The sequence below is a fragment of the Artibeus jamaicensis genome, unplaced genomic scaffold (genome assembly GCF_021234435.1).
Source record: "Artibeus jamaicensis isolate MK-2021 breed Jamaican fruit bat unplaced genomic scaffold, CSHL_Jam_final contig_465, whole genome shotgun sequence".
NCBI classification, from domain to species: Eukaryota; Metazoa; Chordata; class Mammalia; order Chiroptera; family Phyllostomidae; genus Artibeus; species Artibeus jamaicensis.
Window position 1 is genome coordinate 8,437,279 of NW_026521843.1, and position 72,089 is coordinate 8,509,367.

The 72,089-nt window shown below is 40.6% G+C and overlaps 2 protein-coding genes across 5 annotated transcripts; both read right to left on the minus strand.

Annotated features, from left to right (window-relative positions):
• Positions 1-11,615: 11,615 nt before the first annotated feature.
• On the minus strand, positions 11,616-16,347 carry RDH14 (retinol dehydrogenase 14). Its single transcript, XM_037151803.2, has 2 exons — positions 15,839-16,347; positions 11,616-12,639 (listed from the first exon to the last, which is right to left on the minus strand). The coding sequence occupies exons 1-2, from the start codon at positions 16,217-16,219 to the stop codon at positions 12,022-12,024; spliced, it is 999 nt and encodes a 332-aa protein (XP_037007698.2). The 5' UTR covers positions 16,220-16,347; the 3' UTR covers positions 11,616-12,021.
• A 3,101-nt stretch (positions 16,348-19,448) lies between these two features.
• NT5C1B (5'-nucleotidase, cytosolic IB) lies at positions 19,449-38,778 on the minus strand. 4 transcript variants are annotated; one of them, XM_037151801.2, is made up of 11 exons: positions 38,710-38,742; positions 36,696-36,785; positions 36,186-36,317; positions 35,455-35,592; positions 33,929-34,198; positions 33,668-33,874; positions 33,217-33,384; positions 31,362-31,491; positions 28,824-28,946; positions 28,217-28,401; positions 19,449-19,781 (listed from the first exon to the last, which is right to left on the minus strand). In XM_037151801.2, the coding sequence occupies exons 1-11, from the start codon at positions 38,740-38,742 to the stop codon at positions 19,449-19,451; spliced, it is 1,809 nt and encodes a 602-aa protein (XP_037007696.1). The 4 variants fall into 4 exon arrangements, with proteins under 4 accessions (XP_037007696.1, XP_037007695.1, XP_037007693.1 ...); XM_037151800.2 differs by having other exon boundaries at positions 36,186-36,368; XM_037151798.2 differs by having other exon boundaries at positions 36,135-36,368.
• Positions 38,779-72,089: the final 33,311 nt, after the last annotated feature.

Genomic DNA, 72,089 nt, shown 5'->3' on the forward strand with positions numbered 1-72,089 from the left:
CTGGCTTCTTTCACTGTGGATATAAGGCTCCTCCATGTCTTCTAATGGCTTGATAGCTCACTTCTTTTTATTCCTGAATAATAGTTGATTGTTGGAGTTACCAATTCACTCATTCATTCATATACTGAAGTGCATCTTGGTTGCTTCAAAATTTTGGCACTTATAAATAGAGATGCTATAAATATTTGTGTGCAATTATGCATAGACTTAAATTTTCAATGTTTATCTTTTTAATATTCTTATTTAGAATTAGGCCTGTTGAACTTGTGCATTATTGTTTTTCATCAGCTCTAAAAAATTGTCTTTCATTATCTCCTCAGACATTGACTGTGTCCCTATTCTCTCCTTTTCTTTTCATAACTCCAATAAAATATATTATGTATTTTTATTCTCCCTACCACAATTCTTAGCCTCTCCCCTAAAATGTCTCTCTTTCTGTCGCTCTTTGCAGCACTCTTGTGATTTTGTTTCTGATCCTTCCCTTTAGTCCATTTCTTCTGTGTTCTGTTGTATTCAATCTGCAATCAAATCCACCCTCTGAGGTTTGCATTTGTTACAGTAATTTTCATTTCTAGCAGTTATATATTGTTCTAAAAGTCACTTTTACTGATTTTTTTCTCTCTGCTGAAATTTTATAGTTCATTTAAAATTTTTTATTGATTTTAGAGAGAGAGAGGAAGGGAGGAGAGAGAGAAAGGAATATTGATGTAAGGGAGAAACATCCATCGGTTGCCTCACCCCTACCAGAAATCCAACTCCAATCTAGGTTTGTGCCCTGGGAATGAAGCTGGTGACCTTTAGGTGCACTGGATGATGCCCCAACTGAGCCTCGTCAGCCAGGGCTAAAGCTCATTTTTCTTCCTTTACACATACTAAGCACAGTTACTCTATCATCTATGTCTGATGACTCCATCTATGTCTGACATATTGGGGTCAGTGCTGCTGGTTCTCCCTCCTGGTACCTATAACGTGTACCTTTACTGCTTGTCACTGCCCTTGACAAAAGTATTTACAGAGGTTTCCCAAGCTCTTTCATGAAAGAACCTTCCTCTCAAGAGGATTTGGGTGTTTTGTTTGTTCGTTCATTTTTGCTGCTGGTCATCTAGGGTATTACTAGTCCCTAATGATTTTAGACCAAACTGATGACTTGTTTTCTTGGATTGGTCTGGTGAAGTCAGTTCACACTTCTACACGGGGACCAGGGCTTCATTTACAGCCTTCCAGGGACAGGCTTCCTCCTTTTTTTTTTTTTTTTTAAATAAGACAACTCTGAGGTATTTAATTAGAAAATTTTAGATGAATAGCCTTCACTGGACTCATTAAACCATTCCTTTCTAGAACTCTTTTTTGTATTATCATTTTTATTGCATTTTCCCCCATTACCATTTATCATCCTTATATCCTCTTTAACCTTCCCCCACCCTCCTCCCCTCTGCGATCACCACCCTGTTGTCTATGTCTATGAGTCTTTTTTTGCCTGATCCTCCCACCTCCTTCCCATGCCCCCCAGAGCTGTCAGCCTGCTCTCTATGAGTCTGTCTTTGCTTTGCTTGTTAGTTCAGTTTGTGCATCAGATTCCACATATGAGTGAAATCATCTGGATGGTCCCTCTTCTGCTCAGTGTTGAGACAACTCCCCTATTCCATGGGACGGCTGGGAGTATTATGCACCGTTAATCCCTGCTCGCCCTCACCTTGATTGTGTCGTCATTTAGAATTGCAGCTGAAGTGAATTTTGGCATCCACCGTATCCCAGATTTTTACCCCAGATTGTGTGCAGGCTTTCACTCCTATTCTCCTCCAGGCTGTAAGCAGTCAAAACAGAAGTTCACATTCATCATCGCTTCTTCTAGGGTGACAAATGTCCTCCAGGCAAAAGTAATTTTGTCTTTTCCCTTTTAAGACTCTTACCTTCACATTTACTTGATTTTTATCTAAGAATTTTTTCACCATTTTATCAGTACTTTGCTGTTTTTAAGAAGTATATACATATATTTTATATTTTCATCATAGTTGTTAGTTGTCCTAAAATAAGATTGGTCCAAGTAACCTAGCCTGTCATTTCCTGAAGCCAAAGTCCCTGAAATAATTTTTGTGAAAATGTAAAAAAAAAAAAACCTCTTATCTGTCACCACTCACTGTATTCAGAAAATTTTACATGAAATAATATTGATATATCAAGTGTGTTATCAGTTGCATAGCAGGAAAACTATTCTAAGAATCTTTAATTAGTGGGTTTTCACTAATAGGATACGTGTAATGTCTGAATTCTTAGCAGATGTTGAAGACTTAAAACTGTTGTATTTCAAAAGAAATAGGCATTTGCTATAGAGTACAGTAATGTGGTTCTTTTGATCATTGTATTATGATTTAACTCAGACATCTTTATTGTTTGTGCAATTTCTCCAAACGTAGGAAATGTGATATATACCCCTCTGGCATGAAACCAGCACTCTGGATTGGGTACTGGGTTATTTAACTACCCTGATAAATAATTTACACTTGGGGATATTATGCAGAAGCCTTTTCAATTAACCTGTGTTGACAGAGAAGCTAAATATAGAAGTCAATGAAAAAAATTAACACATTCTTGACCTATTGCACAGAAAAGAATTCTTCCTTAAAATATTATCTACTCTACAAAATAAATATGTTAAAGGGAAAGATCGAAAATAATAATGATTATAAATATAAGAATTAAATGCTGACTTTTTATTTTAGGGACGTTTTTAACTTTGGCTATACACATTATTTTAGTTCACTTAAAGAAGTGTCTACTTGTCCAGAGGATCTCAAATCTGAAAAATTTTGGTTCAAACCCTGGTCTCATCAGGCGAGTCATTTAGGCTTTCTTTTTTTAAAAAATATTTTATTTATTTATTTATAAATGGGGATGTGAGGGATAAAGAGAGGGAGAGAAAAATCAATGTGTGGTTGCCTCCCATACATCCCCCACTGGGAACCTGGCCTGCAACCCAGGCATGTGCCCTGAGTGGGATCCAACCGGCAGCCCCTTGGTTCTCAGACTGGCACTCAATCCACTGAACTACACCAGCCAGGGCTCATGTAAGCCTTCTGAAGATCACTTCCCTTAGCTGTAAATTAGAAATAAGAATGCCTTGAAGTGTTGTTATAAGAACTGGAGATGATATAGGTTAAATATCTCACATAAATAGTAGTTATTATTTTTCTAGAAAGAACTTTCTCTGGTGAGTTTAATTAAATCTCCTAATTTGTTCTATTAATTGATGATCTGTGGTCGCAGGGATTTGCAATACCGTGGCAATATTTTAAGAAGAAAATAAGCCCATTTAGTTTTTTTCATACAGGTACTTATTTGAAAATTAAGTAGGGGACAATGTAAATGCATACAGACTACATCAGAATTAATTGTGTTGGTTTTAGCAAATCATATCTAGTTAATTGAAGGCAGACTGCTTACTAAAGTCCACAGGAATCTGCAGAGCAAACACTGGAAGGCAGTAATCAATAATTTGACAGCACTGAATAGAAGCTTCAGGGGAACCTGTGGCCAGATTAAAAGTTTTTAGTCTGTGAACTTTCTTTTTTGCTTCCCTCATACTCATTCCACATATTATAGTTATATAATAACTATAATTATTACCACTGATTATAGTTGTCAAAAATGATGGCACACTTACCCAAGGCTTTCGTACTTATCATGGCCTAAGAGTGTGAATACCTATCCTACTTATCCTTTTGAACACGAGTGTGCAAGAAAATTCAGCATTACTGAATTCACAAGCCAGAAGGGTCTTCTCCTTGCAAAGCTTGACCACATCCATTGTCGAGCGTGTAGGAGAAACCAGTGGAATTAGCTCCAGCTACCCTGGCCACCGATAGGGTGATAGACATGTTAGTTTTTAGCACTAATTAACTAATTAAACAATCAACCTAACGTCTTGTGAGTAATGGATATATTCCAGCCCTCCACCAGATGTTAGCAGGAGGCAGAGCACGTTAAAATATTTGTCCCTGCTCTCAGCACACTACGGTCTGGTTCTTGAAAACTCACATCTAGCCTTTGAATCCCCTCTTACCTTTACTTCTCTGATTAGATTTGCAGCAGATAAACAGAAATAAATATTCCTAGGGTAGCCAGGGTTTCAGTCATAAATGTCTTTCTAATCCATTCACACTACCCAAAGCACTTATGCAGGATTATCCATCACAAGTCATTCTACAATCTTAATCAAACTGCCTGCTGAAGGAAGCCTAGTATTTATTACGTTTGCCCTAAATGGAAAACAGCTGTGATAAATTAATGTTCACCAGAAATCTCATATTAGGAACAATTCTCAGATATTCTCTCAACTGTCAGTCTTTCCAACGACAAATAATATATCCTCCTACCCCAACCTGTGTCTCTGAGTGCGGCTGGTTCACTTGGCCCCTCCTATCTTCCTGCGTGGTACACTGGATGGGAAATGTTTCCTGAGCCAGATTAGCAGCATGTAAATGGTACATGTATATTTAAAACAAGAAAATGTCCTTAGGAAGGTAGCACAGCCTGCAACAACAGAACACGTGTTTACAAGTTTTACTTGGAGAGCCTTGTCCACCCAGAGCATAAATCTTCCACTTACGGGTTCACCTAATGCAGGTGTCACTGCTAATGAGGTCACCAAACATTCAACCTCAGAATTAGCTTCCTCCACTCTGAGTCTATACTAACCAACCAAGGTTCTGATTATAATTTGGCTCCCCACACAGATTTCCCCACTGGGATACTACGTGCTACCTAAAGACAAGAGTGTTCCAGTTCCTCTGGTGGTCTGTCATTGTCAACTGACAATCTGAGGCTGCTATGCTGAGGCCAAGCTATGTGCTGCTGTGATTCCACCAGGGAACGCATCCGGGTGCCCCTCTTTTGTCAGCCCCTCCCTTTCCATTTCTCTGTGCCTCTCTCTGTGGTTTCATTGGCTCATTTGCAAGGTGGTTTTCATTTGCAAATGTATGCGTTTCCCCACTCCCTCTGGTCAGTAACGTTGATAGTCTACTTTCTTTGTAGGAAACAAAATCCATCTAGGTATTTTAAGTGGCAAGGAGAGAAGGTGCCTACAAAATCATGGGAAGGGCTGGGAAAGTATGATAGGTTATAGTGACAGGAGTAACTCCGAAAGTACTCCAGAACTGACCGGTGAGAAGAAGCTACTACTTCTGCCATGATGAGCCTCCAGGATTCCGATGAGGGATATATAAGTTACAACACACAGCACCGCAGCTGCAGGTCAGGAACTGAGGCAGGACACCAAGGCCACTGCAGCCTCCACTCAGCGTCCCTTAGGAAGTGAGTGCATGCGGAATCACAGGGGCTATCCCATTGGCCTCTTGTCATTAAAACACAAACAAACAAACAAAAAACAACTCTAGATCCACAAGCTTTCTTACCAGCTGAAAATGACCAGAAACGGTAGGAAAAAGTCCCCCTTTTCAACTCTCCCTTCAAAATCTCACAATAGGGGCATCTGTCTGTTGGAAGCTCGTTTTCATCCAGAACATAGGTAATATGTTGTCATTGTTGTTACTTGTTTGTTTATTGTTTTAAAACTCTCCAGCCTATGAAAGATTAAAAGGGCACTGGAGTGGTAGGTAGGGGGAAAAAAACAAACTGAATGCCCGTCAACCATATCCTTCAGGTTCTATCTGTCTTATGTTCCTATAAACTCCATATAAGTCATATTGAAGGTATCCCGTCTTGCACATAACGACTGTTCACATGGAACAGTCTGCGTGTGCATGTGTGGATAGGATCACAACAGTGCACTGGAGTTAGCTGTACGTTAGATGTGCTCCGTGTGATGCACCCTGGGAGATCCTGGATAGTCGTACCCAAGGAGGAAACAACCATGAATAAATGCACACCGAGTGTATCACTGACATCCCCATGTCACACACAGTATGAAGAAGCAGCAAGACAAAGTCCTGATAAAAAGGGCATACTAGTATGACTCCTGATATTTGTATTTACTTCGCCAACTCCACTAATACTTTTCTAATTTAAGTACAGTCACTTTTCCATTAGTACAGTCACAGTACAGTACAGCTTCCATTATGTCTTTCAAAATGTTGAAATATAGTTATCCTGTTTTGCAGTTCATAGAGATCTACAGAATAAAAATGCTCTTTTAGAGAAAAATACAAAAATATACATTGGAGCCTCTCCGCCCTCCTCCACAAGACCCCAGTGAGTTGACTTTCGCAGCACCCCACCTTCATTTATCTATAGGATGGCTCTTGATCGCTTGTGTGAGCTTTTTAAAGTTCAGCCAAGCCAGCTGCATGATCCGCACAAAGACAATAGCTCCCACACACAGGGCTACATGGATTAAAGAGCCCGATCCATCAGTAAATCTGCCAGATGGCAGTGGAAGAAAGCTTGTAACTCTCTCACTTTCATTTCAACAGCAGCAAACAATGTTCAATGTTTAAAATAAACTCTTCCAGATGAGCTAAAGATAAACTCTGAGGTGGGCGGACTTGCTTGCTAGGCTGCAGCTCAGAAGTGTTTGATTACATTAACACAGAACCCCTGGGCAGAGCCCACTTCTGTCAACAGAATGCTTAGACTGGAACACCTACTACACGGAGCCATTTCCTGCGCTTTCATGGGCTGGTGGCAGAGACTAGCCTTGCTTTTTGCATCAACTAGTAACGATTATGTATTTCTCTGTGCCCAGCATTTCCTCAGTGTGTACAACTCTAAGATATACCTAAAATGCCAGTATTATATGTAGGTCTGCACAGATAAAAGCCCTTTGAATATATTTGCAACTTAAGCTTCTATTTACTCATTCATCCTACTGTTGACTTTACTGTTTTCATTGTAGCAAGAAAGGTGACATTAGTATTTAGAACCATTCTGCTAATAACTGGATAACTATTTAGATGTATTGGGTAGAAGGGGGAAAAAAAGGAAAGAAAAGAAGTTAGGAACATTTCTGTTGTTGCTGTTTTTAGTAGACTTAAAACCTGCAACTAGACCAGGCTACAATACCTCATATGTAACATGGCAACTTCTAAAGATAAAATCATGCACAGAAAATGAATCCTATTAAATATTCAGGAACCTACCTATTTAACACAATGAGTAGATACTTTAAATGAGGGAGAGAAGCAAACACAGGGCTGATGATGAAAATAAATTTGAGGCTGCAAAGACACTCAGGAACGGACATATCAAAAAAAATAATTAAGTATATTAGGTTGTTTTGAAAAATAAAACACCCCAAATTTAGATTAGAAGTCTTTGGGAAAATACAATTCTCTACACGGAACAGAGTGATTGCCAATTCCTTCAAACTGAAACATGTGTGGTATGTCGGTGATATAGCTCTGTTTTATACAACAGAAGCCCTCCTATCTGTGATCATTTGGTTACACAAAGGGACTGAGTGAAGAACTTCATAAAGATGAATTATATGCACCTCAAAATTATTAATTAAACTTAAAACATAGGACATATCTGTTCATCTGCCTATCTTTCGATATAAAGTTAAGGGCTTATCTGTCTTTCTCAGTGTGAGTTCCCTTGGAATTCCATTTTCTTGCATTGTACTCACTTAAATAGCAGAGTCTATGACATCCCGCTTTTGTGTCTTTATAATGCAGTCAAAGTTTAAAGTCCCTTGAAAAGCACTAAATATAGACCCTTTCAGATGTTTATACTATCTATTTTTAGTATTTGACAGTTGTTTTGAAATTTTATTCAACAGTAAGTTTCTAGTGAGTTGCTCTCATTTAGTTTTTTACAAAGCCCTCAGCTGACTTTTCACAGAAATTCACCTTTTTTTGTACTCATCATTTACTGGTTGGCGTTATGATTAGTAACTTCTATTATAAATTACAACAAGCACAGCTGACACACACACAGGACGGGCTGGGTGTTCTCAGTTGCCCCCTATGTTCCAGAGCCTAGGATAATGCCTAGGCATTCAATACAGGGTGGGGAAGAAAGGTTGGGTTGCAGTTGTTCATACGAAAAATAATACAATAAATAACAATAATACCAGCACAAACTGTTTTGCGTACTCTCGATGCAAACTGTAAACCTACTTTGGCCTCACCCTGTATTTGTGAAATGACCAATGAATGGTGCATAACTCACTCTTCCTATGTATATAACAGAGCAGGTGGGAGCGGAAGTGCCAGGGGTGGGCTAGAGAAGACACGGATAGCCTACAGCATCCTCATGCTATGGGCATCCGCCAGCATGTTTTACCAAAAAAAAAGAGACTAGGTTGTCACAGCGAGTCTGCTACATGAGGGTTGCTTGAGCGCTTCTCCTGAACTTTGATTAAACACCTAACCTATGGAAAACTCTTCCTTATGGTCCACCTGCACAGACCAAGCTTTCCATCTCACTTTCCTGTAGGAATAACCAACCTTCCTCCATGCTAACCTGTAACTAACTTAACTCCCCATTGTCCAGAGGTTTGTGAAAATCTGACGCTGTCTGTGGGGGCCATGCCCCGGAAGGGGGATTAGTAACATGTTCTTTCTTCAGCATTGTTTAGAACATTTGGAATCAATTAAATATTCAAATATTGGTTCTCTCAGATCTCTAGCCAGGCCGGGCAAGTTTATGAGGGGAGGGAGTTCAAGGCAGATAACTGCTACTCCTCATCCCAAAATCTATAGCTGGAGATTTAAAAAAATAGACCCCCTAGACTTGCTGGGCCTGCCGGCAAGTAGATGGGATCAGACATGGTAAGGGGGAACAGCAGGAGCCTTACTAAGACGTAGGAGTGGCAGTGTACATGAGAACGGCTGCCATGCCCAGGGTCTTCAAGACAAAGAAGTAAGCACATCAGCATAAGTACGGCAGTGTGGCCTGCATGAGCTAACGCTGGTTTTTACATTTGTAAAGGATCATGAAAAGAATTTGTAACACAGACTGTACGTGGCCTAATAATTCTAAATGTTTATACTCTGGCCTTTTGTAAAATTTGCTTACTCTTGGTTTACTTTAGTTTCTATCATATGTGCTAATATAAATATTAATAACTACTACTACTGTTAATAGTAATGATGAGGTGCATTGGGGAAGGAGAAACTGATGTGGGCCCACCTGTGTCAGACAACTTGCTACGTGCTTTGCAATTCAGGGGTGTCCAACCTTTTGGTGTCTCTGGGCCACACTGGAAGAAGAGTTGTCTTAGGCCACACATTAAATACATAAACACTAATGAAAACAAAACAAAAAAATCTCGTATTTTAAGTAAATTTACAATTTTGTGTTGGGCCACCTTCATAGCCACCCTGGGCCCCATGTGGCCCGCCGGCTGCAGGTTGGACACCCCTTTACATACTCTACCAATTCATTCACTGAGCAATGCTCTGAAAGAGGCATACATCATGTCAATGATAGAGCAGAGAGGACAAGCTCAGAGAGGTTAAGTAATTGTCCAGTGTCACGGGGAGGGAGACAATTAAGCAGTGGAGCTGTTAATCAAACCCAACCAACGTGGTGGTGTGTTTAAGCAGTGAAATCCCTTTTCCCATTAAATGCTATTTAGAACCTCACTATGTAAAACAATTTACTCTGAGTAAAGTTGAGGCAGAAGACCCAGCAACCTCAGCCCTTTTTCAGGACAAGCTGTTTGGAACAGAAATCAATCTTTCAAAAGATGAAGCCGATAACCAACATGAAAATGGGTTTCCAACTCAATTATCCCATTTACACATTTCCCTCGAACAATATTTTCCCAAGGTCAAAGGAAGTACCAAAGTAACAGAATTACTTTTTACTTATTTCTGCACCCAGTGAAACGATTATAGGTCAGTCAGCAGAAGGGAGAATGGGAACAGCAAAAGTTTAAATAATCCTCAAAATCTAAGCATACTATAGCTATTGGTCCTCCGTGCCATCAAACACCGGGTGGGAAGGACATCTTCCAAATGGCAGCTCATTTTACCCTAATACTTGGTGTTTCCAGATGAGTTTCTAGTTTTCCATCATGATAAATTAATATATCCTATTTTATTATGGTGCCACAAATAAGAACACTGAAAGGCTCAACTCTTACAAAAGGCCCAAATCCCCTGAAAAGCATCAAGTATCAAAATGCAGCCAGAAAAGATGGTATTAAAAGAAAGGGGGGGCTTCTTTTTAATGAAGCCGAGGTGTAGGACAGATTTATTAGCTTCCATTTTTCCAAGTTGCATTCTGGTGTATTTCCTGCCCATATTTCTAAGCTCAGCAGATCTCTTTGTAGGATTATTTTTTAAAAATACATTTCAAAGAACATGAGGTGGCTATACACACCCCGCCTGCAAAGACACACCTGTGATGATACAAACACAGTGTTCCTCATATTCACAACCTAAGCTCTAACAGAAAACAGACCTTCTGTGTGATCTGCCAAGTTTCTGCCATTCTCCAAAGGAGCTGATACTGGTAACCAGATTTTATAAAATGCCTTGAAAATAATAACCAATCAGAGATTACCCCTGACTACAGGGGTCACTAAATTCAGTGTGGTTCAGTGTGTCCTTTACCATCACGATTCCTTTTTCCAGTATTAACAGATGGTTAAGACAAATCACTGAAATAATTATTGTTGATGCTCTAACAGATGCCTACTACTTTCCTATGTAGACTTTACTTTTATGTACAACATTGGTACCTTATTTTTCATTCAAGTATCATCAAATGTTTACTCTGTGTCAGATATTATCCTTGATTCTTGAGGAAGGAAACTAATAAAAGCTTTCCTTGGAAAACTCTCATTCCAATTATCTAATTAGATTTGTGAACAAAAATAATTAGAGCACTAAACCTCTACTAAAGCTGCCTCAAATCAATGAAAATGTAGAGAGGATTGGTGCAGCCTACAGGGAGACAGGAATGTAACTGGAGGGAATGTTGAAGACTATGTGGTATTCCCAGCGAAAAGGAGAAAGCTATGCCCCGCTGGAAGAATAATGGAAGGAAAGGCCAAGAGGTGAGTGTTTGACCAGTCTACACTGAGGGCTGGATTATGCAATGGAATAACTAGAGATGGGCTCTCTAAGACACTAGTTGGTCACTAGGCACATGTGCCCATTTAAATTTAAATTAAGATTAGAAATTCAGTTCTCAGTCATATTTCAAGCACTCGGTAACCACACACATCAAGTCTACCATAATGGACAGTGTGGGGAATTATTTCCATCATTGAAAAGTTCTATTGGACAGCATTGAGTACAGGTCATGGAGAATCTAAAATGTATATCAAAGAGTTTGAAGTAAAAATGGTTTATAAATTTCAAAAATATCCTTGGAGACTCCACCTTGGTTGCATCGCTCTGACCTGGTTTATGAATCCAGCTTCCACATGTTAAGTTTTTTGTGTTTTTTTTTTTAAAGAATTCTGCAGTTTAAAAACAAAATAAAACTGGAAACTCAGTGCTATGGGTTACTGGGAACCAGCACAGGTTTTTAAGCAGGTAAGTAACACTGTGACACAGACTTGGGTTTTAGGAACATTACCTCTTAAAGCAGCAGGTAGGATGCGGGAGAAGACAAGACACCTGGTGTATCAAAACCAATGTGTGTCACTGAGACGACGCAGGGCTAATTTCATTGAAGCTTCTAAAGAAACAGACAATTACGAATTTGCATCAGTAAATTTATTCCAAGTAAGAAGTATACACATATACCAGGTACCTCATTTCCACACAAAACCCAGTTCTGCAACAAAAATATTTAACACTTTGGCCATGAAACTCACAAAAACTTCTCAAGGTATCTATGTGAAGTAAGTTCTTTTAATATTTGTAACCCATGCTTGTTCAATTACAATTTTTAAAATATACTGTTCATTATTCCTTGCTTATTGTATATTTATATCTTTTCTGAAAAATTTTTTCATAAATTGAAAATATCCCTATGTACCTCTTATCAGTATTATTGTAAGACCAATATTATGCTTTCAAGTATCAACTGGTCAAGCCAGACTATTTCTGATCACAGCTTAAGTGACATTCACTTTGTTTCAATGGCTTACACTTCCTGTTCCTACTTTAATATGCCAACCATTACTTCACTGACATCCCAGAGTTTTCTTGCAACAGACTCATCCATGGCTTTAGGCAATAGTTCTTCCTCTTTACAATCCCCAAAGTATTTTCCTGACACACCTTCGACCTCAGGGGAAGAGGCTAAATAAATCGAAGTCTGGGCACCTTCTTCTGGAGTTTTGAAAAAAGCCCAAGACACCAAGTTGAAGAGCGGTCTGACCCACAGTGGAATGTGTATGTGCCTCCCCAGGTTTGTCCGCACAATACCGGGGTGCAGGGCGTTGACAGTAACCTGTGTGCCTTCTAAGCGCCGGGCCAGTTCCCTGGTGAAAAGGATGTTAGCCAGTTTGCTCCGACTGTAACAAAAGCTTTTATTGTAGCTTTGCTCACTGTTCAAGTCTTCAAAGTTGATGTCTCCGTATTTATAAAGTTTGGAAGAAACTACCACAATCCTGCTGGGAGCTGAACTTTTGAGTAGTCCAAGGAGAAGATTCGTGAGTAGAAAGTGACCCAGATGGTTTACTCCAAACTGCATCTCAAACCCATCTTCGGTCTTCATATAAGGGCACTGGAAGATCCCTGCATTATTGATCAAGACGTCCAGTCTAGGCTCTTCCTTCAAATGTCAAAAAGAGAACAGCAGAATTATAACACAGGCTGTAAGTGTCCCTAAAATAAGTCTTTTTAAAATTCTTACCAACTACTAAAATTCTATAAAATGTCTCCGTGAGTTTTCAATTGATAAAGAACTACAGGAGACCTGTATGCTTAATCAGGGCCTGGTTTTGTGCTTTTCACATGTTTTCTGATCTACTGTCAGCAACTTATAAGCAAACAGAAGCACTTGAGTTCAGTGATTTGTCCACCATCACAAGGCTCCTAAGTGCCTGGGCTCTTCATTTGTAAGCCAGCCTGTTTTTCTAATTGGGATTTTCAAACCATAGCTAGAGTCAATGTGAGCTAGAGGGTGCAAATACAGCAGAAGACAGATTAGCACTGCTTATTCCTAGAGCTACTCCCACCAGGAGGAAGTCGGGATTGCTTTATTTTGCGGTTTTTCTAAGGGTAAAATGGTTCTGTGGGGATGGAGCATCTGAAGTAGGTCCCTTAAAATTGGGACAAGCAATACAGTGGGTTAGTGATGCAATTTAAGGCCACAGAACATCATGAATAAATCAAAGAAATACTTTAAAAAATGTACAGATAATATAAAAATATCAGAAAGAATGTAATCAGTCTAAATACTAAGGTTTACAATAATAGCAAAGGGGATTCACAGGAGACAGGACCAACAAATGTCTTAACTCTACTATGACCAGAAATCATTTTTTCTTCCCTGTACGAAATCTACCTCTTTCAGGCTTTGGGGGGGGGGGGGGGCCCAACTTAGAAGATCTATAGTCAGAACGTTCCCTTTTGACCAGATCCTGCTACATCTTTCCAGAGTAAAGGCCTAAAATTTAGACTGTCCTTAAAGGGAAATCTTTTCATTCTGTAATTCATATGGGTTGGTTTTCCCCAGCCCTTTTCTGGCTCCTCTCCGTCTCTTTGGATGGGCAGAGAAAAATAAATGTACAACATGTTCCAGGTGTAAAGACAGAGTGATGAATCCACGATGAAATTAATTTGAGGTCAAATTTCAAATTTCACTGGCCCTTTTGCCAAGTGCAAGTGAAAAGAAAAATGTGTTAAATTTCACAACTGTATCAAAGCCTACCCGTCAAAGGATCAACTATTTCTCATTCTGTCTTCTAAGCACCTTTAGCTTTTCCAATAGTCAGCTTCAAAAAGAAGGCAAAAGTTCACCCGTGGGGGAAAGAAAGGAGTGTTCTTTGTCAGTAATCCTTTGGAAGAGTTTCCTATATTAATCATTTCTGAGCCATCATTCTTTGCTGGGCTTGTGTTATTTTAAGACTTTATCATCTACAATTTTTTTTTTAAATTCTAAGAGATAAATGACATAAATACCAAGAATACCAACCTGTGGGAAATTGACATTCCATTTCATTTTTAAAAAATTTTAGTTATGGTCACCAAACGAGAGCGAGGAAGGAACTTAACACTTCAAAGCAAGGACAAATTAGTTATCTCTTTATATTCTAATTTTAATGGGTTCTGTCCTAGTGACCCACATCGAAAAATACACGTATCAAAAATGAGAAGTATATCCAGCTACATCTACATTTTAATGAAAAATAGGAAGATTCACTTTTAATATTTCCAACATCTCTGAGTATTAATTCTTATCTGTAAACTGTTTTACCTAATAATGAAGTAGGCATAAAAATGCCCGCCCCCCAAAAAAAAGCCAGCTCTAAATCTGCAATAGCTCGCACTGTACATCAGTGCCCTAGAGAGTCAAAAGGAATTCCCAGGGTGCTATGGAGTATTTTAAATTTTAAAGGGAAACACCTCTCAACATCTCAAAACCCACGAGTTCCAGGTGGTTCACAGCTTTAACAATATATTGTGCTAAGTTCTCTTTAGTAATGTCACATCTCTGCAAAGTTGTTTTTAGCAGTTGCTGTAATGAAGTGCATTTATAACGTTAAAAATCAATGTACAACAGAAACGAGGGTGGCATTGACCCATCTGTTTCCAAAGTCAGAACTGAACAACAGGTACACCTTTCTCACATTAATTATGGTTACTGAGGAATGAAATAAACCTATCTTTTTTTCCTTTCATTATGTGTTCTAGTTTTTTAAACAGCTACTAAGTTGTTCTGACATCAGTGCCTAATTACTTAAAATAAATAAACTGGTAGATATTTCCCTTGGTCTCAGGGCACCATGAAAAAAAAATAGCAAGTTTAGGAACCTCTGCTCTGGAATCAAGAATCCCCATTTCACACAGGCACGGTTCCCATCAGCTAACTTTAAACCTCACTCTTCTGAATGCCAGCTGCAGGAAACCCTTCCACCTCAATTTCAAGGGAAGGACCCCCCTCAGTGGCATATTTACCATCTGAAAAAGAAATCCTCCACCTCATTGGCCGGCAGCAGGTATAGAGGAGTTAAAAGCAAGGGCTCGGGAGACAGGTCCTCAGCAATCAACTTAGCCTGCCTATGCCTTCCTTGCCTTATGTTGAAAAATGTGGTTAACGATGCCCACTGTGAGCATTCCATGACAGCCAAGGACACCTTCATTTCATTGTAAAAAAAAAATAAAGTATCTGAAATGCTTGGCACAGCTAGCACAGAGAAAAATCTTTCATAGATGCTAGGTATTACATATCTACTTCTTTCTGTCTTTATTTAGGGCACGTGGCTACTGGGATTCCGAGCTCCAGTTTATCTGGAAACCAGGCCAGAGTGTGGCTAAGGATGGTGCTAATGAGTCCCCTGGTGGCAGAGAGCTAAACTTCCTATCCGGCAAGGGGGAAAAAAAGACGGTTCCAATGTCCTTGGCTAGCAACTTCCCCCAAGTGCTCCGCGCTCTCTGAAAGGAGAGGGCCTGGTGCAGATTCACTCTGGACACAGGGAAGGTGATCCAGAGACCTGGCTGATCTCCTCCTGGGTCGTCCTCACATAACTGAAGGCGATGTTCGGACAAAAGCTTATTTTCCTCTAGGGCCTATTTTTTCTCAATATCCCTGGAAGATAGAAGACTGTCCAATCAATTTTCCCAGCCTGCAACTCCCAAGCCGCTTCCAAATCATGTGACTGCTCCTACTCCTAACCACGGTCATTCCCAAGATCGCACTCCCTCCATTTTGGGCGGGCCCCTGCGGGCTCAGCCCCCGGCCCGCCGGCCCCGCCCGGCCCGCCGTTGGGCCCCAGCACTGGTCTCCAGCTGGCTCCCCGAGCCCACACCTGGAGCATCTCCTGACAGAAGGCGCGCACGGAGCACAGCGAGGCGAGGTCCAGCTCCCTGATGACGAGCTCGCCGACCCCGCCGGTGTCCGGGCCCCCGTCCGGGCGGAGGTCGCGGCGGAGCTCACCAGCCGCCTCCTCGGCCCGCGCGCGGTCTCGGCAGCCCATGATCACCCGCGCCCCCATGCGCAGCAGCTCGGCAGCCGTGGCGCGGCCCAGGCCGCTGTTGGCGCCCGTGATCAGCACTGTCTTCCCCTGCATGAGGCCGGCGTGCCCGCCTCCGTGCAGCCGCTGGACGCTGGCGCCGACGAACCGCCGGGTTGCCAGCCAAAGAGCCCCGCCCAATGCGGCCAGTAGCGCCGCCACAGTAGCCACTGCCATAGGCACGCGGAGGAGGGCCCACCGCCCCCTGCGCGGGACGTCTAGAAACCCCACACCCCTGGGTCTGACGCTAACACCTGTCCGCGCGGACCTCTGGGGCGCGGCCAGTGGACACCGACGGGGTGGCGTGGGGCATGCTGGGACTTGTAGTTTTCCTTTCGAGGACCTCTGATTGGTTATAAGAGGATCTCGCCTTGGGTCACCGCGATCCCGTGGAGACAGCTTCCGGCGAGAGTGGAGGGTGAGCCTTGGTCCCGGGTTTTCTGGTGGCTGCGTTTCCTCTGCATGGACGTTCCTGAGTGGTGGTGGTTTCCCACTATGAATGCCTATTGAATACTGCGAGTTTACAAATCTCTCAGCAAAAGTAGGCTGGTGTGCAAATCCTACTCTTCAGAGCTGTTTGAGTGTGTTTTCTGTTCAAGGCCTGGGACTTGTTCACCCTCCGTTCCACTTATTTTCACCCTCTGGAGAATTGTCCCCGTCCAACAAAACCCGAGGACTCTTATTTTACCCCCCAAAATGAGGCTAAGAACTTAGCAACACGAATCAGTTGGAGATAGACTAGACCAGGTGTTGCCAAACTTGAGCGTTACATCAGATTCACCTGACAGAAAAACTACTTGAACAATAATTCAATAAAAAATAATATTAAAAAACCACAAAATAATTGGAATGTAAATTGTAATTGAAAAAATATATTTTTTAATTAATAAAATGAAATAAAAGACTAGGTCACATATTAAAGGAAAACAAAAAAGAATCACCTGAAAGGCTTTTACAAACAAACTAAAATTTTCAGGGCCCCAGTACCAGAGTTACGAATTCAATTGGTCCCAGGTGGGACCTGAGAGTTTGCATTTCTAACAAGTTCCCAGGTGATTCTGATCTGGTCCCTGTAGAAAAAGTCGCCCTCAAATGATCTCATTCGACACTGGCCGGAATACAGTGGGAAAAGCTTGTGCTTACTGTGAACATAGACTTTGGAGCAGACCACTTCACAAACACCTCCCACGTCCTCCGTAAGACCCTAACGTGTAAAAATCGGAGGGAAAGTGCTCAGTCCACTAAAACGGGCTTCAGAAACGTCAGGGCATTTTTCCCACGGACTCATCTCCAAGGTACGGACTTCGTGACTTGAGACCAAATTGTTGTTAAGTTGGCACTCATTCATCTGCTCACCCATTCATTAGGTGCCAGCCCCTGTGCCCCAGGAGAGTCACAGAGAAATGGGGTGCTTACTGTTTGGTGCACAACATTCCACTGTCCCAGACCCCTTCCAGAATCTTCAGGGCAAGAGGAGAGACACACAAAGTATAGTTTGCAATAATCCCCTATAAGATTTTGATGAACTGTTGTCCTCCACTCTGCATTTGTGAAGGATCTAATATGCCACAATAGGCACAATACAAAGAGGGAAGGGGAAGAACTGCAGAAGATTTCTTAGGAGTGCTGAGAATGAAGCTCAGAGGTGAGAAAGGGCACTGTTACTGGGGATTAGACAAGGACTCGGGAACAGAAATCACGAGGGTGGGGTAGGGTGGGGGGCTTTATTCCTCCTCCTATAATTTTAAGCTCCCTGTCAAAACTCCCCGAACCTGGAGTGATCCAGGTTTCCTCTCTCTCTTCAGTTTTATCCATTCTCTGTCCTTCAAAGCCCACCTCAGTGCTTTCATTTCCTGACCACTTCCAGCCCATGTAGATATCTGCTTCAACCTCATGTGTGACCCTCACTTGGCACTAAGAACAAACAGCCCTCTAGTGTTGGCTATTTGAGTTAGCACATTTGACTTCCTTGGTATTGTTAACGTTTTAAATTTCCTCAAGGATGGGTTTCTCTCCGAGTCTCTCTTGTAGTCTTCACATTGGGGAATGCATAGAAAACACTGGGTACTCATTAGGTGTTGTGACTGATATATTTTGGACTGGCTTACATCAAATTAGGAAGTAGATCAAAAGATGTATGTCAGCAGCGGTCTTCTTGAACTAGAACCAGGGTGGACATGGCATACGTGGGTGAGGTTAAGGTGGAGTGGGGGGTAGAACAACCAAGACAGATGAAGCCCCAGACCTGCTATGTAATTGCTGTGAAGCTTAAGCATAGAATTTGATGGAGTGACTCATCTGTTCATGTTAGGTCCTATGGCCATGGAATCAATAAGAACAACTCAGTTTGGAAGGCTGTATGTGTAACACAAAGAAAAAAAAGTAGCTTTTTAAGTAAATAAGACCTAAATTTGACTCTTAGTCCTACTGATTTATTAGCTGCTGTTCTTGGACAAGCTACTTACTCTTTTTTGCATCTTAGGTTCTTCACTGATTACAAAGATGGGTAATGATGTTATATCACACACATTTGGTTTGATGAGACAATGAGGCAGCATGAAAATATCCTGCCCACTGTGCTACATTGCGTGGTAGATGATGTTTAATAACCAACCAAGGTTTTTTTAAAACAAAACAAATATCACAAGAGAATGATAATAATGAAAGGCCAGGATACTACATTTCATGCCACATTTTGAAGTCATGGCCAAGGCTTATTTTGCTACGTGAATATTGGGCCTATCTGCTAGGCCCAAAGCAAAAGACTTCAAAAATGTTGTTCACGGGCTGTAAACCCACCAAATAAGCTTCAGAGAACCCTTCCTAGGGGGTTCTGTCTGGAGCACACCTTAGAGGGAAAGTACCCTGTGAATATCTAGCTGGTTTATTTTGGAATGAGCAGGGTCAGAATTGGTACATATGCAAGTGGAATGACATCTTCATTTTGCATGGATTTAAAGGTAACAGACTGAAAAGTTTGAATTTTCAAGGGTGTACTTAACCCTACTCTTCCTACTTTAGGAGACCACTATTCAATAATGATGATTTTGTACCAACTGTATTTTACCAACATCCAAAAATGAGCACTGCTTTGTAAGACCTGGTAGGCTTCTGACGTAGCCCTTTAAGCATCAAATACATGAGTTCTAAGCTTGGCCTAGAGCGTCATCATTATGACTCACACACAAACGTAGGTGCAATGGTGTGCAACAGCGTGGACATCTCAAAAACAAGTAGCTTGAAGGTAACTTGAAGGTTCAAAATATTTTCAAAAAAATTAAAAGAAAACTTTGGCAGATGAACTAAGTTCTGAGGTCCAGTCTTCTGAGATGCCTAATTACCCTGGAGATCCACAAGAAGTGGCTCTGTAATACCAGACTCACTGCTTTATTGCTCCTCCCCATGTCTAATTGTTCAATTTCTGATTAATGCCATAAGGTACATGAGATGTGACAGTGCCAAATTTCTGTGCCCCTTCAATGTGGAACATGTGGTCATCAAAGAAGATATGGGGCCGTATTTTCACCAAGATGGGACCTTTGGGGGCTCCAGCAAGGAAAAGGGCTTCATCTATCTCTAGACCCCACCGGCGAAGGGTTTTCAGCACTCGAGCACCTGAGCTGGCTGCACTCCTGGCCGTAACCAGGTAGGTCCTGATAGGGCAACATAACCGTTGGTCTTTGGCATAAAACTTCTTTTGCAGTCTGCCTAAATCTTCCAGAAAGCTTTTCAAGGGACCCTGTAAAAGGAACATATGTCACAGCTGTGATCCAGTGAACCAAATGAAGTGCATGCTGAGAAAGCAGAGGCTTGTAAGAGCTTATGAGAGGATGTACTACTGCATGCAGTATTATAAAGTCAGTGGCACAATGCTGAGACTCCTTGCATTTATTTGAACATATTTCCTTATATGGAGCCATCTTGCATTCCTCAAATAAATGTAGGATGATCGTATAATTTGCTGTCTAAACAAATATTTTTAAGAGTGAAAGAAGTGTCTATGAAAGAGTTTAACCAAGGCAACCGTCATAAACTTTTGATGGCAAAGTGGGATCCAGTTCATTTTATTCTTAAAAGCACTATTTTAATTTGCTTTTTGTGAATTGCACATTATAACCTTATAAAGTATACTGTTTTATGTCGTTTCATGCCTTGTTGGCTTGAATCCAGCCTTGTTTTATATTCTCAAATAGTCTGTATATCAGCATACTACCTTTTATCTTCATTCTTTCTAAACACTTAGTTTTGGCTCTAGAGCTATGCTACGGAACACAGAACTGGATTTTGCCATGTGATCCAATCTGAAAAGTCTTAATTTTTAAAACAAAATTTGAGTTTTAGGACATTTATATTCATTGGAATTACAAATATACATGGTAATGGTTCTCATGCTTTTTACTGTATTTTTCATGTTTAAAATTTCAAGTATTATTCATGAACAAGTGTCTTTTTCTGTGTGCAGGTGTGTGTATGTGTGTTTCTTCGAAGATTAAAGATAGTTTATATTGTTTCATTCTGTTGGTTCCCTCAGTAACCATAACGTTGTATAGTACCCTTAGTACTCTGTTTATTTTTAAATCTAGGACCTGTTATTTTTAACAATGAGAAAAAATGAATTTAGAGTACTTCTTTACCTTTCTCTTATCCTCTCTTCTGCAATTTTACTTGCTTATGTTTGCATTACTGAAGATTCTCATATTTCTGTTTATCAGCTTTATACTTTATCCTTCGATCAGTTATCATAACTGAAGACATCAGCATACTTACTCTTCCTTAGACTGTTTTGCTCCATGTTCTCCCAGTTCCCTAGTTATGTAATTTCTATCTAGGGGCACGTCAATAGGTGCTTCCTTTTCTGCTCCATAATCCCCAGGATTGTTTAGTTTGGGTTACATGACTAAATGTTTTCTAGGCCCATTTGTGCCTTTGTGTTTCTAGTCATCTGCATATTAACCAAGATGTGTCCTCTAGTCCTTACTTTGTCAAGGCAAGTTACGGAGTAAAATTCCCTGAGAATAGTGTATGTTCTCAAATGTTGACCTGTTTTCTTTTTACTTGAAGGAACTTTTGGCTGGATCTGGAATCTGCGATTTATATATTCTTTCCGTATGTTCTTACAAGTACTGATCTTGTAAGTCTTTTCTTTAAATCTTTTTTAATCACTATTTTTAATTACAGTTTATATTTGGTATTATTTTGTATTAGTTGCAGGTGTACAGCATAGTGGTTGGACAATGATATACTTTACAACATGTTTACCCCAATATTTCTAGTACCCAGCTGGCACCAACACAGTTATTACAGTATTATTGGCTATATTTCCTATGCTGTACTTTACATACCTGGGACTGTTTTGTGACTAGCAATTTGTACTTCTAAATCCCTTCACCTTTTCACCCGGCTCCCAACTCTCTTCCCTTGTAGCAACTACCAGTCTGTTTCAATTTTGTTTGTTCATTTATTTTGTTCTTTAGATTCCACATGAAAATGAAATCATTTGGTATTTGACTTTAGCTAATTATTTCGTTTAGCGTAATACCCTACAGGTCCATTCGTACTACGGCAAATGATAAGATTTTATTCTTTTTTATGGCTAAGTAATATTCCATTAGTCTTCATGGCTGAGTACTAGTCCATTGTGTAAATGTAGCACAGCTTTTTCATCCACGGGTCTATTGATGGGCTTTCCATATCTTGGCGATTGTAAATAACGCTGCAATGAACATTAGGGGTGCCTATATTCTTTCAAATTAGTGTTTCTTCAGATATTTACCTAGAAGTGGAATTTCTGGGTCATACGGCAGTTCCATTTTTTATTTTTTGAGCAACCTCCACACTGTTCCCCACAGTGGCTGCACCAATCTGCGTTCCCACCAGTCCTAGTGCACCCCTGTCTTTCACCATTGAGTGCTGCTGTGGAAAGAGCAGGAACAGCTGAGGTTTTCTCCCCCCTCCACTTGTATGTGCAGGTTGCCCAGAAAATCACTACTTCATCTTTGAAGTCAAATAATTTTACTAGGGCATGTCTCATGACCATTCTCTTCTATTTCCCTGCTACACATGTGCCCTTTAATCTTTTAATAGTTAAATGCATATATGAAGATCTTCTGGTAATTCAGAATCTTTTCTTCATATACATATCTCTTTATATTTACCACATACAACCCTTTTCTCCTCCCCACAGAACATAATTTCAGTGTTTTTCTTCAAGGATTCCAATTATGCAAATTACGCATATTTTGGATTTTCTTCACCTGTGATCTAGTTCTGTCTTTTTCCTTCCTAAATTATTATTTTTCAATTCTACTCATTTCCAGAGTAGTACCATTTAACATTTTACCATCTCTTCCCTAGTCTTGCCTTTCCACTTCATGACACTGCTTTATTAAGTTTTGAAAAGTCATGGTAAATGTTTAGTCACAACTTTCACCTATACTTTGGCAAGTATTTGCTGAGAGTTCATCTGTTATTATACTTTTCTCTTCTTTGTCTGCCCTTTTCTTGTAGTATCTTTGCCTGTGTTCTGTGCTGGTTCTTTTTTTATTACTCATCACTGGAGTAGATTGGCTTACCTAGGAGGAATTAGAGGGTTTAAGGGAAAGGCCAAGGATTGTATTTTTTTAATATAAAATTTTATTCTTCATTTCTATTCCAAACTTATCTCTTCTTGTTTATGAATTACTACTTTAGGCATAATTTGAAAAAAAGTCTTTGGGCTTATAATATGCTTCTTAATGTCAGATAATTTCTATTGATTTTATTGCTTATTTATGATCCCCTGCTTATTTAAAAATTATTTTATTGTTGTTCAGTTACAGTTGTCTGCATTTGAAGACTATCTTGTTTCCACAATCCAAACTTTCCCTTCTTCTCTGTTGTCTTGGAAACAAGCGATTTCCTGCAAACATGGCTTATCGATGTTATCTTTTACTTAGTTTTGTTTTCTCAGAGGCTACATATACAGAAAAAAAAAAGAGCAAAAAATGTACTTCCTAAAGGTGAAAGGCACGTACATAGGTGAGAAAACCATAACTCTTTTCTGGGTGGAGAGCAACAGCAGCAGAAAGGGTCTAGTGACTGTTGGCAGGAGCACCTTGCTCACGTGTTGGCTTTGAAACCCGGAGGAGCACAGTTCTCCTTTCTGAGGCTGAGTACCTTCCCAAGGGATAGATGGAGACTGGTCAGTGTACGTCACCATATTAAAACCAGGTATCCATATCATCCTTTCCTAGTTTTATTTCGGGTATGTTTTATAATTTATATATTTGTACAGTAGTTTAAGTACATAACTCACCAATAAAATGTAGAAATATGAGAGAAAGTTACTCAAAATACTTCTTGAGGAGCTGTATGATTGGCAACATTGAAAGCTGTCTGGAGGTAGACAGCTGGAAAGACTTACTCATAACCTAACAATAAGAAAAAGCCAAATAGTCTAAAAAATAGAACTTTTCTTGAACCCATTAGAGAGCTGAGTTATCAGGGCAACCAACTAACATGAAATCTAAGGGATCAAAATCTAAGGAAAAATCTAAGGTCTCTTCAAAGACAGATGGGGTTCATGGACTGGTACATTTTTGGCAGATCACTGAAGGAAGCATACCAGATACCATAGAAGCAAGTGTGAAAAATTCTGGTTATTTCAGGGAACAAATTGATAAAGGCCAAGTGTGGGCTGATGAAAGCAAAGAAGCCCTGGGAGCTACAGACACAAGAAACACATGCTCCCTTCCAGGCTCCCCCACAGCCGCCCTGTAGACCTCACTAGTCACTTATGAGACAGTCTGCAGGCGGGGGGCGGGGGGGATGAAAGAATGCAGTCACAGGTAGTACAGGTTTGGAGGACAGGAGCGGCTGTCACCCTGAGAAGAGACTGACATTGTCCCATACCTCCTAAAGGACAAAAGTCTTAAACTGCTGAAAGGAAGACTTCAAACACTGCTACCCCTGCGCCCTCCCCAGGGCACAGGTAAAGATCCGATACCGAAAGGGAAGGGGAAAGGAAAAACTGCACTCCCAGGAAAGGGACTGGATACTGACAGGGACCCAGACCATTGGATAGCTCCTATCACTGGAGGAAAGGCAAGATCAATGATTAAACTTCACCCCTAAGGCCAAGGAGATACAGGAATTGCCTTAGATTTGGGCTGAACTAGGACAACAGAGAGTGCCCCCCACCATCACCAAGCCAGCCGTCAGAGACAAACAGTAACATTTGGGAGAGGGGTGACAATGTGGAGACCCCCTTGGAGGCACAGACAGGACAGGAAGGCCTATGGCTGAAAGTAGAACAGGACAAAACCCCCAGCACCGACCTGAGGAGTCTGAGGCCTGTGGTGGAGTGAAGGTAACAATGGCAGCAATAAAAAATGCACAGCTAGTTAAACTCCTGACTTGATTGTTTAAATCCATCACACTGATTGTTAGCAGAAGAGGACACCAGGCAAAAATACTATTTACCAAAACCTCTACTGTCAACACACTATGACTGGAAATTGATTAAAGAACTCTGAGACTACACTAAAGGTAAATGATCAACTTTCAAGAGAGAGTGATTAGCAGCAGAAGAGTCAGTGATTATCTAGATGTCATACATATGACAGGGAATTGCAAGTAACTACAATTAGTATCTTAATTGAAATGTGGATTAATTGAAAGGTGGATGACATGTATCAGTAGACTTGTAATTTCAGCAAAGAGATGGAAAATGTAAGAGTTGAATTATGAGCTGGAAATAAAAATTATAGTACAGAAATAAAAACGCCTTTGATGGGTTTATCATTAGAGTTAACATAGCTGAGGAAAGAGCCAGTAAACTTGAAGATAGTTCAGTGGAGATTACTCAGTTGAAAATGAACAGGAAAATAGCAACACGTTAAAAAGAACAGGGCATTGCCTTCCTGTGGAAACACTCGCACAGACACACAGACACACAGATACACACACCACCATGTTCAAACTGCTGAAATTCAAGCACCCAGTCCTGAAGGCAGCCAGAGAAAAATAGACATATTACACACAGAGGTCCAAAGATGAGAATTTAGAGCAATTTGTTTTCAGCATCTATGTAAGTCAGAAGACAATGAACATATATCTGTAAAGGGCTGAAAGAGAAATACGGTAAATGCAGGGAGCTCTATCCAGAGAAAATATTTTTCAAAACAAAGAAGAATAAAGAATCTTCAGATAAATAAAAACAGAGTTTTTGATAACAGCATATGAGTTATTCTGGCTGAAGGCATATGCTGCCAGGGAAAAACCTGAATCTATAAAAAGAAATAAAGGTCCCTGGAAAGGTTTAAAGTAAAAATGAATATCAAAAACATATTTTTGTCTTATTCATATTCATTCTAAAGATAAACTGATTACCCAAATTAAAAAATAGTAGCAAGGTGTTGGGACTTTATAAGTGGAACTAAATATATCACAATAGCATGAAACACAGGAGGGAGTTATCACATACTACGGTGGGTTCTTACATTAAACGTGATGTGGCATAAAACTAAAAGTTAACTGTGATTACTTCACCTTGTATACTGTAAGCACCTAGCACGGGTAATAAGGCAAGAAAGATGAAAGGCATACAGAATGGAAGCATAGAAGTAAAACTGTTTTCATTCACAGTCAACACTGCCTGCATAGAAAATCTCAAATCTACAAAATCGTACTGTGACTAACAAGTGACCTCAACAAATTTGCAGGATGCAAGGTCAGTATAGTGTACAAAAACCAAGTGCATTTCTTTATATTTGCAGTAATGAACTTGGGACTTAAAAACTTTAAAGTATCATTTATAATAGCACCAAAAGTTATGAGATTTAGAAATAAATCTAGTAAAAGATACCTAATATCTGTAGGCTGAAACCTATAAACCACTGATAAAAGAAATCAAAGATGACCTAAATAAATGGAGAGATATACCATGTCAAGACTTGATGTTTAGGTAACTATTTTCCCAAGATTAAAGTATAAATTTAACACAATCACAAAACAGTGGACGAGCTAATTCTTAAGTCTGTGTAAACATGCAAAGGAGACAGAGTATCCCAAAGATACATGGAAAATAATAAATCTGGAGGACCGATACCACCTTAACCAATGTTTTGTGGAAATATCATTAAATAATATAAATTAATTAAAAATAGGTCAGATTCCAAAAACCCCAATTTTTTATAATTTTAATAAAAATTTTATGCAAAACAGGAAATTTTTATGACTTTGGGTTAGGCAAAGATTTCTTAGATATGACATTAAAAGCACAATTCAAAAAAAGAACACACTGGTAAATTGAACTTTATCCAAATGATAAGTTTCTGGTGGTTGACTCTCACAGAGATACCTGGAGGTGACTCTCAGAATGGCGAGACGAGGAGGAGATCAAATCAGGAGACACCCCTTACTAGTCATGGCGTCACATTGGGGGCTTATAGACTATGCTCAGAGTGGCCAAATTAACCCTCCCCAGCTGTCCCACTTGCTGATGACTCTTAGATCTCCTCTATTGGAGGCAATCGGGACATGGCTATGGCCAGACCTCATGGCCAAAATACTAGAAAGCCTTGGGTAGGCATCATACCCTGTAACATTCTCATCAATGGAACAGATCTGGTAAAGCCTGGTCTTTATAGAAAAGCTGCCTTTTCCATGTTAAAAAACGCACGGTAACTCTAGCTCCTGCATAATGAAAGCAAGTGTGATTAAGCAGAAATTTGTTGGGTATTCCTGTAATAACCAGTGTTGGGTTTCTCAATTTCAATTGTTTAATGGGGTATTTAGGTGTTTAATGCAAAAAAAAAAAAAAACAAAAACGGATAAAAGCAAAATCTAAAAGAAATTTTAATTAATTACCTGGATGAGAAAATGATATTTTAAGATTTTCTTGAAGTAATTCTTTTTTTTTTTAAGATTCGTGTGTGCATGTGTTCTTTTTTTGGAGATCTTCCACATTTCAGTGATAGTTCAAGGCTGATAAACGACGGGCTCTGAATTTTAGCAAAGCAGACATATATAAAATATAACAAATGGCCTGGCTGGTGTAGCTCAGTGGATTGAGCACAGGCCTGTGAAGCAAAGGGTCACCAGTTCAATTCCCAGTCAGGGCACATGCCTGGATTGCAGGCCAGGTTCCCACTGGGGGACATATGAGAGGCAACCACACATTGATGTTTCTCTCCCATTTTCTCCTTCCCTTCCCCTAACTCTAAAAAATAAATAAATAAAAATATTTTAAAAATATATAACAAATGATTTTCTTCTCAACAGCAAACTTTGTTAATACTGAACGACTTCATAACATGAGAGCCGGTCTTCCAGAGGAGCTATTTAGGAAGATGCGATACAGTTAAACACACAGACGGAGTTTAAATATCACTTGCTGCAATGTAAGGTGAGTTAGTAAAGCTTGTCAGTTTTCAGTTAGTCCATTCATACTTTTATAAATGTAATAAAAATAATGTTTAAGTTTATCTTAAGTTCAAGAAGAGCTGGAACAAGGGTCAATTAAATTTCTTGCCAAGATTCATAGATTAAAACTGAATGATCCATTAATTCAGATTCAGCCTGGAGAATATTTTGATTCTTCAAATTTCCTTTGGGATAGAAGTTGTAGGTTTCATTCATTTCACAGCATGACTTTAACACTTCAACTTCAGTTTGTGGATTGATTCCAAAACATCTACATATTCAGTTTCATTTTGATTAGGTTTTCATAGTTTGCACTGGTTTGAGGCTCATTATTTGAGTCATCTCAAGCTGTCGCTTTTGCAGATTTTCTCAATTAAGAAATGCCTTCACTGAGTTTGAGGTTATGGGCAAAGCAGTTCAACAAATGTTTACTGACCTATTGGAAATGACCTTACTATTTTGAGAACCTGTTATGTAGAAATGGCTTATTGGTAAGCCATAAGACCTGTTACTCATAATTCAGAGGGGGTGAAGTCATTTTCATAAGATCATAGAAACATTTCTAAAAGGCTAGATAAAAGAACACTAAACTTTAAAATAAGCTGCAGAGGCTTCAAAATGAGGAGTTCACAAAAGAAAGGGAGAAAACTGCAAAGCTTCAGAAGTGGGGAGTGGCTTGTCTAGAATAATCTAAAAGCCATCCAGGGAACATATACTGATATCTATTGGGAAATAAGCAGATCAAAATTAATTAGAGTGCCTTGAACCTACCTGAGCCAGAGACTTGTTGTCAAATACTGTGTCATGTTGAAAGTATTTGTCCAGCCCACGGTCCTTGGTAATATGTTCGGACTCCTCACAGAAGAGGACAGAGTCCCCATCGAAAGCCACGCGGAGCTGTGTCTCACAGTACGATATGTCCTTGGCTCCATCAAACATTGTTGCAGCGGCGATCCCTGGTAGGTAGACCATGGGGACTGATTAATGCTCCTCTCAGGGTCATGATATTTAGTTCCTACCATTACAATATAAGAAGAAGCCATCCCAGATCTTGCATTTCCTCTGGCTCTTTCTCTGATGACTCCACTCCCCTCCACAACTGCACATCTCAACCGTTGTCTACGTACTGCCCCCATTTTTAGAAGGGATGGGAAAGTGTAAAATGGGTTATAAGAAGATCACTGAGGATATCCACTTCCAGGAAGGTCAATGCTGTAAAAGACAAACTTAAGGGATGCCACTTGGCGGAAATACCTTAGGAAACCCAACAAGGGCATAAGCCGTAGAAACCATTGGCATAAGCCAATGGAAAACCCAATGGAAGTAACCACCAGTGCAAAGCTCTCTATTGAGTACTGGGATGAAACCAGACCAATACCTTCTTTTATTGCTTCCTGTACTTTTTCAGAATCGGAAGAAAGATACAGGTTGGTAAGATAGGACTTCAAATAGCCAACGGGGCTTTTCCCTCCAGTCAGACAGAAGCGGTCAATTAGTAAGCCTGTTATGGGGCAAGAAAGATTTCATTATGTTAGAGGTTAAAAACAATATACTTACTGTAAATGGGAATGGGAGTTATCTTAAGAATAACTGAGTGCCTACTGGGGTTTTAGAATTGCCTTCTTAGCACCAGTACTAGAAAATGAAGATTACCTTCTTAGCACCAAAGTTTTATATAATACTAGATGCATTTGGCACATAATAATGTGTGAGGTCCCTCCACATTGACCTTGCTGATTTAGTCTCACAACTGTATGGCAGCACTATTATTTCCATTACAGAGAAGGAAACTGAGACCCGAAGTCTTGTCTAAGTCCTCCGGCTCACGCTGGCTCTGTCCTTCAACCGCAGCCTCCTTACTTGCTGAAGGGCCTGGTTAAAGTGTGGCTCTGTTTTAGGTACCATTTCTGTCATTCTTCAGGGACAATACAACAGTGATAAAAAGTTGTGCTAGGAATTGAATGGCTTTCTAAAAACCACAACAAAAAGTCTGAAATTGTTTCTACTTCCTGACTGGAAATTCTAAATGGACTTATTAGCAGACTAAACACTAATATACCATCAATGCCTTTCAAAGCAACAACAACTTGGAAATAAAAGTTCTGGATGTTGCTGAAAGATTTGTCAAATAAGCACTCAAATACACTGTGCATGAAAGTATGGATTGGTAAGAGCTATCTAAAAAGTAATTTGACAACACATATCAGGAGCTTTTAATAGGTTTATTTATTTTGACACAGGATTGCTTTCTTTTGGGGTTTATTCTAAGGGAGTTATCTGTGACTCTGAAAAAGATTTATGTAGAAATGTCTCAGTGCAGGATCATTTATAAAAGCAAAACCTTCAACAATGTGTGAACAACTAAATGAAGTGTAACCTTATGCATATAAGGTTTATACACATTCAAAGTGGTTTTAGATCTGCCATAGACTGGGTAGCTGCATATCACAGAAAGCAGAGTTTTGAGTGTATCACCTCTATGGACCAAGAGAGCAGATAAGATCCATCGACAGCTGAGGTGCAAGCGTTTGTTGTGGTGTTAACAAAATGCTCTGTTTTTCACTTAAGCCAACAGTGGCTGATGTGGCACAAAACTGCACTCTACGCATCTTTAATTATATTAATTTAATGATCAGAAATTATGTGGTGGCACTGGGGCTTTAGAAGCGACTAAAACATTGTCTGCTCAAAAAGGCAATAGTCACTGAGGAGCTGGGCTTGTAACATAAACATAACTATAATGTAACAAAGACTATAGCGGAGAGATGTACAAATTGCCTTGACACCCAGAGAAGGCAAGTGACTAATTCTTCTTCCAAGTGAAAGGTTGTTTGTTATGCCATGAACAAGGCTGCTGCATGAGAAGATCGGCTCAATCAGTTAATTAGCAGATTTAATAATAGGTAGATAACAGTGTTTTTTATGTCACTACCTTTGATGGGCTCATTGTGGTGAGGGGTAGGTATACCTATATTGCCAAATAAATCAAATAATTGCACTTTACTGAGTAACTGATCTATGTCAGTCATGTATGCTAAACCTTTTACATACATTCTTTTCATGTCGTAAACACTATGAAGGCTGCATTTTTGAAGGGCAAACATGTTTTAAAGTATGTCACAGTAAGGCATCAGCCTTATAGTTAGGATACTATTAAACTCATACGTTGTAATATATCTTGATTACTTATAAATATGCCCCATTGAAATGAAGAATTTAAATATGCCAAATTTACACCTTATTTTGGGTTGGCATACCCATAAAATGCTAATCTGCTACTAGTGTTTTCCTCTGGATGTCACTTAAGAAAATAGGCTACAAATCCCCAAATAAGAAGTCAGGTAATTCCATAGCAGGAAGAAGGGGGACTTTCTCTTAAAGTCTCCTACACATTGATGAAAATGCTATGAAGAGACTAGAGTTCATCTAACTTTTCCATGTAAAGGAATCAAGACAATTTTGCTGGCCTGATTCTGGATCTGATGTGTGGGAGAGCAGCCAGGGAGAAACAGATTTTAAGAGTGGAAAGGAGAGGTGAAACCTTTGAACCTTTAACATGTATCTGTGGTGAGCAAGAAGTTTGATCACACAGTGAAAGCCCCTGGGTTGACGGCTCCTTGAAGTCAAGTTCAGAAGTGAAAAACATAAAACAGAAATATATTGCAGGACCTGGGATTAAGACTTTGAAATTCACACTTGACAAGTTAAGTCCAGAGCTTTGGGTCCAACTCTGTGCTGAAGTTAAAAATGAACATGGCCTCTCTTGTTCTGACATAGGCAAATAAACATTCCTCACGCAGAAGGGGGTGTCAGTATCAAAGACACTGCATTAGTTAGGCCACAGTTAGCAAAATAACATGGCTTCTCTCTCCCGGAGCAGCGAGCTGTTCTTCCACACGGTATTTATTTTACTTACCATAGTGATTGACGCTGTTTATAAGCCGCACTCCCACTTGGGCATGGTTATTAGTCATCAGTACAATATCAAATAAGTCCTGTTCATCCGGATACAGATCATGGAGTCTAGTATTGACATGCTGCAGGGCCTGTTGGTTACAAACATGAGTGTGTGCAAAGAGGGCCAGGCGAGGTGGGTGTTGGGGGTCTGGAGAGAAGGGGTCTCATCAGTGTCAAATTCAAGCTTTGAAGACTCTTCACTGAGACATTATAGCTCCTTTAAGGTGGGGTGCTGTCATTCATTTCTGTGAGTTATGCCTCTCACACAGGACTTCAGTAAATGCTTAGTGAATATATAGGTTAATACTTATCTGTTACAATTTGTTACAATTGTTACAACATTTGGTCTACTAGCATTTTATGCTTTGTCTACTTTTTTTTTTGCTTGTTTTGTAAAATCTACTTTTCTTGATCATCTGATTTTTTTTTCATGTTTCAGTTACAGTTGATATCTGATATCATTTCAAATGAGTTTCAGGTGTATAGCACAATGGTCAGACAATTATATAATTTTCAAAGTGATTTGCCTGATAATTCTAGGACCTACCTGGCACCATACATACTTATTATAATATTATTGACTATATTTCCTATGCTGCACTTTACATCCCCATGTCTGTTTGCAATTCGTACTTCTTGATCCTTTCCCCCTTTCTGCCCAGCTCTCCAAACCTCTGAGGCAATCCTCACTTTGTTCCCTGTATCTATGAGTCTCTTTCCTTTTTTTCATTTATCTCATTCTTTAGATTCCACATGTAAGTGAAGTCATATAGAATTTGTCTTTCTCTGTCTGACTTATTTGTTTTGAAACTAGAATTTTTAATTTAAATTTATTTTTTGAAACAATTTATTTTAATTGTTGTTGTTCAGGTACAGTTTTCTGTCTTTTACTCCCATCCCAGCCCACTGTCTGTTTGACTTATTTCATTTACCATGATACCCTTAAGGTCCAACCATGTTGTTGCTAGTGGTAAGATTCTTTTCTTTTATATGGTCGAGTAATATTCTATTGTCTGTATGTACCACATCTTTCTCTAATCACCTGTTCATGGACACTTGCATTGATGATTATTTTTTATTGTGAAAAATAATCTGCATGTTAACCTTGCACAAGTGCCATGCTAATGGTCTATTGTTCCAACTTTAGTGTGTGTGTTGCCCAAACAGTGTTTGGTCTGTTTTCAAACAGGAGTCTTTAGAATAGGTGGCTGGTTTCCTCCTGTGCTCCTCCGATGCCCCATAAGTTCTACTTACAACTGGTGGGAGCATCGTTTGTTTCTGCCTTGTTATGATGCTATTGCATAATGTTTGTTTAAGTTTTATAGAGGATCACAACTGTAAGTGCTATATATTTATGTATAAATTTAGAGCACCTTACCTTCTTAATATTATGCCCCTAAGTGCCAAGAACATCTTGTTTGTTTCTTTGTTTTTTTAATTTGCTATGTTTGGGGCAAAAGCAGCAAAAGTGAATTTCATCTTATTTTAAGGAGGCATTTTATCTCTGCTAGTGCTTACAGTTGTGAACTCATTGCTTCTGGCTGCCACTCCTTCTAGGGAGGGGACAAAGGTTTCTGTTTGTGCTACTGGGCCTCCCAATTAGGACTCCACTCAAGAAAGCTCAGCATCTCAAATCTAGGGCTGGAATCTCTTCCGCAAGGGTCTGGTCTGGAAGTCTCTGTGAAAGCAGAGTCCAACTTGGGGTCAACCAAGAGGGCAAGAATGACAGAGGTGGCTTAGGGATCATAAGGGAAGCTAGACGAGATCCCATGTGTGACCCGGGGCCTAAGGACAACAACAGCTTTGCCCAGTACCTTGATGAAGCGGAACGCGGGCCCAGGGGTCAGGATGACATTCTCATTGCTGAGCTGATACTCCATGTACTTTTCCAGACCCTCCTCCTCATAGATTTTCTTGCCGTCCACCATGTTGAAGAGAGCCTGGGATGACACAGCGATGGTGATGGCATGCCTGGGTTTTGGCTGCAGACAGAGGTGCCAACGGAGGCGGGAGGAGACAGTCACATAAACTGGAAGGGATTGGGAATGGGGCTCATTCCAGGGCAGTGTGGGGAGAAAATTGCTGGGCCTTTGCTTGGGGCATTGGGATTCTGGAGACAGCCGAGGCCTGGGACCCTTTCCCCCCACCCCTCCAGGCTGCAGAAGGGAGGTTTGGAAGGGATTCCTCTATCCCTGGAGAGGAGACTGGGGCTGTGGTGCTGAGCAGAGGGACACCCAGGTCCCGCGGTCAGTGGGCCCTACTCACCGGCCGGGGGCGTGAGCAGCCCGGGGTCTTCTCATACAGTGTCTTCACGGATGACCAGTAGGCTTCCTCGTCATCGTTCTCATCCTCCCGCTGCCGAGACAGGTCGGGCATATAGTCGCGGTCCAGCTGGGAGGTATAGGTGGTCTTGCGCTGGCCATAGGACTTCCATTCACTGGGGGGCGTGCGCGGATATTCCCGCTGCTGCATGTCCCGGACATCCCGCAAGTCCCGGACATCCCGCATGTCCCGGGAGTCCCGCATGTCCCGGGAGTCCCGGTAGTCCCGCACAGTGCCATGCACCCAGGCTTCATGGTTCTCCTGCATCTTGTTGCTGCGCCTGGACGGGGGCTGGGACTGAGGCTGAGCCTGGGGCTCAGGGGGTGTGGGAGGGCTCTGGGGGTCTAGAAACCCTGGGGGCGTGTGAGCCACGGGCGGCGTGGGTGGGGAGGACTGTAGGGGCAGCTCCTGCGTGGACTCGTGCTGGCTCTGGGAGGTGGATGACGTCTGGGAGGTTGTGGAGCTTGTGGGGACCTGGAGCAAGAAGACAGGTGTCTGAGTTAAACAATCGGCTGTCTTCCCTGTCCCCATCTCCAACTGGAGTCAAGGAGAAGGACCGGTGCCCCTTTCTCCGTTCCATTCTTAGCCCTTAATTGGATCCTTGTTCATCTCAGCTCTTTTAAGTGGAGCGTAAAGGGTTTTAGGCATGCCATGTCTCCAGACATTAGGTATTTCTGGTAAGTGGACACAGACACAGTCTGCTTTCTTTCACTTCCCCCTTTTTTTGAGTAGCTAGGTCACAGGCCCTCTCTCTTGCCCTTAGGTGGATGGCCCACAGATTGTAAAGTTCTGTCATGTGACTTCTGTATGTATACCTGCCCAGTTAGAGACCTTCAGGTGGGCTTGAGTAAGGGAACTTGCTTGTGCCCTGCCTCCATCTGTGACCTCCACATGAGCAACTAGACCAGACGTTCCCACCAGAAGACTCTACAGAGCACCTTGGAGATAGCTGCCTCCACATTCACCCTGTGGTTCAGGCGGTGCTTGCAGGAAGGTTGCTGGGCTGGAGAAACTGGTGTCTCCCTTTTGCCTCAGGTCTCTCTGTGTGCAGAGCTCAGCTGGAGCAAAGGAGCCATTCTGGAGAAGGGACTCCTGGACTAAGATGTGCAATAAGTTGTTAAGCATGCACATATTATTTTGATTTTTATGTCAGTTTCATGTGTTCTGAAAGGCATTTTTTTTTTTGTTAGATGATTGAGCCAGTCCCCACAGAGACAGATGGGTTGGTGGGAATATATGTATTCCCAGTGGCTGGATGTGTGTCACTCTCTCTGCAACCAACAACTTAATCCACAAACTGACTTTTTCTTATGTGGCTAGGCTTAGTGTAACACTCTTCAACAATTTATCTTCTTTGTTGACCTTTCTACACCACCCCCTTCTTAGTCTTGAGTACGCAATCATTATTGAATGAATGAAGAAAGGAATGAGCAACTACAGAGTTTAATCATTAAGTGTATGTATGGCTTATAGATGTTGTGAACTGGGGTTGTAAACTAGCTCTGTTAGCATTATTGACGTGAAATCTTAGGCAAGTTGTTCTGTGTTTCTTTCAGCTGTAAAATAGGGCTCACAGGGGGTGTCTTGTGAGGGCTCAATGAACTAAAACATGTAAAGTAAGTAGAATGGGCTGACAGGTAGAAAGCATCAATAAATGTTAACTGTCATCAGTCTCAGTATTATTCTTACTATTATTAGTAGTATTAGGCTATCAGGTCCTCCCTCTCTACCTTAAGATTGGCACTCTTGCTTCTGGGCTCCTCTAATGATGGGGCTCTGATGGATGGGCTTCGTGAGGTTCCGGACCACTGGTTTCGCACGAGGTACCCTCGAGAATCTGTCTTCGGCAATGATAATTCTTGTGATCCCTTTTGGAGAGAGAAGAGACCCAGGGGTGTAACTCCCCCACCACCCACTCCCCCCATGCATGTGCCTACAGAATAGCCGTGCCAAGCTGAACAGCAGCACACACTGGGAAGATCCCTGGCCACTACGACCCTCAGTTCAGTCTTGGTCCTTGAGTACTAGTCTAGCTCTGGCCCAATCCTCACTTCCCTTAGAAGTGACAAAGTGGGGATCCACCTGGAAGAGCATTGGAAACCAACAAACAAATCTGATAGCTCATATTTTTCACCTGTCACTCTTACATGATACTTAGTAGAGCTGACCATTTTCCCTCCCTTTCCCCACTTCTTCCCTTAAGGATAAGCCCATAAACAGATGCTAAAAAGACATATCCACCATTTTTACTAGAATGCAAAGATGAGGGCAGGTGGGCCTAAACAAGGCTGCAACGGGACTCCAGGGCAGCTACGTATGAGCAACTAGAGCCCTCTGGGAGGAACAACACTGAAGGGGACCATGGAGAGGTGAGTGGAAGAGTTTCTATGCCCCATACCCTTCCCCTCACCCAGACTGACTGTGGCTCCCCTACAAAATCAGTAGTTCCATCTCTGCTCACCCTGATCATGGTGATCTGCTGGCCCTGTTCCCACAACAGGCACATGTGAATATAAATACGTATTGTGCAGCAGGGGCCAAGAAGGACTGTTCCCTCAGGTGCCCTAAGGCAATGTCTACACGCCAGGTGACCACGCATGGGGCAACATCTCAGCCAGTGATTCGGATTGACCGCATGCCTCATCTGAAAGATTGTGCAGAAAATGGTCAATGCCATGGCCAGACTCCCCTTCCCTCCCTGATTTGAACGAAGACAGTCTCCTCCCATTGGCTGAGCAGAGGAGGCAGCTATGGTTTCTACACCATATTTTCTATGTGAACATGGAAATGTGTACTACAGGGAAGGCAGGGACCAGCTTCTCCTAGGTATTCCTTAACCTCTCCATGAGGGGCAGTAGTGTCCCTTAATACACACCTCAGTAGTTCAGTCTCCCAGAACACCCTGCCCCCAATATTTTATTATGCTTTCTGCTTTTTAATTTTCTTGCTGACAATGAAGAGGTCAGCTCACCTGAGTTTTCACACGAGTTCCTGATTTGTCAGACTCCCGTCTTTTCTCTGATTCTAGACTTTCTCTTGAGTATTTCGTTCCAGACTCATTCTTAATATGAAAACAAAGAATGTTTATTAATTTTAATCTCAGGGACATTAAAAACCTGGCACTTGGGAATAAAAGGATAAATTAAAAGTAGCATCTGTCTCTTTGCCAATATCAAAAAATATATAGAGTTCGACATTATTTTTTGCCTTGTTCTCCTAAGCATGAGTAAAAATAATACCCCAAAGAACTATATAAATTATTGTATGGTAGAAATTTGGTGCTTTATAGATTGAAGACATGAGGTGTTTATCATTTAAAAAATTACAGTATGGGATATGCTGTAGGAGAATTTTCCAGGGGCCAGCAATACTTGGGTTTAAATGTGAGGTTGCTCACATAGACTACCTTTTTCTTTCCTCCATTACTCTGAAGATTGCCACTCATGGAACTTTAATTTTTGCCATGCAGAATTGAAACAACTTGTCTTATTTTCTTAATAAACCATAGGTCCAATATTATGTGGATCTAAGCCTCACTGATATTAGTCTGATTTTTAAAGTCAAGGACCTCAGTGCTGTACTTAATCCTTAATCCTGTTTGGATCTATTGACAGGTGTGCCTTCTGTTCATATTATCTAATTACTCATACTTGTAGGGAGACTGTGTAAGAGAGCACAAGAAGATGACTCACTTCATGGACACCTACACAAATTATTGTTTTCACTTTCAATCAAGAGAAGTACTATTGTATTAGATTACCATTTGTATTGTTCATGCTAATTTCGTAGCTATAATGTGAACAAGATTAGTATTATTTATCTGTTGAAGAAGCTCAACTTCTAGCTTAGACAAAGGTGCAGTCTGTTAATTTCTTTATGCTCTGTGCCTTAGGCTTAGAAAAAGTCTGACCAGTGTTAGTTGAATGATTGAGTCTGTGGCAGCAGAGAATGGCATAGTTGCATGATCCTAGAACTAATCCTACAGTTTTTCATCAACCCTTCACCATCTTCATGAAGTCCTGGTACTTGTAACTTCAAAAGATATTTTAAACCCAATCCCTCTTCTCCATGCCTATTATCATGGTCTTGTTCCAGACCTCAGATCATCATGGGTGTATATGCTTAGAATATAGCCTTTTGATAGGTCTCATGGCCTCAAATCTTCCCAACTTCTTAACCCCATTTATTTAGGGTGATATTATAAAACATGAATATAATTATGCTTCATTTCTGGATATACTTTCCATTCACTTGGATAGACAGACTGGGAACCTTTGATGTGTCTTGTCTTTCTCTGATTGGCATGCCCTTCACTCTACACTTTACATTCTTCTTTGCCAAGTGACTTGTCTTTGTCTATATACCATTTTATTTACCTGTAGCCTTCCCTTTAATATTCTTCAAATTCAGATCAGTGTGACCCAGGAGAAGTTCCTGGAGTTAAGCAATCCTCTGTGTTGGCTGTGTGTTTCATAGAGCACTAAAATCTGACCAACTAACACTGGTCAGATTTTTTCTAAGCCTAAGGCACAGAGCATAAAGAAATTAACAGACTGCACCTTTGTCTAAGCTTGAAGTTGAGCTTCTTCAACAGATAAATGATAATAATCTTGATCACATTATAGTATTGTACTTGGTATTTCACTGAGCATGGCATTTACTGAGCACCGCATTGTACTTGGTATTTTCTTTCCGTCTAGACTGTGTATTCTTTAAAGGTAGCCACTGTGTTTTTACCTCTTACAACTGACATATGAGCATATACTCAATAAAGGCTGACTTATTGGTTTGATTTATACTACATGCTTTAATCTCCTTCTCCATTTTCTTTATTTCCTTTACTTCCCCCTCCATTTTTTTTGTACACGTAATGATCATCTAAAATGATTGAATTATTTCAGAGAAGGTTCCAGAAGTGAATGATGGACTGATGGCTACTTTTTCTTGGCTCTTTGGCAAGATTCTAGGATGTTTAATTCACTTACCTTCTTTTTCTGTTTCAGAGATGTTTGACTCATTTCTTTAACTATTCAAATTCTTTGGTTGTTACACAGGTGTTCATCTCCCCAGCTCCATTTCTTGTTGTTTCAGTTGCTCAGTCCAGGCTTGTGTGTAGAATGTCGAATTTATGACATCACATGTGATTCCATAGTAACAAACTGACTCAGAATACATTACTATAAAAATACCAATATTCTTTATTCATATTGAGTACATCCAGTTTTTTAGGAATTGATGTCTAAACAATGTTCAAGTATTTAATATGTAGCAGTATTACTATTACCGATCCTTCTTTTTAAATCTCTTTTTAGCATTTCTAGGTCACCAGTACATCGGTTCAATTTGTGACTACATTTTCTGATACTGCCAAAATTAATGGCAAACTCATTTATGGGCCAAATCATTTATTATCATTTATCCTGACAGATTTTTGGGAATTTTCTGCAAATCTGGAGACTATATTTGAGAGCTGAAATTTTTTTCTAAGTATGGAGCATAGACTTGAGTTTAGCTTTAGTGTTTGGTATTTCTTTCACAGCAATATCATTTCCGTTTCACAAGGTCAAAGCAGTTTCCCCAAGGCTAAACGCAGTGTGGTAGATGGAATGATCCTTGCACTGTCCTTGCTGCTGTCTGTGCCATCCTTAAAAACTTAAACACACACATGTACACACAGAGAAGAATATGTCAAATCCAATGCCCAACTTGGGTTTATAGGCCTCAGTAATGTTCTGCATTTTACAGTTCTGATTTTAGCTTCACTCAAGTTCCATGCCAACCGAGTTGGTCAAACCATCATGGATTGAGTCAGATTTCTGACCTCTCTTCATGAGGGTTGGTATCTTAGTTTGAGTATTAGAAGAGGTTTGGGGCCACTTTCATCAAAGTTCTCCGAGGGGTCTTCTGGGTAGTAAAACATGCAGATTCTACATTAGGCCGCCTGGGTCCTTTCACTTCCTGTCTCTCACTGCAATTCTCAGCAGGTTGTTTACTTTTCATCAATCTCAACATCCTCATTTATAAGATGGAGATAATAATGGTATCAACATCAAATGACACTTGTGAGAGTTGGAATAATATGACATAATTGAGAGTGACCAGCATTCATAAGCTATTAATCAATGCTAGCCATTTTATAGTTTTGGTACAGCTATCTTACAGAGTTCAAGTAGAAACATCTTTAATTTAACCCCCACTACACTCTAGGAATAGAACATTAAAATTAGTTTTTGTTCACATACTTTTATAACCAGACAAATGTCAGTTTGCTGATTCTTCCCCTGGTATTAGTGACAGAGCAAGAAGGCAGGCATGGAAGTAGCAGGTGGGAGCAAAAGCTGGACAGCCCTGAGACCCGAGTTCCACAAAACGAAACAGGAACATTTTACAGAGGGCATTCTCCACCCAGTTTTGGCAAATCTCTTTGATGCTCGCCATGGTTACTGAGAGGAACATACCTTTCCCTTGGCAGTGCTAAGGGGTATTTTAGAGCGATTTGTGGGACATGGTTCCCACCTGGCTATTTTCCTACTATTTACTTTTTGGGAGAAGCTGTGATACTATTCAAAATTCCTAGAGACACTAATGGGAAGGTCGCTCAAAGAGGAGGGGATGCCATTCAGAATTCACCAGTAAAGAAGAGTTGTTCTGGGAGTTCGTATTTCTTGAGTCAGTCCATTTTGATTACCCACATGACTCAGAGGTTACTGTGGACCCGGGGGGCCAGAGAGCTCTCTCTCTGTGGGACACTGTGGTGAAATGGGTTTGATGGATTAGGAAAGAAAAAAACACGGGACACTTGTACTTTAGAAAATAATTTGTGAAAACTTTCCTCGGGTGAGATTTAAAGGGAATAATGGTCTATAAAATATAAGGCCTTGAAAAATAAAAGTGCCACTTAATTTCTGTGCAGGTTAGGGCTCAGAGCTTTAATCCTCTCATCTGTAAAACAGAAATTAAATTCATTATACATCACAGGATTTTGTGTAAAACTTGGATAAAAATCGCGCAAGTACAAGCACACAGCACAATTTACAGTCAGTTCTTAACCCATGCCTCCAAGACAATTTTTGTTTAAAAAAATTCTGCATATGGAACAGAGGGAGAAGGTTAATTGTAGGATTGTCAAAGGGCTTGACAGTCAGGCGGACTAATTAGAAAGTGGGGACCACTGTCTCATAAAGCCCAGGGAGCCTGGTGCCAGTGTGAAGTCAGGGTCTTGCTCTTTTTAAGAAAATCATGAGGAGTTTTTTCCACTTTTCATTTAGCTTAGCCGAAATGGTCCATGTTCACCTTTTTTTCCCTCCATCCTGCCTTCAACACTCACTTTCCTAAGTAAAGTTAACAAATGATCCCATTTCTGCCCTTAGTAACAGCCATTAGCAAGAATGTTCAACACTCACCAGCATTAACCAAACCCTAATTAGCCCAATACTGCCTGCCACCCTTTACAATGCACACCTTTCTTTCCCCATGCCTGCCATGGCTCTCCTAAAAGGAACATTTGTAGAACTCCCCTCCTTAGCCCACTCTCCCTCACATCATTAATCAGCTGGCTACGCCTCATCCAAAGGGGGAAAAAAATGATCCAGTTTCCTGCTGCATGCCGGCCAGATGAACAAGTGCTAAGTAGGACTTAAATGTGTGCCCTCTTCATGGTCACAGCACACCCACTGCTGCACCTGGAACTGGGGACTCATCCTGGGTTTCTCGGAGGCTGTCTTTAACTGTCCTGTCCATCCTGGGTGATGTCCTATTGACTCTATGAAAGCCCTGAGTAGAGCAAAGCAGGCCAGTCCCTCCTGCCTGGGACCTTCAGCTTACCGTTTATCAGCTTGCTCAGAGAACCCATGATCTGCGGCACCAAGGGGACAGAGAGACTTTTCGTACTAGGTAGTCTTATTGAAAGAGAGAGAGAGGGGGAGAGAGGTGGCCACTGCCCTGCATTGTCACCAAGTTGTTTCCTGCGTGGAGGTGGCAGGCACCAGCAGCTCCCAGGCGGCATGTCCATGTTCTTGCAATGGGTGGCGCGATGCTGAGAGACAGCTCTGTGGTCTGCAGGCCTGGCTTTGAACGTCAGTGCCACCACTGCCTAGGAGTCTCTGTGCCTCAGCCTCACGGCCCATTTCCTCATTTGTAAAATAGGAATGATAATAATACCGACCTCAAAGGAAACAAGGAATGTGGAGGCTGAAGCAAAATGCCCGGCACAGATCAGGCACTCAGGAACCATCCTCTTCTCAGATCCCCTGCCTCCTGGTTCACCTGCATAAACAAATCGGAGGGACTTCGGGGAGGATTTTATCTGGACCGTGTGACCACCTAGGGAGGGCCTTGCCCTGAACTTCAGTGCCCCATGAACAGGAGACTGGGAGTCTTGTCTCTTTGTTTTCTTTTGGCCTGTTTTCTATTTGGGGTCTGTGTGATTTCCTGGCAACAGCTCCACTGGTGGTGAGAAAATATGCGTGTCTGCCATTTGAGGAGCGAGCAGCTTGTTTCTAGAGGTGCCCCTCCCCCAGTGTTGTTTCAAAATGTGGGTCAGTGATACATGTCCCTTCGTGTAGCACGGCTCGGAGTAGAGTCCCCAGTCTAGGGCAGCTTGGGTTCTGCATTTTTGGTGATGCATGTGGACAAAATTGGCTTTTATAATATTTTCCAGTTTTTTGAAGTTTGGCTTCAAGATTGATTGACTTTCCTCTCTTTTCTGGTTAGTCCCCTTGGGTGCCACTTCCTTTTCCCAGTAAAACAAAGCTTCCTTCCACTCCTGTATTCCTCCTGCTATGAGTGGTACCCCCATTTTCCGGGCAGCTCAGGGTAAATGCTGGATTTTTTCACAACTGCGCATCTTGCTTTCCATCACATCTTATCATCAGCATTTTTAACTTGAACTTTTTAATATCCTTCAAAACCAGCCATGTCCCCCCATTGTCCCTGCTTTAGAAAAGTAGCCTCTATGGGGAGATCTGGGTATTTGACCCAGCACTAAATTTCTTTTTCACTAATGCAGACAAGAGAGTTTTGAAAGGCCAAGCTAGTGGTTGCTCTTACCAGAATTGGATGCCCCTTGATGCTCTTATAACATCTTGTACATCCTGCTATTATCAAGCACATTGCATAACATTTCGTCATTTGTCCATCTGTCTCCCCTGCAACACCTTGATTCTGTTCTGTCCTCTGATGCATGGTACTGCTGCCCTGCTTCCTCACAGGCCTCGGTAATTGTGTATGAAGGAATGAAAGATGGGTAACTAACTTCTGACCTGAGGCTTTCCCTCCGCTAGGGCATGTTTAGCCCATTCACCTCCAGGCCTGATCTCATAATGTGATGCTGTGGTATAGAAAAGAAGGGGCTCATTTCTGAAACAGGATCTGCAAAGCAACAGATAGATTCTAAGCAGAAAGGTGTACTGAGAAACTTCTAGGTGCCAGACGAGTGCTTTATGTGTTTATCTTATTTCAGTTTTAAGAACGACTCAGTGATGAAGGAAATAGGAATCTCACTTTGAACATGCAAGTTTCATGGGAGGTAGGTAACTGAGGAAAAGGAGGCATCAGAATCCAAACTCTGCTTGTTTTGACTTCAAAACTTGAACTCTTTTTGCTCTGTGACTGCCCAGCAGAGTTTGGATGATATCAGAGCTATGGTAGGTAGAAAAATCAAGATGTAATAGAACAGAGAAGTTAACTAATAAGCAAAATTCTGTGGCGTGGCATCACCCAGACACATGAAGTTATCAAGCAAACACAGTGCCAAATGCAAAAGGTTGTTGTATTAGAGAGGACGTGTGACGATTCCAGTGGGACAACAGTAGGTTTTTAAAAATTATGGATTAATAGAGTAGATGATATTTCAGGTACCATCAAGAAAAATGAACTCTTCTTGGAAGTGAGGAAACCAAAGTCTAGAAAGAAGAAAGGCCTTAGAGTCACACAGCAAGTTGATGATGCCACAGAATTAGCTGCCAGGTCTTTGCATTCTGTCTCCTCCTACTACATGTAGCTGCATTCTTTTATTTCATTTTCTTACAGGTCAGTGCATCTTTCTCATTTGCTTCTATTCAACAACAAGACACTTACTGGGCAAAGCATTATACCAGGTGCTGGAGAACCAACAGCAAGAGAAGGGTCTGGGGTTAGCAAAACACTTCTGTGTTTCTCTGTCTCTCTGCGTGTCTCTCTCTTTCTCTGTCTCATGAATGGCCTCCGCCCTGAGTGCAGACAGAGGTCATTACCCGCCTGTGAGTACAGCCCTTCGTGTTTCCCACTCCTTATTACTGTGCATATGCTCCAAGGCTTGGTGTCACATGATGCAGTGCCCTCTGGTAAGTCATAGGTGGAGAGTGGATGAGAATGATCATGCACAGGGAGAAAATGTCCAGATGTTAGTAGCTCACGATGTTTTAATTTAGAGCAGTGCTTTCGCCCAATGCCATCACCAAAGGTTTGCCTTTGGTTTATTTGTGTTATCACAACAGTGACGATGGAGTTAAATGCCGCCTTTGAAGAGAGGATTTTTGGTTGTTTCATTTATATTCTACTGTTCTTTCATTAAACATTTCTAAATATTCACAGGGCCCAATTCTTACAAAAATAAATCAGATAAACCTAGGGTTCTTGCCAAGTCAAATATCTACAGTTTCTGGCAATTATGTAATTTCCAACTCTGCTGCAGTAACTATTGCTGATAAGTCAATCGTCATAAAGAGAAATGTTCCAGACCAATCTTTATTAGTGTGTCCTTCACTGATATATGCAGTCTTTTTTTTTTTAAAGCAGAGTTGTAACTTTTTTTCAGTCCCTGGTGAATGGCTTCTCATCATAACAATTTATATCTGGATAATGTCATAGTACAATGTAGAAATGGTAAATTAAAACCCATGAAATGAGGCTCTGCTGTTATTAATAAAAGCTACTCTGGTTTTCACCATCTTGTTATGATGGCACTGTCCTCCAACGCCACTCTGCCGTGATGTATTTCTGGCAGTGCACGGCGATTTGGCCCAGACAAAAGCAATATTTAGAAAGTTACTCTGTGGGACTTCTCTGGGAGAAAGGAATTTGAGAATCGTGTGCTCATTTAAATACCTCCTTGGCATTGAGGTTAAACACATTATTGATCAGGAAAAGCTTTTATGGGGAGGGGACCTGTACTGTTCTGTAGTAAGGGTATAAAATAAACAAATGGAAAATACCAACATGCTATTTTTCTTTGTAGAGTAACTTACCTGTTTGGTTCAGATGGACATTGTTTAAAACACTTGTATTAAAGGGATACCTACAGACTGGCTTTCCTCTGTAGTGAGAGCTTACATGGTGTGACCTTTCTTTTATTGGGGTCATTATAGCTTGTGGACTATTTTGCTCATATTATTTCATCTGTTTCCTACAATAGGCCTAGGGCCTCGTATATGAGGAAGCCAACCTCACACTAGGCCCTGAATGTTCTTTGCAGTATGACTAGCAGATGAAGGCCCCAAGACTCAGCCAGACTCTCTGCCCAATGACGACTCCCCTCCTGAGCCAAAGGAGAGAGGCAGGGGGTCCTTCTGCGATGTGCAGCAACAGAGTTTCACTCTCCCAATGAAGGTACTTGGGAGATTAACCCAGCTTTCATTTCTGAGAAGGGAGAGTAGCCTGATAGAGTCATCCTAATTTAGATGCTGTCGTCTAGTAAGACACAGTGATAGGTGAGATGAGTTAAAAATTCTTCCTGGCCTCACACTCACATGGCTTCAGTGAGGAGGGAGCAAACTAGTGGATCCCGGAGCCCAGAGCCCAGACTTCGAGATTCTCTAACAGCAAGCTTGATTTGCAAACTGTTATCAGAAGTATTCTGTTGATGGAAACAGTACATTTCAGTTTTTCAAAGCCAACTGGTTCTTGTCTTCTACAGAAAAAAAAAAAAAACCCTTTCTTTGCCAGTATTAGTAAAATACATACATACATTCATAATAAAAAGATTGGAAAGGAAGGAAAATAACATTCCTAAAGGTTAGGAGTGACTTCTTCCTGCTCTCTGCTTCTTTGGGCTGTAGGGCTGGCTGAGTGCAAATGCCCAGCCACAGGGTATTTGGAGACAATGAGCCTAGAGAGGTAAAAAAAATTCAACTGAGAAGCCAGCCTGGGTGAAGGGGACTGGAAATAGAGTTTCCACAGGCTCTTAAAGCAAGTGAGATATAACTAAAATGTATAGTATTGCCAAGGATGGGGATAAAAGAAAATATGCTAAATACACACTGGAATAAGATGGGATTTTGAACATATATGTGCAAGAGTTTTGAAAGCAAATGATGTTTAAGTTGCAAAAATTAGAATGCAGAAAGCATGATTTCTGTTTCTTGGTTTGCATCCAATTAGCACGAGACTAATGCTGTAGATTCCAAACTGTTGGGCAATAGTGCTTATTCTCACTTTGCATGTGTTAGTACAATTGCAGGTGAACAGGACAATTCTGTGGTGAATAAGTATAATTGAAGGGTAATAAACATGTAATTTATCAGCTTGAGCCTTAGGTCCTTTTTCGTGATTGAACATCAGGAGTTAACAATACTGTTGCCTACTTGTTTCCTTCTCTTCTCAATGTGAAGGGGCAAGTCTTGGAGAATTGAGAGGAGGGGAAGTTTTCCAAGGAGGAGCCTGGACCTGCCCTTCTCAGTCCCTGTTGGCACAGTGGGTTATCTGGTTAAAAGGTCAAATGGTGGACATGCCCTCTCCTGAGGCCCTCTGCTGGATTCCTTCCTGCTCCTGCCAGTGGTTCTCAGGGTTCAGTGTTGTTGCTGAGCTTCCTCCAAAACAACTTTCCTGGCAGGAAGGCACCCAACAATGAGTAGCTACCTTTAGAGGTTTGGGGTCATGATTTATAAAGGATCCAGAGAGTCACCTGGCTATAGACATCTTCCTGGACACTGAGTCCTCATGTACATGTGGGAGTTTGAATCACTACATCTCTTGCTCCATATCTTTATTTATTGTTTATATAACAACGGAGTAATAGCCATAGGTTAATAACTATACATCAGTTGTCCAAGTGCTCTCTTTGGCCTTGCCCAGCCTCTATTTCACTGTGATCACAATGTGTGAGAACCATCTTTGGGATGAGAAGGAAGCCAGGAGACTCTTCCTTGCTTCTTCCAGGGCAGTAGGGCTAGTTATGGCCGTCCGCGGCTCTCCTGCTTTCTGTGCTTCAGGGAGGAACCCGCACAGTTGCAGGGAGGGCCACTCTCCATGTGCAGAAGGACCACTAGCTCCCACGTATTTCATTTAGGATTAGTTTGGGAATGAGGGCGGTTGGAGTCCCTGCTGCTCTTGTTTTATCTGGGGCCATACAGCGGGAATGGGGACCAGGAGAGGTCTGCAAAAACAATTATGGTGCAATGCACACAGCAAGTTTTACAGGCTTGGAAATTCTTCAAGTGTCCTCCCTGGGAGTGTTTGCCTCTGAATGAGAAAGCTCTAGTTTTAACATGAGGAATTGGTTTCTGCTTAATTCACTTGTTCTAACCCCTCCTGGAACTACAATAATGGATATTCAAAGAGAGAATGTGGCTTTCCGAAATGCTACTATGAATAGGGTTGTCAGATTGAGCAAATAAAAATTCAGGGTGGCTACTTAAATTGGTATTTCAGATAAACAAGGGATAATTTCTTAGTGTAAGTATGTTCAAAATATTGCACGGGTCCTCTCAAGTATTGTAAAAAACATTCTTATGATAAAAATTATTTATCTGAAATTCATATTTGCCTGACTACACTGTATTTTATCTGGCAACTCTAGCCATGAATAGTTAAAAAAAAATGATACTGCTGTTCCCAGAAAAAGCTTATTTGATCATTGACCAGATTCACCAGAATTTATGATATATTAGATATATGTCTCCATTTTAGGTAAATCACATTAATAGGATAAAATATCTATTTTCTCTTTTATATTATGGAAATAATGGAGACATCTGTAAGATGAGAATATGTATTCATTTCTTGTCTATGTGGTAATGTACTATAAAGTTTAGATTTGTTTCATTTAACTCATGATTAAAGAATAATACTCCATATGAAGTTCTTTTTTATTTTATGAAATTAGTACATAAAGTAAACATCATGAATTATATGTACTGGGAAACTGAATAAAAATAGCATTATCTTGATTATATTAATACTTTCTGTTTCTTATGGAACATTTAGAAAATATGCAATAGTATAAGAAAAAAATGTACCTATAATGTTTCTTTTCTGTTTTATAATTCTTGTGGCTATACTTCTTTTTTAAAAAAAAGTTAAGATTGTTCTGTAATACAATTTTGTTGCCTTTTAAAAATGTACCATTACACCATGAATGCCTTTTCATGGTATTAATAGTATTCATAAAACACTTTAATAGAAACGCACTATTCCTTTTCCTTATTTCAATTTTTTTCCTGCTCTAATGTTAAGACAAAGGTATTGGTGCATAACTATTTGTTTCCATCATTGATTACTTTCTGTGGAAATATTTCTGGAAGTGCACTGACTTGATCTAAAGTGACATGAGCGTTTGTTGCCAGGGCTGTTACCTGGAAGCCACCCTGCACTGCGATGTCCATCTCAGTGTTCCCCCCGGAGGGACCCTCCTGGGCACAGTTGCCCTTCCACCCCTACTCACTCCTTCACACGAGGATTGACATGACTTGTCCCATGGAGGAGTTCAGAAGCAGGCGATTTGATTCACTTCTGTCCAGATTCTGTTTCTTTTCGATGTGGCTGCCCACACAGAGGGTAGCTCTGAGTTTTCTCTTTGCCATGTGGTCAGGTTACCAGGGCAGGCTCTGGCTGGCCAAGCAAGCCTACAGTTGTCTACTATTTATGGTAAATCAAAGTTGGGAGGTAATATTAGAAAATCCACTGTGGCTATTCCTCCAATTTGCATCCTCCTCTCTAGTGATTTTAAGAAATAAATCTGATGTGTGATCTTTATCTCTCTGGTAGCAAGGTCTAATTTTCAACCAGTTCCAAACTCAAATCAGGGAGAGAGGTTAGCTTGTCACAAGTTATAACCCCAAATGTAAGATCATTGGCCAGGAAGAATTGAGGACCTGGCATTTAGAGCTCAAACAACATGAGCTGAGCAAGATTTCAAGTAGCACCCACCAGCCTGGACCTAAGGTGATACAGCTTTCTTTGCACTGACCTTGAAGTTTGAGCCTTTAAGCTTGGCAGTTAGCATGGTGCGAATTGTAGTTGTGCAGCTGGGATTATTAGTTGGTTTGTGTCATACAGGCTCTGGTAAACATGACTTGTGTGTTTACAGAGGTGTGGTTTGGGTGAGATGGGAATTAGCTTCCCGGGAAAAGGAGTCGCTTAGGTCCCATTAACGATAATTGTAGAATCAGTGTATAGGCTTTTAATTATTCACCAATGAAAGCTTTCTCTCTACAGTGGGATTTTTTAGCACAGATAGGCCAGGACTAAATTCTCAAAAACATGTAAGTTGCATGAAGAGAAGACGGCACCAGAGGCAGGTTTTGTCATCTCTGTCTCAATCTTGCAGAATTCCAGAGACGAAACATACTTTTTCTTCCTGAATTTTTACTTCCCAACTCTCTCCTGCCTCTCCTTATTTAACAGCCCAACTCTGAAGTTCCATCCTAGATTTCTAGATATTTCTAGATATTTCTAGATATTTCTAGTGTCAAACCTCTGAGAAAACATTTCATCAGCCTCATCTTCTTTATGGGGCAGATCTGGTTTTGGTGGGGGGGTAGAATCTGAAGCTTAAGAGAAGGAATACAAAATCATAAATACAAAATTAGGTATGAGAGTATATATTAAGAGAACGTGAAATAAAATCACAACATGCTACTAGAGGCTTAAGAGATCCTGATGCCTGTTTTTTGAAATCTCTTGGCCAATTTATAAGAAATGCTTGTCTAGAAATGCTCCCGGATTGAAGAAAAGCAAAGGCGTTGCTTTTTTTCAATGGCTCCTGAAACTCACCATGGCCAGCCCTGATGCTTCAGCTTCATTAAGCTTCATCACTCTGTTTCTGTCTGCCTTCTTCCCGGCGGCCCTCCCAGACCCCATTAGTTCTCTGAGAGCATCCAGCTCTTCCCAAGGGATGACAGAACACCTCAGAGAGACGTTCTCCACATTCAGAATTCCAAGATGCCTCATGAAGAGAAAAACAGCCCAAACCGAACAGAAGGGCTCTCTTTACAGGGACCTATAGGCTGACTGGGTGCCCCACTCCATTCATACGCTGAAATCCTAATTCCCCAGCACCTCTGATTGTGAGATAGAGCCTGTATTTGAAGATAGGGACTTTCAAGAGGACACTAATGTAAAATAAGGTCATATAGATGGACCCTAACCCAGTATGGGGAGAAAAGGGGAGATTAGGATACAAAAACATGGGAAAGGAGATGTGAAGATCCAGGAAGAAGGTGGCCATCGAAGCCAGGGTAACAGGTTTTGAAGGCATCTACACTGCTGACACCTTGATCTCAAATCGCCAGCCTCCAGAACCACTGCTGGTGTTTAAGCCACCTAGTTGGTGGAGCTTTGGCATACCAGCTCAGAGAAGCACTACAGTGGGATAGAGGCAGAAGGAGGGGCCGTAGCTTTATAGCATAATTGCAGCTAAATCAGCTTCCGAAACTGCGAGCATGAGGGGAGAACGGGTCATCCTGCGTGTCAGGAGTCTGCAGCATGCTGTGTCCTGAGGAGCCCTTTCTGAAGACCTGGGCCAGCTTCTGGTGAGCAGCCCCCACTGGCAGCTCCACATCCTCTGTCATGCACTTTCTTGACTTGCATTCCAGTCTGTTGCAAACTCCTCATAGCCATCCCTCCTGCTGCCTGTTCAGAACTCAGTCCTGGTGGAGGAGACCACTGGCTACAGGCAGTGGCTGTTTTCTGACTGTGCCACCTACTGATCCGTCCTCTGTAAATTCATGCTTAATCACCTGCTACTCAACAAAATGCTGAATTGTTCAAATAAACATTGCTGGGAGAGCTAAGATCAACAATTCAGGCCTGTGTGTTAGCAGTCACCCCCCAAAAGAGAGTGGGGAGGCCCGGTCTTTTGGTCTCAGCTGTACTATTACTATCCTTTCCTATCCACTGCTTTCCCTCATCCCCATCCCCACCCCTGTCCTGATGACAGGGTGGGGTAGGTACTTCCTCTTTGGAATTCCCATAGAGTTAACCCTGGGTTTCATTCTAACCTGTTACTTACCACACTATATTGTGAATGTTTATTCACAATACCTCCTTTACTAAACCATACTTCCTTTAATTCATGGGCTGTGTCTACTTTATCTTTGCATCACTAGAAGCCATCACAATGCCTGTCAGAGTATAGGTGCTAAAAAAAATGAGCCTGAAGAAAGCTCCTCATCTGAAAGAAAAAAAATGACTTCTACCTAGTATCAACCAAGAACATATTTTTGTAGGCTTTGCTCCATGACAGTTTTTCCTTTAGGTCACTTCTAATCAGCAAACATGTGTTTAGTACCTACCATGCCCCAGGTGTTATGTTAAGAATTCAGAATGAAATGATGAATCCCACCCAAAGGGATGAGTTAGAGCTTCCAGGAGCTTGCAGTCAAGCATGACTCTCACACGAGTGCTCATCATTCTGTGAGGAGTGGAACAAAACATCTGAGGGTTGGAGGGTGAGAAGGTGACTGTGATGTTTGGAAAGGACCCCGAGAGAAAGGCTCCTGGGAGAAGGCAACATTGAGGCAGATGAGTGGGTAGTTCATTTGTGTGCCAGGGCTGCCATAACAAAGTGCACAAACTGAGTGACTTAAAGGGCAGAGTATGAGTCCCCATGTCCTCAGGGAGAAGCGCTTCCTGGCTCTAATCCACTTAAGCCTAAAAACCTATGATGGGGAAGGTGGTGCAGTCCTGTGCTGGAAAGGGTGGGTTCCCCAGGGTGATCAGGCCTAAGAAAGAATGTGTAAAATCCTGTGAAACCTGCTTTGTTTAGAATGCTCTCATTTAAATGATAAGGGTCCAAGCAAGAAGTTTGTTCCTCAAAGTTTTATGGATCTTTAGCTACCTGACCTTCACTGAGAATAAGCCCTCATAGTTCTTTTAATGCTATCTATTGTTTGATCCTTACCTATATTCTTGTGCAAATGAACCCAATAAAAGCCATTGAGCAGGGGGCTCTTGGCCCTTCCCCTTTGAGGGATCGGCCACCTCTCCTCCCCAAGCAGATCATCTTTTGGTAGTGTTTACTTTCATTTTCATTAGTGGTGAATGGAAGGGTGGGGTCTTGAGGGCAAAATTGCCCCCACACCCATCTGTGGAGCCAGAGGGCTTAGGGCCAAGTGTACTCCTCAAGGATGCTCATGCAAGGGGGCATTGGAGTCATAAAAACAGCAGTGTTGTTGAAAGGAATGAAGGTTGAAGCCAGGAGAGTGGTAGCAAATGACAATTTCAACAGGTAAAGTAAAAGTAAACAGGGTGCACCAAATTTGTAGACAGATGCTAGGAGGCAGTAGGGACTCAGCTGCAAGAAAGGGACCTCAGAGAGGGTAGCACAGCGAGGGGACAGGCTCTCCGGTGTCGCCTGGTACCTGGTGTGCCTGTAGGCAGGGTGGCAGGTGGGATTGGGGACCTAAGGAATCACACAGATAGGGGAGTTTTTATGCCCAAAGGGAACCCCTGCTGTGGAGTTACAAGATACTATTCTCTGACATTTACAGTGCTCATCTTAAAAATTGGCCATAATCAGATAATTAACTTTAAGTTTTGTTGTATTTACAAAATTGACAAACTGAAATATTTTCCCATGGATTCAATGTTATGAGAAGGCTGATTAGATTTTCAAGACAATTCAAGAGCATTTTAAAATGTGTATTTTACTAAGAATATCATAGAAATGTTTATATGGCTTGTTTTTTTTGGAAATCAAGTATACTTTATCTTTTCAGGCACTTTGTAGGAAATAGTTCTAGTATAGGTAATATGCTTACCAGTTTCTCAGTCATAAATTACTGAAATACTTCTGTAATGCCAGTATTTTTGCTTAAAATTATACTTTTTGATATCTTTATCTTGTGGGAGTAAGTGCACTAATTTCCATTTTAAGCCTCTATTTGATATTAAAATTAGAACAACTTGTTCAAAACCTGTAGTTTTTTCTTGAATAAATATTGCTAAATTTTAATTGAGCAACTTGCTTAAGTTTAGCTTTGGAAAGTTACCAAAATCTTTCTCTTACTCATTTAGTTCTCTTGAACAAAATTCATTTTCATTTTCATCCTTAGTGAAGTTACTTCATTAGGTATGCCTTTGTCCAGCTATAAAAGTGGCATCTTGTTTTTGGTAGTGTCCCATTTTAAATAGTGCACATTCCATGCTTTTATATTCAGGAGCATTGTGTATGTATATGGGGTAAATTGGTCCCGTATTAAATTACTACCACACTCTCAATTTTAGGGTTGTGAAGAACCCTTTGAGGACATCCTAAACTGTTCCTTTCAGCCTACAGATGGGGAAAAGTGGTCCAGAAAAGGTGAGTAGTGTGTTCCACATCACATGACAAGATAAAGCTGGAACATAACCAGGACTCTGATGCTATAACTTTCTCTACAGTGACTTTTTGGATATACTGTGCTACTTTGCAGATAGCATTTATTCATTTTAGATTCTAGGATAGACCACTTTCCTGTATCCAGAAAGAGCATCTTATATATGGTTTTATGAAAATTTCAAAATTAAATTTCAAATACTCCAAATGGCTTAGCAGAATCTTTCCATGGAAAGAGATGTAAGATCATTTATTTCCTCTCATATTTTAATGAGGTTAACTGGTAGTGATGTTAAGAAAGACTAAGTATTGAGGCCAATGACACTGAAACTATTAGAGCATAGAACTTGGTTCCATAACCTCCCACCCTGCACAAGTGGAAAAGATTCATGACCACACTGTCTGGTTGTTCATGCTCCTGGGGGGCGGGGAAGACAAGGAGACTTAGCCACGCTAACTTGTAGAACACAATAATTATGGAGTTTAAGGAGCAATGAATGCACTGTTGTAAGTCTAGACACTTCTGTGCTGAGGAGGTTGGTCAGATTTTAACCATTCATTCAAGAAGGGTTTACTGAGTTCTACATTCGGACAGACAGGGATGAAAGGTGTGGTCCCCACAATTCTGACACTCCTCATTTGAGGTTTGAAGGAAAGATGGCAGGGTGAAGGCTAGAAGGGAGCACCTGGAATATCAGAGCTCTTTTTGGAATGAGAGCAAAAGCCAGCCCCATGAGAATGACTTCCTTCCATCTTTGCTCTTCCATTTGCCCCGCGTCACTGTCCCTCATCCACTTCTGCCCTTGCTGCCACTGTCCTTGTTGTTCCCCTTTATTCACCTACTTGCCAACCTTGCTGTGGCCCTAAAACTATTATAATTGTTCCTTGGAAGAACTCAAGGTACTATGCTGAGAACCTTCATGTTCTCCAAGGAAAGTACTGTAAAAATTGCACATAAACAAGAATCACTGTTTTAGGCAAGCGCATCCCAGACAAATCATCCATGCTACTAGTTCCTGGCACAGCCCTATCGCTCATCATCCATCTTACTCATATTTGAGGCTCAGGCACTTTTCTTACTTCATGTTCTTCCTTTCCTCCTCATTTTCTGATGTTCCCAGCTCTTGCCAAATACTTTTTGGTTAGACGTTGCAAAGTTACTACCTGGTCTGTGATGTCCTTCGTTGGACTGAGATTTATATTAAGTGCTAGAATTCTATAGTGAGGATGTGGTACTAATGTATTTGCTGGCCTTTTTTTTTTTTTTTTTTAAAGATTTTGCTGTTAATGCAGCTGCTGCTCAGACCTGGAACAAATGATTAAAGCATTTAGGTCAATTATTGAACCACAAACACAATTTGTCTTTAGTGAAATGGAGTTCTTTATAATGGCAGTTGGGGGCAAGGGACACTGGCTGGGAGCCTCATGATCAGAGCTGAGTAACAGCTGAGGTTTCTTGCTCCTCCCTTTAGTTCATAGAGAAATAATAACAATACCCTATTTTATGTGTGTGCTTAGTGCTCTGCTAAGCAGTTTAACATGGGTTATTTCATTCAATCTTCATAGTAACACTATGAAGTACATACTGTATTCCCATTACATAGATGTGGAGACTGAGGCTTAGTGAGTTTAAAATAGATACCTTGATATGTCACACATCTATTAAGTGTCAGAGTCAGGACTGAACCCAGGAAACTCTGTTTCTAAGGACTGAACTCCTCATCACTGTATTAAACTTGGATTTTCCTTAATTTTATTGGATATTCTTTTATTTTCTTTTAATAAGTTGTATGCCCTTCTCTTCTCTCTTTATCCAAATCATGGGAGACTTATTATACATTTCAAAACTATATCTAGCAAAAGAGATCTTTAATTACTAAACAGGAATGAACAGCCCACTGTTAACTTAATTTTAGATGGAACATTAGGCTGTATGACCTCCCACTTCTGACAGTCTGTGATTCCAGAGATCTGGGATCTGGGTCCGAGTCACTGCTGTACCTCCTGCTAACTACATGACCCCCACAAAGAAACCTTGCATCCTTGAGACCCAATTTCCTTTTCTGTGAGATGAGACTAAATAAAGGCCGTATCTCAGAACTGATAAGGCATTAGTGAAAACAGCACACGGCATTTCCCATCTTTGTAGCTAGACTCTGCAGATGGCCAGTTTTCTCAGCTGTAAGTTATTTTTTAAGATGAAGTATATTTCTTAAGATCTCCTTAACTGGAAAAATTATGATTGTTGCAGTGGAGGTAAAATATGTCTTTTCACAAAGACAAGGCCTTCTCAACCAATGGGCAGCTCATAGAATCTCAACATGGTGAGTAGCCCGAGATATGATATAATTCAATTCCATTATTTTGCAGATCTCAGCATTAAAGCCCAAACAGTTTAAATGTATTCCTCCAAAGTACACAGCAAGGTTGTGGTAAATTATGAGCTAGAATTTATTTCTCCTAATCCCAGGCTCAATGTTTTTGCTGCAGAGTTCTAGCAAACTCAAGATAAAGGCTGGGGGTTAGAGAGAAGACTAATTTAACTATAAAAGAGAAATTATATATGCATTTACTTCTACTTCTATGTTAATAATTTATGTCTTAAATATTATTGGTGCTAAAAATTTGGGAGGGAACTTAGACTGTATAATCCAGCAGATCTGAATTTAAGACACAGATCTGCTACTTATTAGCTATGTGGCCTTGAAGCTTAAACTCTGTCTTCTTTTCCTTACTGGTAAAATAGGGATAATGGTTATAAGTTTCTAGTGGTTGGGAGGATTCAAGGAGATAATAAATATGAGAGTTTAGTGGAGGGCCTGCTACATAGCCCATTATATCATAAATGGTAACTCTTAACAATAATATTAACATAAAGTCAATGGGAACAACTTCGGCTACAACTGCAACCATCCATTGGTGAATTCATCTCACTGAAATAGAAAGTGCTTCATTTCTACTGAAAGTCAATAACTTCCAGGACCAAATAGACACACTGCATTTTTAATTAGCCCAGATGTCCCTTGACTACAGCCTGCTGACCCCACTGACTGATTTAGAGCACTCTCCTAAAGCAACCAGATAGTGTTAAGTAGTGAACCAGTCCTTAAAGTTCAAGTACGTGGGCTTTTACTGAATATAACCCAATAAGAGGTACATGTTGTCATCAAAAAGCCATTCCTACTTCCCTTGCCTTTGGCTAAAAAAAAAAAGTGAATATAGTATATACATTTTGCAGTTGGTCTATGGGCAATGGAGGATTCAAGGGAGAGAATATTATCAGTGATGGCATTGCCCTGAATGTTTAAATAAACCTAAAAGTAGAAACAATTCATGTCTGTCAGCTTCCCCAGTTAAAGGGCTCTAATGATACCATGGAGAGGAGAAAAGAGTGTCCTCTTTGCAAGAGTGTCCATATGCAAGAGTGTCCATGTTATTTTTTAAAAGGCCATGGCCAAATAACCTGGTTTTATAGAATGATAAGTACAATAAAAAAGCACTCTTATTTTTTCTTTTAAGTGAATAATTAAAAATAGTAGTTGGTCTTTCTCTTATTAAGAATTTCTCAAATCATAGAATTGTTGGAGAAATATTAAACAATTTATTCTTATTGAATTCAAGGCAGTGATACCAGGCATCCTACAAATACAGGCTAGGCTATTTCAAATTGAAATTTTTCTTAGAAGTAGTAAATTCTACAATTCATCTTATAAAAATCTAGTATCTCCTGGGCTATGTTTTATACAAATAATAGCTTACTGAAATCTGTTTGTAAATTACCTTTTAGTTTACTTATATTAACTGTGTTGGTGAGAATTTAGGATTATTATTACAAAATAATGGTTTGATTATTTTTAGCCCAGTGAGAGTAGAACCTAGAAAGAAGGGAGGATGCTTTGAAAGGGAAGTTAGGTCAGTGTAAAATGTTTAAATTAATTCATTGTGGAATCTTGGAACTAGTTCCTAGAGTCTAAGTTGATTAGATGCTGTAACAGTACATCACTCAAATGTAATAATGGATATGTAGAAACTGGCATGTATTTGATGATATTTTAGAAGAATCCATAAATATTCTATGCTAATAATATGATTTCTCATCCCTGAGTCATTAAAGCTACAAGCTCATGAAAACTCTAAAAAGATGGAGGGTAAAAGAGTGATAAAGGTGGAGATAGAGGAAGAAGAAGAGGAGGAGAAGGAGAGAGAGAAAGAGGAGGAAAAATATGACAGGAGGAGGAAGAGAAAGATGGAGAAGGGAGGTGAGGAGATAGACAGGGAACTGGGAGGGAGAAGTAGAGAGAGGGGCAGGAGATAGAGAAAAATTGAGAGAAATGCATTGAATGATGTTTGGCCAATGTCCAGAGCAGCTGTTGCTCACTTTAGCTTTTCCCCTGGAATTCAAAACTAAGAGCAAATATCATTTGGCTGCTGCATCTCAGAAATAGGAAAAGGGCTCTGAATCAGTCACTTTTGAAGACTTGCCTATCTTGTGAGATGTCCTAGGCTTTTATGAAGGGCCATATATCTGTTCATCTGTCAGCACACATTGTCACGGTTGTCCTGTCCAGAACAATGTTGTCTATACTTGCCTTTTGTGTCTTAACTATTTTCATTGCTGTGTAAATATTTCATGATTTGGAATATTTCCATTTTCAATCATGTCATCTTCAAGAAATTTGAACATGCTAAGAGTACACGTTATCTTTCATTGTGATGAGTTGATTCATTACCAGACACTAGTTAGCCAAAGATAGAAGCAATTTTTTGTGCAATTAATCATGTTTCCCACAAACTCCATGGTAGTTGTCAAGAATGGAAAATTATACAAACATTTCATCTCTTACTGTCATCATAATGTTTGAAGAATGTCTCATGCTTCTTCTAGGAAGGTGTGTCATAATTTCAGAACAATGCAAATTTATTAGTGCATAGTTTTTAAAAAGGAAGTAGACTCTACATGTGCAACCAAAAAGGAAATCACTTGACATTAGTAGGGTGGTCTATATAAGGTTTGAGTATTTTTGGATTAGAAAATGATCTCAGTTACATGTTTTGTCTTATACAAATAATTAGCCTGGAATTAGGGAGAAGAGCCTGTGCAGGGTAGAATCTATGAACTAGAATACAGCCAGGTTTTGAGCCTGGCCAGTGAACTTCATATTGATTGCCTTATGTCAGCCTTGCACACATTAATGTTTTATGAGTTAGTTATCTTCTGAGAAGTGGGAAAGTGAATTATATCCATTCACCAAACTTTTATGGGATGTCCACCATGAATCATAAACTATGTTAAGGCATTGAGGATATAAAGATAAGTAAGATAAATTCCCACCCTTCAGGAGCACAGATGATAAATGAGTTGAAATAGGCTTCTAAACATGGCCAAGGCAAATGATAGTCCTGGGACCCAGGACTGTCCAGACTTCATCTTCTATGAGCTAGGTGATGCTGGATGAAGGACTTTGCCTTTCTGAGCCTGTTTTCTCATCCAAAAGATGGGGATGACAGTGGCAAAAGTTCTCTGAGAAGGCTGTCACTAAAATCAAACAAGAGTGGAGTAGAATAACAGTGTTTTGTAAATGATGAGTGCTAAACAAATGGGAGGTACTTTAGGAAGGAAATACAGTGCAGTGGAATGGGCATGGGTTTGGGTCAGTAAATTCAGCTCAAATAACAGTTCCAGCACTTAAAATTAATGTGAAATTGAGTTGTCATGAAGAATAAATAAAGTCAGTTGTTCATTAATTCATCCGTCCGACAATGTTCATAAGTACCTACTCCTTGCCAGACACTATTCTAGAGCTAAGATTGGAAAGCTTTTTGCGGTTTGATCACTTCTGCCTGTTATAGATCCTAAGCATGGCCCTTGATCTCATGGTTGTTTTATTCGAGTGGGCAAGACTGACAAAGTACATGTCCCCAAAAAACACAAGATAACTGCAGGTGCCCTGGGGAACGACTGCTGTATCTTTCAGTGCATGGCAGCGAGTAGGGACTTGGTGAATGCTCACTGGTTTGATAGATGCAGAGTTACTTTATCCTTGCTCTCTGGTCTCTATAGCTGTGTTTCCTTCAGCATTGAGTACACAGTGGGCATTGAACAAAAGACACTGAATGACTTTATAAATTCTCACTTATAAGTTCTGTGACTCAACAAGATTCTGAGGCCAAACATACTACTAAATGCTGATCTCTTGTGGGGTCATGTATTATATTCAAGTTGGCAGATGATATTCATTAGCTTCAAAGTGAATTCTGACTGTTCTGGGACTCTGGGAACAACATAAGGTTGTTGGTGTTAGACTTTTGAGAGGTCCCCTCAATGTCACCTGAGAAGGTTCAAAAAGTCTCAGCAGAAAGGGAAAGAGGATTGTCTGTGCTCTTTTCCCAGCATCTACTAAGGTTGCTGTACCAGAAAGAAATATCAAATGAGTTAAAATTTATTTTCAAACTGAATTTTTATAGTAGAATCTACTTTCAAGCCCTTCATGAGTTTGGAAAGCTATAGGAAGAAGGTAGTCATGAGATCCCAGATTTTGTAATTATCATGTTTTCAGATTGTGCTGGGTCTCATGTGACTACTGTGCACCCCTCTCTTATACTTTCCCTCCTCCTCAGAAGGGCATGGTACATATGGGTACACAGCAGCAGCTGAAACTCTCCACCCACACCCTCAAACCTCCAGTCATATAGACTAAAGGGGATAGAGATGCCTTGATTGGTCACTGAAATGATAAAATTGTTGACTTATGAGTACTTAGATTTCATTCATTTCCAAACTATTCGTGGATAGATAGAGAAACAGTCTCTTAGAAGTTGATAATCATATTGGTTTGGGGGTATATAAATTGGGAAGTGTTGAAAATGGAATTAACTTCAACTTGAAAATGAATGCCTAGATTCTTTTTAATTTTTATAAATAATATTTTAGAATTTAATATGCAATAATATATTATTATAAGTAATAATACCCAACATGTATACAATGTCTACTATGGCCCAGGTACATTAAACACTCCCAGTCACTCAGGAAAGTGGGCACTTTTATTAGTATGTTTATTCTGCAGATGACACAGCAAAGGAAGAAAGATTACAATGTTTGCCTGAGCATACAAAGCAAGGAAGTCGTGGAGCTGGGATTTGAACCCAGGTCTTCAGCTTTGCAGAGTGAGATGTGCTCTAGGGTTTATAAAACTATTTCTTTCAGTTCTTGTGACAATACAATCGACCGATTGCACCTTCAGCAGGATCAACACTTGAAGCAGAATTGCTGAAATATGAATGCACAATTTGAATGTTGGTCTATTTTAGACAATAACAATGTACTACAGGGTTTTTCTAGACTGTCTCCTCAGTGTTGGTCACAGTGAGAAGAGCCCCACTGATACCTGAACTATATTTCATGGAAACGAGTGTTGAGGCTGTGATGTGCCCTCTTGCAGATGCTCTGTGGATAATGAGCTGCATTGTGATTGCCATCCAAAGGGAGTTGAAGAATCTATCCTGGAGTTCCTAGCTGAAAGGTCTTCAGAAAGGTGTCAGAGAAAATTGGATGTTTTCTTCTGTGTAACTCATATTTTGATGTTCAGAGATTAAAAATTGTTCAGATCTGAGGATGAGAAGTTAAGTAGGCAATGTCTGGACAATGATAGTAAATCTGCATTTATTATTTTAAAAAGCAAAGTAGTAGAACTAAGTAAATCAAGAACAAAGTCCTTGGTTAAAATTATTCCTATGTACTTTATATTTCTTGTTGCTATAGTACATGGGATTTTTTTTCTTAGTTTCTCTTTCTGATAGTCAAAATGAAAAGGGAACCAAATGCATGGGAGAACATATTTGCCAATGATACTTCAGACAAGGGTTTAATCTCTAAAATATATAAAGAACTCATATAACTCAACATCAGGAAAACAAATAACCCAATTAAAAAATGGTCAAAGGACTCAAATAGACACTTCTCTAAGGAGGGCAGACAGATGACCCATAGACATGAAAAAATGCTCAACATCACCAGTCATCAGAGAGAGGCAAATTAAAGCCACAATGAGATACCACTTCACACCAGTCAGAATGGCCATCATAAACAAATCAACAATCACCAAGTGCTGGCATGGATGTGGAGAAAAGGGAATTCTAGTACACCGTTGGTAGGAAGGCAGACTGGGGTAGCCACGGTGGAAAACTGTATGGAATCTCTTCAAAAAAATTAAAAATGGAACTGCCTTATGACCCAGCAGTCCCATTGCTGGGAATATACTCTAAGAATCTTGCAACACTAATTCAAAAGAACTTATGCACCCCTATGTTCATAGCAATGCTATTTACAATAGCCAAGTATTGGAAACAACCTAAGTGCCCATCAGTAGATAAATTAATTAAAAAAAAAACTGGTACATTTACACAATAGAATACTATGCAGCAGAAAGGAGGAAGGAATTCCTATCTTTTGCAACAGTGTGGATGGAACTAAAGACTTTTATGCCAAGTGAAATTAGCCAGTTGACAGAAGACAAATACCATATGACCTCACTTATAACTGGAATCTAATGAGCAAAATAAACTAATGAGAAAAATAGAACCAGAGATATGGAAACAAGGAACAGAGTAATAGCTGTAGGAGGGCAGGGGAGAGGAGGAGATGGTAGAAGGAAGGGGAAAGGACTAGTCAAAGAACACGTATGAATGATGCATGGACATGGGCAGCAGAGGGGGGATTGACTACGGGCTAGAAGGGTGGGCTGGGTGGAGGGGGCAGAAGGCAAAAAGCTGGGAACTTGTCTATTGTAATAGAATAGACAATTAAAAAAAAAACAACAGTCTTCACCATGGCCTTTGAGAGCCTCCTGATGTTGCCTGAATGAGATTTTGACCTCTTCCCTGCCACTGACCAGGTCCCTGCCTCCAGCTCTCCAGCCACAGGACCACTTGCTGTTGCTTTCTGCCCCAGGGCTCCATCCTCCTTTCCTCAGCCATGGGGTCCTGCTGCTGACTCACTGCCACAGTCTCTTCTAGTCTCTGCTTGGTCGTCACGTAATCACAGCAGCCTTACCTGACCACCCTCTGTTGGACTGTCCCCACCATGTCCCTCACCCTCACTATACTTTCTTTGTACTTCACAGCCCTTATTATCACTTGACATATATTGTGTGCTCATTTGCCTATTGTCTATTTCCACTAATTAGACAGTAAGCTTAAGGAGAAAGGGATTTTTTTCTTTTGTTGTTCAATGCCATAGCCTCTTGCTGGAATAGTGCCCAGGACCTGATGAATATTTGTTGAATGAATGAATCAATGATGAGAACAGGAGAATACGACCGCCAGTTCCTCTGTCTTGCTGAGGCTTTGTGGGAAACTGTAGCAGTGACCACTGGGTGGCCACAGCAGCCTTCCCCATTCACGTGGGCCACAATCCTTGCTAAGCAGACCTTGCCAGGGAGCTTTGTATGCTGCCATCCTTCCATGTGGAGGCTGTTTGTCTTGGTTCTAACTGCCTGAGGGAAAGGAGCTTTTGAAGGACCTGGTCAGATCATATGTGCCAGCCTGCTTTGTAACCTACACTCTTCACTCATTGGTTTGTCTGACATTTACTGAGCACCTATTATGCACCAAGTGCTTAAGGGACAGAGATGAATGTCCTAGAGTTCCTGCTTCCAAGGAGCTGGCCCAGATTTACTGGAGGAGACAAAGAAAAGAAAGTCACCACCGTTCCTCTTGAGTGCTCTGATGGGGGAGGTGATGATATTGGAACAGGAAGTTGTGGAGGTTCCAGAAGGACACCCAGTCAAGCCTGTCAGGAGCAGTGCAAGAGAACAGGCTTCCTGAACAAGATGACAAATGAACAAAGCTTTGAAGGAAATGAAGGCTTATTCAAGTGGAGGTCGTGGAAGTATTTCCAGGAAGAGGAAACAGCAAAAAAAAGCCCAAGAGTGCAGAGAACTTGGAACATTTAAAACTGAAGTGGATCATTCTGCCTGGAGATTGAGCTACCACATGGGAGAAGGCAGAGGTGAGGCCGCAGAAAGAGTGCTTCATGCTGCAAGGAAATATTAAGCTTACTTAAAAAATAAAATCCCAGAAGCATATCCCTAGATGCCTGGGTGGGTTTTCAAGGAACTAGAATTTTAGGTGACAGTAGCCTATTATTTCTATGTGATTCAGGAAACAAAACATGCAACACTTTCAACTGCAGCCACTTTTTCATTCTACACTCATTCTAATAACTTTCGTTTGAGACATGCTAGGGCACTGTTAGGTTCTAGCAGTGCAGATTTAAAAGAAATATTTGGTGGGGAGCACAAAATGCTGTTTATATCAGCCAGTTTGTATCCGGGAAACTAGAAATGCAAATAAGATATAAATCCATCACAGGCTGCTCTCGTAAACACGTGGGCTGTATAGTCATACAGGGCCCCATGTCCTAAAGGCTCCTACACTCAGTTTAATGCTCTGCTGTACTTATCTTGAAATTCTTAATAACTTTTGAAGATTTTCATTTTCATTTGGCAATGGGCCCTGCCAATTATGTAACTTAGCCTAATTGGAATTGTGAAATGTCTCAAGAACAAGGGTGTGCAAACAGTGGCCCATGGGCCAAATGCAGCCTAACTCTTTGCGTAAGGTCTGTGAACTATGAATAATATTTACATTTTTGATAGCTGGAAAAAAAAAATCAAAAGAATAGTATTTCATCACATGTGAAAATTACATGAAATTCACATTTCAGGTTCCGTAAAAATACTTTATTGGTACACAGCCATGCTTTTGTTTCTTTCTCATGTGGTCGATGGCTACCTTCAAGGGACTATGACCTAATTGCGTAATTGCAACAGAGACTGTTTGGCCAGGAAAGCCTAAAATGTTTACTATCTGAACTTTTATAGAAAAAGTATGCTGACCCTTGACCTAGAGCATCTTCTACTATTTAACTTGCTGTCAGAGATAGAACTTTATTTTCATTTACTTTCTGGCTCCCCCAAGTGCACTATTGTATCCCCAGATCTATGGTAGCGCCTGATGCAAACCAGGCACCCAAAAATACTTAACAAAGGTTGGATGATGTGGGATGATTGTTATGTATATCTTCTGGTTCCCATTAAATTTCATGTGCTCGAGGCTATGATGACATGAGAGAGAGCTCACTCCCAAAGGCGTCTTGTAGAGGACTTTGGGCACAGAACATGCTCATGCTCCATAAATGTCAGTGACAATGAACGGCACGGCCCGTCCATGGCTGTTGAGCATAGTGTGGCTGCTGGACTCCTTTTGTAGAAAGTGTATCAGCGGATACATTCTTAAAGTCTGTTTGGAACTTTTGAGATGAAAGATTAAAGATAAAAAGCAATTTTTTAGACTAAAAGCAAAGAAATAAAAAAAACACACCAAGAACATGAAATGTTTTCATGTGATAAAGAGAAGAACCTGATGTATGGTAAGGAGCAGTGTCTTGTGTCTGTACTTGTAACTTTCAAATCTGTAGTTTTCAGTCCTGACTTCTCGATTTATACATCCAGTTGTTACCCGACATCTCCACTGGATGCTGAATAGACAATTCAAACTGAACAAATCTAAAATTAAACTCTTTGATTTTCCCTTCTAAATCTGTCTCTCCTCATCTTTTCTGTGTCAATGACACTATCCCAAAAGCTACTCAAGGTAAAAATCCTGTGTCATTTAAGGGTGTGTGATGGAAAACTGATCTCTCAATCTGCTAGGTTCATTCTAGTTCTTTTTTGGAGATTTACATGGTCATGGACTGAGGTGTTGCTGGATCCTTGCTCAGACAACTCTGGGTGCTGCATAGATTCTGTAACCTATAATTCAGTCTTTCCTTAAGTACCTGGTGACAGTACAGTCTAAACTTCTGAACCTTAATTTCTTCTTATGTAAAATGCAGATAATAATAGTGTCTGTGTAGTAATATTATGATAATGTAAGGTGATAATAGAATAAAACATTCAGTAAAAAAAGTTGTAATTCAAGAAAGTTGTTCACCTGTGCTCTATGTCTTGACATTCTTTGACTGTAGTACCTTTTAGCACTTTAAACTGCATTTTTAAAATGTTTGTGTTCTCTACTATGGCTGGGATTTCTCCTGTTATGTACATGCACCTTTAGAACTTACTGTGTTCTGAGACAGCATCCAGAGCACTTAAAGTTTGCTAGTTGTAGGCATGACTGAAAGAAATACTTGAGACCTGATTTGATGGAGGAGTCACCAACTACTAATCATCTCTTTGGGCTGATGTTCATCTCTCTCTTGCCCTTATCCCTGGGAAGTCAAGATTAGCTTCCTGAGCAGATTCATGAGAAGTGGAGCCTTCTGTACAGGTCTCTAGACCTGGGGGCCAAGGGCTAGCCCACCCCATCAGCACACTACCTGCCCTGGGGTTCATGCAGGTGATTGGGGGACCTGAGACAGATTTACCCATCACCCAAGATGAGGAAGCAGCAGGGCATTCTACTTTTATCTTAATTTTATTATTATCTTTAAAGTGATTGAAACAAAGCCATTAAAAATGATATACCCTGATGGCCTGGGGTAAGTGAAGGGAATGTAAGAATTGAATAAATGTGTTTCTTCTAAGGAACAGCAATTTAATAGGACTGATACTACTGGAACTTTCATGCCTGTATGGTTAATGGCTGTCCAGTTCATCCAGATGATTGACAACAGGCTGCTTGAGGTCAGAATCCCAAATCTGGTAGATGCAGTGAGCAGACTGTGGTGGAGTGTTGATGAGCATCATGGAAGGTGTGCAGGTGAGATGCAAGTTTCCTAAACAGCACATCAGGTGGTAGATCCCAGAAAAAGGTTCCATACCACACAGAGAGCAATTTGAACGGGGCAGTAGGTGATAGTAATGATACAGATGAAATCTTCACGTTATCTCATTTAATCCTCATGTCAGTCTTCCATGGTCAATGATTCTAAGGCACACATTTAACTGAGTTGCCCAAGGTCACATGAGCACTCTGTGAAAGAGCCTGCCCCCCAGCACAACTCTTCCCCCCTCTGTGCTGCCCTCTGTTCTTCTGCTACTCACAACCTCCACTCGAGCCCTGGGCTTCTTTGCGGGTCCATAATCTGCCCTCCATTCCTGACAGCCCCCTGGCCTTCATTTTCCCCCAAGCCTTAATTGTCAGCTTTCTTTCTGATGGCTCCTCCGAAGAGGAATTCATCTCTTTTTAGCACTTCTCTTGCTTGCTTGCCTTGCATCAATGACTCCCCTGGTTTGGGGGGAGGAGATTCAAGTGTTTACATTCATTGCTGTTTAGAACTGACCTCTGGTTCCATTCTAACAATTCTTTTTTCCAGCGGATTTCTATAACCTATGCAACATCAACATCCAATCACTTACAAGTGCCCAGATGCCCCATGCCTTCTCTCCTATGACCAGGCTGCCCCTACCTGACTCTCAGAGGGCCCTTTAAAACCTCTTATAGGAAGGTTTCACTGGCAACCTCAGACTAGGTTTGCACTCTTTCTTTACATTCTGTAACAGCATGTACTTTACTTAGTCAGAGGACTTTTTGCTTGCTATTGGCATTTTCCATTTATTCATCTGATTTTCTACTTTGATTGAGAACATCTTGAAGGTAGGCACTATGACCAATTCAGGTTGTTGTATTTTGTGCTTTGCATAGGACCTGGCTCATAATAGGCATAAAGTTAATGGTAACAAAAAAACAATTTGCCTTTAACTAGTTTATTTCTTTAACAAAATCTATAGATTACCTATATGTTCCTAGCTCTATGGTAGACTTTGAGAATGCTAAGATAAAAAATAATAAAATATAGTCAGTACTCTTCAGTAGCTCATAGACTAGGCATAGAGACAGATATGGAAACAAATAAGTACATTAAAGTTCTATCAATTAATATGGATGAATATGCATTACCACAGAAGCTCAGAAGAAAATACTGATGGAATCAATGTACCACAGAGGACATTTTAGTCCACAGTCTGAGCACCTTTTTGCACTTGGACATCTGCAAGCTATTCCACAGTGCTTGATATCACTGTTTCTCACGCCAGTGTATTGGGCTGGCCAAGAAGTCCATTACATTTTTTCCATACAATGGCTCTAGTAGTGCTTGGCTGTCTTTAACTTTATTCAAAACAATTTTGTTAGATTGTATTGTGACAGCTGTCGTATCAGCAGGCATTTAAAAGAATGCTTATCAAAGTTGGTGAATTTTATGCAGCCATTTTAATATTGAAGATGGAAAAAATATGCAAAACTTTCAGTGCATTCTACTTTTTATTATTTCAAGGAAGGTAAAAATGCAACTGAAACACAGAAAAAGATTGGTGCAGTATATGGAGAAGGTGATGTAACTGATCAAAAATGTCGAAAGTGCTTTAGAAGTTTCTTGGTACAATTGACATTTTGGGCAAAAATTTCTTTGCTATGGGGCTGTCTTATGCATTGGAAGATGTTTAGCAGCACCCCTGGCCTCTACCCACTAGAAGCCAATAGCAGGGAGACAGCTAACATACTCAAAATATCCAGGTCAATAAAGTTGTTGGTGAAATGAAAAATGTGTGTTTGATTTTATTGGAAAAACATAACAGAATTTTTGCCAACCCAATACTTGCATACAAATCTTGGTATATGAACTTGGGAAAATTATTTACTGTCTCTGTGCTTCAGTTTCTTCCATTGCAAAATGTGGGTAATAATGTACCTACTTACCTTATAGGTTGTTGTGAGGATAACATGTAATAATATGTTAGAACAATGCCTTGCACTCAGTAAATGCTAGCTTTATCAGTATTTTTACTGTGGTTATGATTGTGGTCCTCTGGAAACCAGTCATCTCTGTAACTTTAGGATGGACCTTTTGGAAGATGCTAAAAACCAAACCAGCAGCTCCAGTCCTGTATGAACGTGGCTTAGAGATTTGTGATTGGGGTACATTGAAAAGAAAAGAAATAGGGATCTCTGCTGAAGTCCTCTGGGAGCTCACCCATTTTAAAGAGTTGAAAAGTTAGCAAATGAACAACAAAGATATCCTAGAATTTGTTGCTGAAAGAACTGGAGAGACATCCTGATTTCTGGGAGCTGGAGAGAGGAAAGAAGTATTTATTTTCCTCAACCTAATAGCAGGAGAACTCTCCTCCTACAATTCACCTTTCTCATCTAGATGGGAAAAACAGGCGAAAAAGCTTTCCAATGCTTTGAACATTTAGTGAAAGATGTGAATCTGATGGGGTCCCCTGGTCCCAGTTTGTAGCCTCATTATGCTTTCTCCTGAAATTTTCCAAATTCCTCTTGCGCTCAGAGACTGGTGAATGCACCAGTCCTGGCTCATCACAGCCAACTCCAGCACACACGCCCTTCTGGGAGTTTTCACCAGTTCCTGAGTAAATGGTACAACTCTTCAGTCGTGATTTCACAGCCCCTCATGTCAACAGGGTGCCACCCTTTACAAGTCTTGAAAGTTGCATTTTTTACTCTTTAATCAATTCCCAAATTGAGAATTACTATTTCTTTTTTGCTTTATATCTTCAGAATTTGCACATTCATTTCATTCCAGGGTTGGAGCAATCTAACATAACAAACCTATCTTGCTTGAAGAGAGAGACTCTTGGTAGCTGTCTCCCTCTGGGCCATCCTAATATTTCTACTTTCTTCTTGATTTAGAGTCTGTCATTGTGCATGTGGGCCCATTGTTCTCAGAAAGAAATCTGATATTCTCAAGCAACCCCAAACACCTTCACTGGCTGCCTCCCCATTTCTCTCTCCCTGTTCTCACCCCACAGCCTCCAAGGACTAACTCCACACATTTCCCCACACTTCTTGGCCTAGCATTTGCTCTACTCCTCCGTCCTGGCCTCCCCCGGTCCCCCTCCCGGTGACCTCAGGCTGTAAAATACTATAGTATCTCTGGCTTGAGTTCCTTATCTGGCCCCAAATTCTTTCCTTCTCTATGACATTGAAGAAGGAATGTTCGTTTACAATATTTTATTCTCCATCTTTTTCCTACAGGCTCCTTTAGATGACATTTTTACTCAGGCTGCTGTGAAATTGAAATGTCCCTTTCTCACTTGTCCTCAGAGATGTGGAGTTTCCCCAGAAGTGCTTGGACTCTGATCCTTAGGTTGTTGCATAGGATGAGAAATAGTTTCAACCAAGTTGGTGATGGGCTGTATATCAAAACAGAGAGAAGTGGGAGGCACGGGCTGCTTTGAAGACAGTATCCTCCTTCCAAAATGGAATTTCTGGCACGATCTACAAGTTCTTGAGTTTCCTTCTCTCTGTTATTCCCAGGACTGTAGAAAAGAGTGATTGCATATTATTTGGGCGTCTCACCACCACTTTCTTGTCCTGCCATGCTTTGTAACATGCTGTAAGTGAAACCTGAGTATCACATGTGGTGTCAGAATTAGGAAAATGTGTTCAGTGACTATGTTAATTCCTCTGAACCAGATATGACACCATGTTAATAATAGTATCTGAAACTGGGTGTGCTTTTGTATATTTCCAGAGCACTTTCACACACATTCCGATGTGACTTCAAAAACGGGCTTACCACTTTCTGTCTCACTGAGTGGCTATGATGTGGTCTGGGGAAGATCCATTCCCCCCCCCCCCCCCCCGCCCAGTAAAGGAAAATTTGAAATCAACAGCAGTAGGAGACTTAGCTATATGATTATTTCTGGAATACAAAGATACTGGTACCTGCTGGAAGGTGTCATGGGGATTAGAAGTTAAACCATAGAGATTGCTTTGCACATAATTGGTACTCAGTAAATGGTAGTGTTGTTACAAGAAGGCTTTCACATGTTTCCTTGTATGGTTCTCACAACCACACCTTGAAGATCACTGCTGTGTTATGAGGTTCAGAGTGTTGGGTGGTGGCCTGCTGGGAGGTGGTGAAGTCAGGGCTCCAGCTTGAGTCACCTAATTTTACTCTTACCATTACACCCCACTTGCTCTGATGCAGTTTATTTTTACTTTGTTTATCCAGCTTATAAGTATTTATTGACTTTAATACTGGACTAAGTATTAGGGATACAGACTAAAGTAGCCTAGAAGCTTCCATCTGTGGTTTCCTCCTAAGGCTGCAGGCCGACTCCTCTGGAGTGTGTGGGAATGTGTGTGTTTGCAATACTTTGAAACCTGGATTTTTTAAAGATGTGTAACTTGTGTTTCTTCTTTTTGTAATAACTTAGGCCAAATACTTTATAAACCACTAAAATATTTTATGAACAGTTTATGAAACCAAATATAAATGTGATCATTCATTTTAAATAGAGTTCACATATAGGTTGTGAGGAATTAAGAAACTGCTGACAGATAGTCTGAATGTTGGAAGATGGATATTTTCAAAATGAATAAAAATACATATATGTGTATTAATGTATATAAGTGCACACATACATGTAGATATATTTTGGATTTAACATGGTAAGTAATCAATTTTGTCTGAATACTTCACTTTATATTTAGATAAATCAATTGATTTCTTCTTGTAAATGGCACTCACAATAAACGCAGTTCTATCAAAGCAATCCTTAGGTTAGTGCAGTGATCCAGAGCTTCGCGATGTGACTTGGAGAACTTGTGTGTCTACTGTCATCACTTGTTACAAAAGCCTTGGTGTAGGATGTACGCCTTAGGTGGGGGAGGCTCATAGGGAGAGAGGGGATTTTTTTTTTTTTTTGGTAATGGAGTGATCCAGATGTTTGAACAGCTGTATTAGCAGAGTTGTTTGGACAATTTTACACAATAATATTTTGTGATAAAACTTGGGTATGTGAAGTGACCATTGTTTCTCAAAGTTCCTTTACTCAGAAACAGAACATGAATTTTAGGAGGCTCATAATTTAATTGACAAAATGAAATGTATCCTTCTGAGATGTTACAGTAAAACGCAAATGTTTTTTTCCCCATCCCAGACATCCATTTGAAGCAAGCCATTCTGCTGGAGAAGAAACCCATAAGGGCTTCTTTCAATAGGATGCACTTTGATTGTGATCCAAGGAAGAACTGATAGTGAGAGATTAAAACATTTCCAGGATAATTTACAGCTTCCTGCATTTTCTAAGGTTATTTTATGCCTTAATGGTCAGGAATAATTTATATAGGCCATGGCAGAAAGAAGCGTGGCCAGAGGTTTTCTCTGCGGCTCCGAGACTTGGTTGATTTAAGAGAGGAGATGCTATCTCAGTCTGTACCAAATGGAGCCAAAACCTGTAGACTTCATACAGCAGCCAAGTCTGTCCATATATGTTGGCAGCTTGTACAGGCGATGTATTTCTGAGCTCTTGATCAAGATGATAATAATAACACCAATGACAGCAATGATATTAACAATAAGGATAGAAGGAGAAGAGGAGGAGGGGAAGTGGGACTGCTACTGCACCAGTAATGCTAAGATGAACACCAGCAATCAATACTACCATGACTTCTGCGATTCTAGTGTGCACATTAGCTAGATTAGACTCAGCAAATGTTTTTTGGTGTTTGCCATGTGCCAACCGTTATGCTAGACACTGAAAGATTAGACAGATGAATCAGATTCAGTCCCCATGGGCTAATTGGGAGATTCTCCTGTAGGAATCATTACTGCCGAAAACAAAAACAAAGTGACATTAAGTGTGACACAGAGGCATTAAGAAAAACACTGTAGGTACAAAACCTAGTGATTACATTAGATTTAGAGATTGGATTAAATACTTGCAAGAAAAGATGCATATGTAAACTTTGCTGGATAGAGCAATCTTGGATGTAGGTCTTTGGATTTCATGAGTTGGAATACTTCTTTCCAGCCCCTTCTTGCCTGTAAGGTCTCTTTTCATTATCTAAGAAAAAGAAAATAAAAAAGATGAACAGTGAAAG

Excerpts from the sequence above, each read along its gene's own strand:
- RDH14 (XM_037151803.2), bottom strand. The coding sequence starts at position 16,219 with ATGGCAGTGGCTACTGTGGCGGCGCTACTGGCCGCATTGGGCGGGGCT. Across the intron at positions 12,640-15,838 it reads TCTGTCAGGAGATGCTCCAG|GAAGAGCCTAGACTGGACGT; the intron begins GTGTGGGCTCGG and ends TGACATTTGAAG.
- NT5C1B (XM_037151798.2), bottom strand. The coding sequence starts at position 38,742 with ATGAGTCAAACATCTCTGAAACAGAAAAAGAAG. Across the intron at positions 33,385-33,667 it reads GCTGCTCACGCCCCCGGCCG|CCAAAACCCAGGCATGCCAT; the intron begins GTGAGTAGGGCC and ends CTCTGTCTGCAG. Across the intron at positions 28,402-28,823 it reads ACAGGAAGCAATAAAAGAAG|GGATCGCCGCTGCAACAATG; the intron begins GTATTGGTCTGG and ends TCTACCTACCAG.